At 57.8% G+C, this 70,862-nt stretch overlaps 3 protein-coding genes across 4 annotated transcripts in view; 1 reads left to right on the forward strand and 2 right to left on the reverse strand.

The window, feature by feature from the left end:
* The window catches only part of ms4a17a.17 (membrane-spanning 4-domains, subfamily A, member 17A.17), a 25,454-nt gene extending 20,094 nt beyond the window's left edge, over positions 1-5,360 (forward strand). The window contains exon 7 of the mRNA XM_063039841.1: positions 5,138-5,360. Coding sequence (XP_062895911.1) covers positions 5,138-5,166 — 29 coding nt within the window. The 3' untranslated portion in view covers positions 5,167-5,360. The remainder of the gene's footprint in view (positions 1-5,137) is intronic.
* Positions 5,361-22,111: 16,751 nt separating this feature from the next.
* LOC134341910 (uncharacterized) lies at positions 22,112-50,981 on the reverse strand. 2 transcript variants are annotated; one of them, XM_063039838.1, is made up of 6 exons: positions 50,760-50,981; positions 50,527-50,640; positions 49,391-49,447; positions 49,162-49,275; positions 41,559-41,706; positions 22,112-22,244 (listed from the first exon to the last, which is right to left on the reverse strand). In XM_063039838.1, the coding sequence occupies exons 1-5, from the start codon at positions 50,973-50,975 to the stop codon at positions 41,593-41,595; spliced, it is 615 nt and encodes a 204-aa protein (XP_062895908.1). In that variant the 5' UTR covers positions 50,976-50,981; the 3' UTR covers positions 22,112-22,244; positions 41,559-41,592. The 2 variants fall into 2 exon arrangements, with proteins under 2 accessions (XP_062895908.1, XP_062895909.1); XM_063039839.1 differs by lacking the exon at positions 49,162-49,275.
* Positions 50,982-63,144: 12,163 nt separating this feature from the next.
* The window catches only part of LOC134341904 (SWI/SNF-related matrix-associated actin-dependent regulator of chromatin subfamily B member 1-like), a 43,374-nt gene continuing 35,656 nt past the window's right edge, over positions 63,145-70,862 (reverse strand). The window contains exons 7-9 of the mRNA XM_063039835.1: positions 66,619-66,809; positions 63,752-63,883; positions 63,145-63,450 (exon numbers count right to left, since the gene is read on the reverse strand). Of these exons, the coding sequence (XP_062895905.1) occupies positions 63,411-63,450; positions 63,752-63,883; positions 66,619-66,809 (363 nt within the window). The 3' untranslated portion in view covers positions 63,145-63,410. The remainder of the gene's footprint in view (positions 63,451-63,751; positions 63,884-66,618; positions 66,810-70,862) is intronic.

Below are 70,862 nucleotides of genomic sequence, written 5' to 3' on the forward strand. Positions count from 1 at the left end.
ACCCCTCCCCATCTCCGTCACCCCCTCCCTCCCCTACACCCCTCCCCGTCTCCGTCACCCCCTCCCTCCCCTGCACCCCTCCCCGTCTCCGTCAACCCCTCCCTTCCCCACACCCCTCCCCGTCTCCGTCACCCCCTCCCTCCCCTACACCCCTCCCCGTCTCAGTCACTCCCTCCATCCCCTACACCCCTCCCCATCTCCGTCACCCCCTCCCTCCCCTACACCCCTCCCCGTCTTCGTCACCCCCTTCCTCCCCTACACCCCTCGCCGTCTCCGTCAACCCCTCCCTCCCCTACACCCCTCCCCGTCTCCGTCACCCCCTCCCTCCCCTACACCCCTCCCCGTCTCCGTCACCCCCTCCCTCCCTGTCTCCGTCACCCCCTCCTTCCCCTACACTCCTCCCCGTCTCCGTCACCCCCTCCCTCCCCTACACCCCTCCCCGTCTCCGTCACCCCCTCCCTCCCTGTCTCCATCACCCCCTCCCTCCCCTACACCCCTCCCCGTCTCCGTCACCCCCTCCCTCCCCTACACCCCTCCCCGTCTCCGTCACCCCCTCCCTCCCCTACACCCCTCCCCGTCTCCGTCACCGCCTCCCTCCCCTACACCCCTCCCAGTCTCCGTCACCCCCTCCCTCCCCTACACCCCTCCCCGTCTCCATCACCCCCTCCCACCCCTACACCCCTCCCCGTCTCCGTCACCCCCTCCCTCCCCTACACCCCTCCCCGTCTCCGTCACCCCCTCCCTCCCCTACACCCCTCCCCGTCTCTGTCACCCCCTCCCTCCCCTACACCCCTCCCCGACTCCGTCACCCCCTCCCTCCCCTACACCCCTACCCGTCTCCGTCACCCCCTCCCTCCCCTACACCCCTCCCCGTCCCCGTCACCCCCTCCCTCCGCTACACCCCTCCCCGTCTCCGTCACCCCCTCCCTCCCCTACACCCCTCCCCGTCTCCGTCATCCCTCCCACCCCTACACCCCTCCCCGTCTCCGTCACCCCCTCCCTCCCCAACACCCCTCCCCGTCTCCGTCACCCCCTCCCTCCCCTACAACCCTCCCCGTCTCCGTCACCCCCTCCCTCCCCTACACCCCTCCCCGTCTCCGTCACCCCCTCCCTCCCCTACACACCTCCCCGTCTCCGTCACCCCCTCCCTCCCCTACACCCCTCCCCGTCTCCGTCACCCCCTCCCTCCCCTACACCCCTCCCCGTCTCCGTCACCCCCTCCCTCCCCTACACCCCTCCCCGTCTCCGTCACCCCCTCCCTCCCCTACACCCCTCCCCGTCTCCGTCACCCCCTCCCTCCCCTACACCCCTCCCCGTCTCCGTCACCCCCTCCCTCCCCTACACCCCTCCCCGTCTCCGTCACCCCCTCCCTCCCCTACACCCCTCCACGTCTCCGTCACCCCCTCCCTCCCCTACACACCTCCCCGTCTCCCTCACCCCCTCCCTCCCCTACACCCCTCCCCGTCACCGTCACCCCTCCCTCCCCTACACCCCTCCCCGACTCCGTCACCCCCTCCCTCCCCTACACACCTCCCCGTCTCCGTCACCCCTCCCTCCCCTACACCCCTCCCCGTCTCCGTCACCCCCTCACTCCCCTACACCCCTCCCCGTCTCCGTCACCCCCTCCCTCCCCTACACACCTCCCCGTCTCCGTCACCGCCTCCCTCCCCTACACCCCTCCCGGTCTCCGTCACCCCTCCCTCCCCAACACCCCTCCCCGTCTCCGTCACCCCCTCCCTCCCCTACACCCCTCCCCGTCTCCGTCACCCCGTCACTACCGCGCACCCCTCCTCGCCTCCGTCACCCCCTCCCTCCCCTACACCCCTCCCCGACTCCGTCACCACCTCCCTCCCCTACACCCCTCCCAGTCTCCGTCACCCCCTCCCTCCGCTACACCCCTCCCCGTCTCCGTCACCCCCTCCCTCCCCTACACCCCTCTCCATCTCCGTCACCCCCTCCCTCCCCTACACCCCTCCCCATCTCCGTCACCCCCTCCCTGCCCTACACCCCTCCCCGTCTCCGTCACCCCCTCCCTCCCCCACACCCCTCCCCGTCTCCGTCACCCCCTCCCTCCCCCACACCCCTCCCCGTCTCCGTCACCCCTCCCTCCCCTACACCCCTCCTCGTCTCCGTCATCTCCCTCCCCTACACCCCTCCTCGTCTACGTCATCCCCTCCCTCCCCTACACCCCTCCCCGTCACCGTCACCCCTCCCTCCCCTACACCCCTCCCCGACTCCGTCACCCCCTCCCTCCCCTACACACCTCCCCGTCTCCGTCACCCCTCCCTCCCCTACACCCCTCCCCGTCTCCGTCACCCCCTCACTCCCCTACACCCCTCCCCGTCTCCGTCACCCCCTCCCTCCCCTACACACCTCCCCGTCTCCGTCACCGCCTCCCTCCCCTACACCCCTCCCGGTCTCCGTCACCCCTCCCTCCCCAACACCCCTCCCCCTCGCCGTCACCCCCTCCCTCCCCTACACCCCTCCCCGTCTCCGTCACCCCGTCACTACCGCGCACCCCTCCTCGCCTCCGTCACCCCCTCCCTCCCCTACACCCCTCCCCGACTCCGTCACCACCTCCCTCCCCTACACCCCTCCCCGTCTCCGTCACCCCCTCCCTCCGCTACACCCCTCCCCGTCTCCGTCACCCCCTCCCTCCCCTACACCCCTCTCCATCTCCGTCACCCCCTCCCTCCCCTACACCCCTCCCCATCTCCGTCACCCCCTCCCTGCCCTACACCCCTCCCCGTCTCCGTCACCCCCTCCCTCCCCCACACCCCTCCCCGTCTCCGTCACCCCCTCCCTCCCCCACACCCCTCCCCGTCTCCGTCACCCCTCCCTCCCCTACACCCCTCCTCGTCTCCGTCATCTCCCTCCCCTACACCCCTCCTCGTCTACGTCATCCCCTCCCTCCCCTACACCCCTCCCCGTCTCCGTCACCCCCTCCCTCCCCTACACCCCTCCCCGTCTCCGTCACCTCATCCCTCCCCTACACCTCTCCCCGTCTCCATCACCCCCACCCCGTCTCCGTCACCCCTCCCCGTCTCCATCACCTCATCCCTCCCCTACACCCCTCCCCGTCTCCGTCACCCCCTCCCTCCCCTACACCCCTCCCCGTCTCCGTCACCCCTCCTTCCCCTACACCCCTCCCAGTCTCCGTCACCCCCTCCATCCCCTACACCCCTCCCCGTCTCCGTCACCCCCTCCCTCCCCTACACCCCTCCCCGTCTCCGTCACCCCCTCCCTCCCCTACACCCCTCCCCGTCTCCGTCACCCCCTCCCTCCCCTACACCCCTCCCCGTCTCCGTCACCCCCTCCCTCCCCTACACCCCTCCCTGTCTCCCTCACCCCCTCCCTCCCCTACACCCCTCCCCGTCTCCGTCACCCCCTCACTCCCCTACACCCCTCCCCGTCTTCGTCACCCCCTTCCTCCCCTACACCCCTCCCCGTCTCCGTCAACCCCTCCCTCCCCTACACCCCTCCCCGTCTCCGTCACCCCCTCCCTCCCCTACACCCCTCCCCGTCTCAGTCACTCCCTCCATCCCCTACACCCCTCCCCATCTCCGTCACCCCCTCCCTCCCCTACACCCCTCCCCGTCTCCGTCACCCCCTCCCTCCCCTGCACCCCTCCCCGTCTCCGTCAACCCCTCCCTTCCCCACACCCCTCCCCGTCTCCGTCACCCCCTCCCTCCCCTACACCCCTCCCCGTCTCAGTCACTCCCTCCATCCCCTACACCCCTCCCCATCTCCGTCACCCCCTCCCTCCCCTACACCCCTCCCCGTCTTCGTCACCCCCTTCCTCCCCTACACCCCTCCCCGTCTCCGTCAACCCCTCCCTCCCCTACACCCCTCCCCGTCTCCGTCACCCCCTCCCTCCCCTACACCCCTCCCCGTCTCCGTCACCCCCTCCCTCCCTGTCTCCGTCACCCCCTCCTTCCCCTACACTCCTCCCGGTCTCCGTCACCCCCTCCCTCCCCTACACCCCTCCCCGTCTCCGTCACCCCCTCCCTCCCTGTCTCCGTCACCCCCTCCTTCCCCTACACCCCTCCCCGTCTCCGTCACCCCCTCCCTCCCCTACACCCCTCCCGGTCTCCGTCACCCCCTCCCTCCCCTACACCCCTCCCCGTCTCCGTCACCCCCTCCCTCCCTGTCTCCGTCACCCCCTCCCTCCCCTACACCCCTCCCCGTCTCCGTCACCCCCTCCCTCCCCTACACCCCTCCCCGTCTCCGTCACCCCCTCCCTCCCCAACACCCCTCCCCGTCTCCGTCACCCCCTCCCCTCCCTACACCCCTCCCCGTCTCCGTCACCCCCTCCCTCCCCTACACCCCTCCCCGTCTCCGTCAACCCCTCCCTCCCCTACACCCCTCCCCGTCTCCGTCACCCCCTCCCTCCCCTACACCCCTCCCCGTCTCTGTCACCCCATCCCTCCCCCACACCCCTCCCCGTCTCCGTCACCCCCTCCCTCCCCTACACCCTTCCCCCTCTCCGTCACCCCCTCCCTCCCCTACACCCCTCCCCGTCTCCGTCACCCCCTCCGTCCCCTACACCCCTCCACGTCTCCGTCACCCCCTCCCTCCCCCACACCCCTCCCCGTCTCCATCACCCCCTCCCTCCCCTACACCCCTCCCCGTCTCCGTCACCCCCTCCCTCCCCTACACCCCTCCCCGTCTCCGTCACCCCCTCCCTCCCCTACACCCCTCCCCGTCTCCGTCACCCCCTCCCTCCCCTACACCCCTCCCCGTCTCCGTCACCCCCTCCCTCCCCTACACCCCTCCCCGTCTCCGTCACCCCCTCCCTCCCCTACACCCCTCCCCGTCTCCGTCACCCCCTCCCTCCCCTACACCCCTCCCCGTCTCCGTCACCCCCTCCCTCCCCTACACCCCTCCCCGTCTCCGTCACCCCCTCCCTCCCCTACACCCCTCCCCGTCTCCGTCACCCCCTCCCTCCCCTACACCCCTCCCCGTCTCCCTCACCCCCTCCCTCCCCTACACCCCTCCCCGTCTCCGTCACACCCTCCCTCCCCTACACCCCTCCCCGTCTCCCTCACCCCCTCCCTCTCTCTGTAAAGCTGGTTTTCTGTGGGGGGTGGGTTTGCTGGCCTGCGACGGTCTGACTCCCTCTCTCTGCGTCCCACAGTCTCCAGGCTCTCGCTCAGCCGCCACTGAGGCAGACGGCTGCGATGCGACACCCCCACACCGTCTCGTCCGCGTCTGGGCCGGGTGCAGATGGGGGATCGTCACCCTGCCTGCCGCTGCCCGTAATCTCTGCTCCTCTCCCACCACCCCTGGCCTGGCTCCGTCACCCCCTCCGGAGCCGTGTCACGATCACTCGTTAATTCTGTTCAGCCGGCCGATGGCCTCGTCCCTGCTCCCTCTGTGTCTGGTTGAATAAAAGTTTCGCACATTCTGTATCTGATGCATTATCAGTGACTTCTGTGCTGAAATATGTTGTTTTGCGGCTGCAGGGAAGCACGGGTTGGTAAGGCATAACTGCACTGGATGTTACATTTAATTCAGCCAGTTAACCGGGCCGTCGGTTAATTGTGGCAGGGCTTGTTCGGGTCTAAAACTTATCGAGGGACTCGTGGGGATCCCCTCATTTATTTGGGACCCTCGTTCGTTCACTCTTTGCGGGCAATCGCGTTCTTGATGACGATAGCTGTTGGCAACTGGTTTGCCATCGCATTCTTCAGGGCAGTGTCTTTACCGGACGAGCATTACTGCAGCCATTACCAATACCCTTCAGAGATTCTCCGAAATTGTTCCTCTGTTTCTGGCATCGGCCTGAAGCTGCGATGAGCAAGGCATTTCAGAACTGTCTTCCTGCTTATTTCCTGTCAACTATCAGTGACAAAAGCTCGGAGCAACTGGGACTATTTAAAGCTGTTCCCTCTGGTCCTAGGCTCACCCAGTACAGGAAACATCCTCTCCACATCCACTCTATCTGTGTCCTCTGGTCCAAGGCTCACCCAGTACAGGAAACATCCTCTCCACATCCACTCTATCTGTGTCCTCTGGTCCTAGACTCCCCCACTATAGGAAACATCCTCTCCACATCCACTCTATCTGTGTCCTCTGGTCCTAGACTCCCCCACTACAGGAAACATCCACTCCACATCCACTCTATCTGTGTCCTCTGGTCCTAGACTCTCCCACGACAGGAAACATCCACTCCACATCCACTCTATCTGTGTCCTCTGGTCCTAGACTCCCCCACTACAGGAAACATCCTCTCCACATCCACTCTATCTGTGTCCTCTGGTCCTAGACTCCCCTACTATAGGAAACATCCTCTCCACATCCACTCTATCTGTGTCTTCTGGTCCTGGACTGCCCCACTATAGGAAACATCCTCTCCACATCCACTCTATCTGTGTCCTCTGGTCCTAGACTCCCCCACTATGGGAAACATCCTCTCCACATCCACTCTATCTGTGTCCTCTGGTCCGAGACACCCCATCTACAGGAAACATCCTCTCCACATCCACTCTATCTGTCTCCTCTGGTCCTAGACTCCCGCACTCTAGGAAACATCCTCTCCACATCCCCTCTATCTGTACCCTCTGGTCACAGACTCCCCCACTACAGAAAACATCCTCTCCACATCCACTCTATCTGTTTCCTCTGGTCCTAGACTCCCCCACTAGAGAAAACATCCTCTCCACATCCACTCTATCTGTGTCCTCCGGTCTGAGACTCCTCCACTACAGGAAACATCTCTCCACATTCACTCTATCTGTGTCCTCTGGTCCGAGACTCCCCCCACTATGGGAAACATCCTCTCCACATCCACTCTATCTGTGTCCTCTGGTCCTAGACTCCCCCACTATAGGAAACATCCTCTCCATATCCAATCTATCTGTGTCCTCTGGTCCTAGACTCCCCCACTATAGGAAACATCCTCTCCACATCCACTCTATCTGTGTCCTCTGGTCCGAGACTCCCCCACTATAGGAAACATCGTCTCCACATCCACTCTATCTGTGTCCTCTGGTCCTAGACTCCCCCACTACAGGAAACATCCTCTCCACATCCACTCTATCTGTGTCCTCTGGTCCTAGACTCCCCCACTACAGGAAACATCCTCTCCACACCCACTCTCTCTGTGTCCTCTGGTCCTAGACTCCCCCAGTATAGGAAACACCCTCTGCACATCCACTCTATCTGTGTCCTCTGGTCCTAGACTCCCCCACTACAGGAAACATCCTCTCCACATCCACTCTATCTGTGTCCTCTGGTCCTAGACTCCCCGCACTACAGGAAACATCCTCTCCACACCAACTCTATCTGTGTCCTCTGGTCCCAGACTCCCCCACTACAGGAAACATCCTCTCCACATCCACTCTATCTGTGTGCTCTGGTCCTAGACTCCCCCACTACAGGAAACATCCTCTCCACATCCACTCTATCTGTGTCCTCTGGTCCTAGACTCCCCAACTACAGGAAACATCCTCTCCACATCCACTCTATCTGTGTCCTCTGGTCCTAGACTCCCCCACTACAGGAAACATCCTCTCCACATCCACTCTATCTGTGTCCTCTGGTCCGAGACTCCCCCACTATAGGAAACATCCTCTCCACATCCACTCTATCTGTGTCCTCTGGTCCTAGACTCCCCCACTACAGGAAACATCCTCTCCACATCCACTCTCTCTGTGTCCTCCGGTCACAGATTCCCCCACTGTAGGAAACATCCTCTCCACATCCATCCTATCTGTGTCCTCTGGTCCGAGACTCCCCCATTATGGGAAACATCCTCTCCACATCCACTCTATCTGTGTCCTCTGGTCCCAGACTCCCCCACGACAGGAAACATCCTCTCCACATCCACTCTATCTGTGTCCTCTGGTCCTGGACTCCCCCACGACTGGAAACATCCTCTCCACATCCACTCTATCTGTGTCCTCTGGACCTATACTCCCCCACTATAGGAAACATCCTCTCCACGTCCACTCTATCTGTGTCCTCTGGTCCTAGACTCCCCCACTACAGGAAACATCCTCTCCACATCCACTCTATCCGTGCCCTCTGGTGCTAGACTCCCACACCATAGGAAACATCCTCTCCACATCCTCTTTATTTAGGCCTTTTACCGTTCGATAGGATTCAATGAGGTCACCTCTCTTTTTTCTGAATTCCGGTGAGTACAGGCCCAGAGCCGTCAAACGCTGTTTATATAACAAGCCGTTTGGTCGCAGCGTGCTGTTCATGAACCTCCGCTCGACCCTCTCCGACGTCAGCACATCGTTTCTCAGATAAGGGGCCCAGAACTGCTCCCAATACTCCAAGTGAGGCCTCGCCAGCGCTTTACAAAGTCTCGTCATATAGGAAATGTCAGGGGCGGGGTTCTTTTACAGATGGAGAGGTGGGTGTGTGGAACGCCCTGCCCGGGGTGGTGGGTCGGGCAGACACATTCGGGACATTTAAGACCCTGAGACAGGGTAAAGTGGAGAGTTATGGACTCGGTAGGACGTTAGGCTTAGACAGGGCGACTTGTGCCGGAAGTGTTTCAGACCTTGGTGAGGCCCAATTGGGAGTGTCGTGTGTGGTTTTGGTCACCTCCCGACAGCAGAGATGCCAACCGGATTGACAGGGTGCAGAGAGAATTTAGAAGGATGTTGCCTCGACTTGGGGGACACGGGTGAGAAGAGGCTGGGACTTCATTCCTGGGAAGGCAGAAGATCGAGGGGAGATCTGACAGAGATACAGGAGATTATGAGGGGTATCGATGGGGTAGATGACAGTGGGCTTCTCCCACCGAGGCTGGGGCGGACCGGAACTCGGTTCAGGGTGAGAGAGGAACTTTTCACTCAGAGGACGGTGAGGGAGTGGGACGAGGGGCCAGCACAAGAGGTGGATGGGATTTCGATTTCCACGTCGGAGGGAAGTTTGGACGGGTACACGGACGGGAGCGGTGTGCGGAGGGATGTGGGGTACCGGAGAAGGTCGGCGGGACTGGGCCGATAGATATTCCAGCACAGACTCGATGGGCCGAGGGGCCCGGTCTCTGTTGCATTAACATCCGGAACGACAAATAGCCACCCCTGTTCGGTGACCAACCGGAGCCCCCTCCCCGACTCCGGACGAAGCGCAGGCCGCTCTCCAGAAATCTTCGAGACTGCGCCGGCGAGCTCGGGCATCTGTGGCCGCGGGCACGGGGGAGAGTCCGTCCCTGGGCAAAGCCTCGAGAGGGGACGGAGTGTGTCGGAGGTACTCGGAGGGGAAAGGTCCACCAGATCCTCGGTGCCTCTCCCTCATCCTTCCTTCACCCCTCACACCCCCTGCTCCCTCGTCTCTCCTCACCCCCACTGCACCCTCGCCGTCCCTATCTCCCCTCCAGCATCAACGCACATACAAGGAGTCTCTCCCTCTCTTTCTTTCGGTCTCCATCTTTATTAGCACGGAGGGACACTCTGGGTGGGGTGGGGGGCTGTGGGAATCTCCGAGTGCTCTGGGTGGGGGTCAGGGTGAAGGGGGAAGGGTCACGACTGCGACGGGAAGTGTGGCTCCCCCGTTCCCCTGCCGTCTGCACCCACGATTCGTCTTCGTGCGCTCTCACGGACCGGACGCCATCTGGGCAGAAAGAAGGTGGAGAGATCACCCCTCACTCGCACCCACTCATTGCCCCCCACCCCTCTCCAGTTCTCCCTCTGTCGTCCCTCTCACCCCCACCCCCGTTCCCCGCGTTCCCTCCTCACCTCTGACCTCTTCCCTCCCTCAACCTTCCCTCTCAGCATCTTCCTCACCCCCTCCACGCTCCACGTCCCTCCATTTCCCCTCCATCCCCACTCCCACCACCTCCTTCTCGCAAACCCCTTCACCCGCAACTCTTTCCACACGGGTTTAATACCGGTGAACCGCCTGGAGACCCCGTCTAATACCAACACAACAGATACCACAGATTCACCGCTCTTGGCTAAAGAAATTCCTCCTCAGTCCTCTGGTCCTAGACTCCCCCACTACAGGAAACATCCTCTCCACATCCACTCTATCTGTGTCCTCTGGTCCGAAACTCCCCCACGACAGGAAACATCCTCTCCACATCCATTCTATCTGTGTCCTCTGGTCCTAGACTCCCTCACTACAGGAAACATCCTCTCCACATCCACTCTATCTGTGTCCTCTGGTCCAAGACTCCCCCACTACAGGAAACATCCTCTCCACATCCACTCTATCTGTGTCCTCTGGTCCCAGACTCCCTCACTGCAGGAAACATCCTCTCCACATCCACTCTATCTGTGTCCTCTGGTCCCAGACTCCCCCACTACAGGAAACATCCTCTCCACATCCACTGTATCTGTGTCCTCTGGTCCCAGACTCCCTCACTGCAGGAAACATCCTCTCCACATCCACTCTATCTGTGTCCTCTGGTCCCAGACTCCCCCACTATAGAAACATCCTCTCCACATCCACTCTATCTGTGTCCTCTGGTCCTAGACTCCCTCACTACAGAAAACATCCTCTCCACATCCACTCTATCTGTGTCCTCTGGTCCCAGACTCCCCCACTACAGGAAACATCCTCTCCACATCCACTCTATCTGTGTCCTCTGGTCCTAGACTCCCCCACTGCAAGAAAAATCCTCTCCACATCCACTCTATCTGAGTCCTCTGGTCCTAGACTCCCCCACTACAGGAAACATCCTCTCCACATCCACTCTATCTGTGTCCTCTGGTCCTAGACTCCCCCACTATAGAAACATCCTCTCCACATCTACTCTATCTGTGTCCTCTGGTCCGAGACTCCCTCCACTACAGGAAACATCCTCTCCAGATCCACTCTGTCTGTGTCCTCTGGTCCTAGACTCCCCCACTATGGGAAACATCCTCTCCACATCCACTCTATCTGTGTCCTCTGGTCCTAGACTCCCCCACTTTCGGAAACATCCTCTCCACATCCACTCTATCTGTGTCCTCTGGTCCTAGACTCCCCCACTATAGGAAACATCCTCTCCACATCCACTCTATCTGTGTCCTCTGGTCCTAGACTCCCCCACGACAGGAAACATCCTCTCCACCACCACTCTATCTGTGTCCTCTGGTCCTAGACTCCCCCACTACAGGAAACATCCTCTCCACATCCACTCTATCTGTGTCCTCTGGTCCTAGACTCCCCCACTACAGGAAACATCCTCTCCACATCCACTCTATCTGTGTCCTCCAGTCCGAGACTCCCCCACCATAGGAAACATCCTCTCCACATCCACTCTATCTGTGTCCTCTGGTCCTAGACTCCCCCACTTTCGGAAACATCCTCTCCACATCCACTCTATCTGTGTCCTCTGGTCCTAGACTCCCCCACTACAGGAAACATCCTCTCCACATCCACTTTATTTAGGCCTTTTACCGTTCGATAGGATTCAATGAGGTCACCTCTCTTTTTTCTGAATTCCGGTGAGTACAGGCCCAGAGCCGTGAAACGCTGTGTATATAACAAGCTGTTTGGTCGCAGCGTGCTGTTCATGAACCTCCGCTCGACCCTCTCCGACGTCAGCACATCGATTCTCTGATAAGGGGCCCAGAACTGCTCCCAATACTCCAAGTGAGGCCTCGCCAGCGCTTTACAAAGTCTCGTCATATTGGAAATGTCAGGGGCGGGGTTCTTTTACAGATGGAGAGGTGGGTGTGTGGAACGCCCTGCCCGGGCTGGTGGGTCGGGCAGACACATTCGGGACATTTAAGACCCTGAGACAGGGTAAAGTGGAGAGTTATGGACTCGGTAGGACGTTAGGCTTAGACAGGGCGACTTGTGCCGGAAGTGTTTCAGACCTTGGTGAGGCCCAGTTGGGAGTGTCGTGTGTGGTTTTGGTCACCTCCCGACAGCAGAGATGCCAACCGGATTGACAGGGTGCAGAGAGAATTTAGAAGGATGTTGCCTGGACTGGGGGGACCCGGGTGAGAAGAGGCTGGGACTTCATTCCTGGGAAGGCAGAAGATCGAGGGGAGATCTGACAGAGGTACACGAGATTACGAGGGGTATCGATGGGGTAGATGACAGTGGGTTTCTCCCACCGAGGCTGGGGCGGACCGGAACTCGGTTCAGGGTGAAAGAGGAACTTTTCACTCGGAGGACGGTGAGGGAGTGGGACGAGGGGCCAGCACAAGAGGTGGATGGGATTTCGATTTCCACGTCGGAGGGAAGTTTGGACGGGTACACGGACGGGAGCGGTGTGCGGAGGGATGTGGGGTCCCGGAGCAGGTCGGCGGGACTGGGCCGATAGATATTCCAGCACAGACTCGACGGGCCGAGGGGCCCGGTCTCTGTTGCATTAACATCCGGAACGACAGATAGCCACCCCTGTTCGGTGACCAACCGGAGCCCCCTCCCCGACTCCGGACGAAGCGCAGGCCGCTCTCCAGAATTCTTCGATACTGCGCCAGCGAGCTCGGGCATTGTGGCCGCGGGCACGGGGGAGAGTCCGTCCCTGGGCAAAGCCTCGAGAGGGGACGGAGTGTGTCGGAGGTACTCGGAGGGGAAAGGTCCACCAGATCCTCGGTGCCTCTCCCTCATCCTTCCTTCACCCCTCACACCCCCTGCTCCCTCGTCTCTCCTCACCCCCACTGCACCCTCGCCGTCCCTATCTCCCCTCCAGCATCAACGCACATACAAGGAGTCTCTCCCTCTCTTTCTTTCGGTCTCCATCTTTATTAGCACGGAGGGACACTCTGGGTGGGGTGGGGGGCTGTGGGAATCTCCAAGTGCTCTGGGTGGGGGTCAGGGTGAAGAGGGAAGGGTCACGACTGCGACGGGAAGTGTGGCTCCCCCGTTCCCCTGCCGTCTGCACCCACGATTCGTCTTCGTGCGCTCTCACGGACCGGACGCCATCTGGGCAGAAACAAGGTGGAGAGATCACCCCTCACTCGCACCCACTCATTGCCCCCCACCCCTCTCCAGTTCTCCCTCTGTCGTCCCTCTCACCCCCAACCCACGTTCCCCGCGTTCCCTCCTCACCCCTGACCTCTTCCCTCCCTCAACCTTCCCTCTCAGCATCTTCCTCACCCCCTCCACGCTCCACGTCCCTCCGTTTCCCCTCCATCCCCACTCCCACCACCTCCTTCTCGCAAACCCCTTCACCCGCAACTCTTTCCACACGGGTTTAATCCCGGTGAACCGCCTGGGGACCCCGTCTAATGCCAACACAACAGATACCACAGATTCACCGCTCTTGGCTAAAGAAATTCCTCCTCAGTCCTCTGGTCCTAGACTCCCCCACTACAGGAAACATCCTCTCCTCATCCACTCTATCTGTGTCCTCTGGTCCCAGACTCCCTCACTACAGGAAACATCCTCTCCACATCCACTCTATCTGTGTCCTCTGGTCCTAGACTCCCCCACTATAGGAAGCATCCTCTCCACATCCACTCTATCTGTGTTCTCTGGTCCGAAACTCCCCCACGACAGGAAACATCCTCTCCACATCCACTGTATCTGTGTCCTCTGGTCCTAGACTCCCCCACTACAGGAAACATCCTCTCCACATCCACTCTATCTGTGTCTTCTGGTCCTAGACACCCCCACTACAGGAAACATCCTCTCCACATCCACTCTATCTGTGTCCTCTGGTCCTGGACTCCCTTACTACAGGAAACATCCTCTCCACATCCACTCTATCTGTGTCCTCTGGTCCCAGACTCCCTCACTATAGGAAGCATCCTCTCCACATCCACTCTATCTGTGTCCTCTGGTCCTAGACTCCCCACTATAGAAACATCCTCTCCACATCCACTCTATCTGTGTCCTCTGGTCCTAGACTCCCCCACGACAGGAAACATCCTCTCCACATCCATTCTATCTGTGTCCTCTGGTCCGAGACTCGCCCACAACAGGAAACATCCTCTCCACATCCACTTTATCTGCGTCCTCTGGTCCTAGACTCCCCCACTGCAAGAAAAATCCTCTCCACATCTACTGTATCTGTGTCCTCTGGTCCTAGACTCCCCCACTACAGGAAACATCCTCTCCACATCCAATCTATCTGTGTCCTCTGGTCCTAGACTCCCCCACTATAGAAACATCCTCTCCACATCTACTCTATCTGTGTCCTCTGGTCCTAGACTCCCTCCACTACAGGAAACATCCTCTCCAGATCCACTCTGTCTGTGTCCTCTGGTCCTAGACTCCCCCACTATGGGAAACATCCTCTCCACATCCACTCTATCTGTGTCCTCTGGTCCTAGACTCGCCCGACTGCAGGAAACATCCTCTCCACATCCACTCTATCCGTGCCCTCTGGTCCGAGACTCGCCCACTACAGGAAACATCCTCTCCATATCCACTGTATCTGTGTCCTCTGGTCTGAGACTCCCCCACTACAGGACACATCCTCTCCACGTCCACTCTATCTGTGTCCTCTGGTCCCAGACTCCCCCACTACAGGAAACATCCTCTCCACATCCACTCTATCTGTGTCCTCTGGTCCGAAACTCCCCCACGACAGGAAACATTCTCTCCACATCCACTCTATCTGTGTCCTCTGGTCCTAGACTCCCCCACCACAGGAAACATCCTCTCCACATCCACTCTATCTGTGTCCTCTGGTCCTAGACTCCCCCACTACAGGAAACATCCTCTCTACATCCACTCTATCTGTGTCCTCTGGTCCTGGACTCCCCCACTACCGGACACATCCTCTCCACATCCACTCTATCTGTGTCCTCTGGTCCTAGACTCCCCAACTATAGGAAACATCCTCTCCACATCCACTCTATCTGTACCCTCTGGTCACAGACTCCCCCACTACAGGAAACAACCTCTCCACATCCACTCTATCTGTGTCGTCTGGTCCTAGACTCCCCCACTGCAGGACACATCCTCTCCACATCCACTCTATCTGTGTCCTCTGGTCCTAGACTTCCCCACTGCAGGACACATCCTCTTCACGTCCACTCTATCTGTGTCCTCTGGTCCTAGACTCCCTCCACTACAGGAAACACCCTCTCCATATGCACTCTATCTGTGTCCTCTGGTCCTAGACTCCCCCCACTACAGGAAACATCCTCTCCACATCCATTCTATCTGTGTCCTCTGGTCCGAGACTCGCCCACTACAGGAAACATCCTCTCCACATCCACTTTATCTGTGTCCTCTGGTCCTAGACTCCCCCACTACAGGAAACATCCTCTCCACATCCAGTGCATCTGTGTGCTCTGGTCCTAGACTCCCCCACTGCAAGAAAAATCCACTCCACATCCACTCTATCTGTGTCCTCTGGTCCTAGACTCCCCCACTACAGGAAACATCCTCTCCACATCCACTCTGTCTGTGTCCTCTGGTCCTAGACTCCCCCACTACAGGAAACATCCTCTCAACATCCACTCTATCTGTGTCCTCTGGTCCCAGACTCCCCCACTATAGGAAGCATCCTCTCCACATCCACTCTATCTGTGTCCTCTGGTCCTAGACTCCCCCACTATAGAAACATCCTCTCCACATCCACTCTATCTGTGTCCTCTGGTCCTAGACTCCCCCACTACAGGAAACATCCTCTCCACATCCACTCTATCTGTGTTCTCTGGTCCGAAACTCCCCCACGACAGGAAACATCCTCTCCACATCCATTCTATCTGTGTCCTCTGGTCCGAGACTCGCCCACAACAGGAAACATCCTCTCCACATCCACTTTATCTGTTTCCTCTGGTCCTAGACTCCCCCACTGCAAGAAAAATCCTCTCCACATCCACTGTATCTGTGTCCTCTGGTCCTAGACTCCCCCACTACAGGAAACATCCTCTCCACATCCAATCTATCTGTGTCCTCTGGTCCTAGACTCCCCCACTATAGAAACATCCTCTCCACATCTACTCTATCTGTGTCCTCTGGTCCTAGACTCCCTCCACTACAGGAAACATCCTCTCCAGATCCACTCTGTCTGTGTCCTCTGGTGCTAGACTCCCCCACTATGGGAAACATCCTCTCCACATCCACTCTATCTGTGTCCTCTGGTCACAGACTCCCCCACTACAGGAAACATCCTCTCCTCATCCACTCTATCTCTGTCCTCCGTTCCTAGACTCCCCCACTACAGGAAACATCCTCTCCACATACACTCTATCTGTGTCCTCTGGTCCGAGACTCCCCCACTATGGGAAACATCCTCTCCACATCCACTCTATCTGTACCCTCTGGTCACAGACTCCCCCACTACAGGAAACAACCTCTCCACATCCACTCTATCTGTGTCGTCTGGTCCTAGACTCCCCCACTGCAGGACACATCCTCTCCACATCCACTCTATCTGTGTCCTCTGGTCCTAGACTTCCCCACTGCAGGACACATCCTCTTCACGTCCACTCTATCTGTGTCCTCTGGTCCTAGACTCCCTCCACTACAGGAAACACCCTCTCCATATGCACTCTATCTGTGTCCTCTGGTCCTAGACTCCCCCCACTACAGGAAACATCCTCTCCACATCCATTCTATCTGTGTCCTCTGGTCCGAGACTCGCCCACTACAGGAAACATCCTCTCCACATCCACTTTATCTGTGTCCTCTGGTCCTAGACTCCCCCACTACAGGAAACATCCTCTCCACATCCAGTGTATCTGTGTGCTCTGGTCCTAGACTCCCCCACTGCAAGAAAAATCCACTCCACATCCACTCTATCTGTGTCCTCTGGTCCTAGACTCCCCCACTACAGGAAACATCCTCTCCACATCCACTCTGTCTGTGTCCTCTGGTCCTAGACTCCCCCACTACAGGAAACATCCTCTCAACATCCACTCTATCTGTGTCCTCTGGTCCCAGACTCCCCCACTATAGGAAGCATCCTCTCCACATCCACTCTATCTGTGTCCTCTGGTCCTAGACTCCCCCACTATAGAAACATCCTCTCCACATCCACTCTATCTGTGTCCTCTGGTCCTAGACTCCCCCACTACAGGAAACATCCTCTCCACATCCACTCTATCTGTGTTCTCTGGTCCGAAACTCCCCCACGACAGGAAACATCCTCTCCACATCCATTCTATCTGTGTCCTCTGGTCCGAGACTCGCCCACAACAGGAAACATCCTCTCCACATCCACTTTATCTGTTTCCTCTGGTCCTAGACTCCCCCACTGCAAGAAAAATCTTCTCCACATCCACTGTATCTGTGTCCTCTGGTCCTAGACTCCCCCACTACAGGAAACATCCTCTCCACATCCAATCTATCTGTGTCCTCTGGTCCTAGACTCCCCCACTATAGAAACATCCTCTCCACATCTACTCTATCTGTGTCCTCTGGTCCTAGACTCCCTCCACTACAGGAAACATCCTCTCCAGATCCACTCTGTCTGTGTCCTCTGGTGCTAGACTCCCCCACTATGGGAAACATCCTCTCCACATCCACTCTATCTGTGTCCTCTGGTCACAGACTCCCCCACTACAGGAAACATCCTCTCCTCATCCACTCTATCTCTGTCCTCCGTTCCTAGACTCCCCCACTACAGGAAACATCCTCTCCACATACACTCTATCTGTGTCCTCTGGTCCGAGACTCCCCCACTATGGGAAACATCCTCTCCACATCCACTCTATCTGTGTCCTCTGGTCACAGACTCCCCCACTACAGGAAACATCCTCTCCTCATCCACTCTATCTGTGTCCTCTGGTCCTGGACTCCCCCACTACAGGAAACATCCTCTCCACATCCACTCTATCTGTTTCCTCTGGTCCAAGACTCACCCACTACAGGAAACATCCTCTCCACATCCACTGTATCTGTGTCCTCTGGTCCGAGACTCCCCCTACTATGGGAAACATCCTCTCCACATCCACTCTATCTGTGTCCTCTGGTCCTAGACACCCCACAATAGGAAACATCCTCTCCACATCCACTCGATCTGTGTCCTCTGGTCCTAGACTCCCCCGACTGCAGGAAACATCCTCTCCACATCCACTCTATCTGTGTCCTCTGGTCCTAGACTCCCCCACTACAGGAAACATCCTCTCCAGATCCACTCTATCTGTGTCCTCTGGTCCCAGACACCCCCACTATTGCAAGCATCCTCTCCACATCCACTCTATCTGTGTCCTCTGGTCCTGGACTCCCCCACTACAGGAAACATCCTCTCCACATCCACTCTATCTGTGTTCTCTGGTCCGAAACTCCCCCACGACAGGAAACATCCTCTCCACATCCATTCTATCTGTGTCCTTTGGTCCGTGACTCGCCCACAACAGGAAACATCCTCTCCACATCCACTTTATCTGTGTCCTCTGGTCCTAGACTCCCCCACTGCAAGAAAAATCCTCTCCACATCCACTGTATCTGTGTCCTCTGGTCCTAGACTCCCCCACTACAGGAAACATCCTCTCCACATCCACTCTATCTGTGTTCTCTGGTCCGAAACTCCCCCACGACAGGAAACATCCTCTCCACATCCATTCTATCTGTGTCCTTTGGTCCGAGACTCGCCCACAACAGGAAACATCCTCTCCACATCCACTTTATCTGTGTCCTCTGGTCCTAGACTCCCCCACTGCAAGAAAAATCCTCTCCACATCCACTCTATCTGTGTCCTCTGGTCCCAGACTCCCCCACTATAGGAAGCATCCTCTCCACATCCACTCTATCTGTGTCCTCTGGTCCTAGACTCCCCACTATAGAAACATCCTCTCCACATCCACTCTATCTGTGTCCTCTGGTCCTAGACTCCCCCACTACAGGAAACATCCTCTCCACATCCACTCTATCTGTGTTCTCTGTTCCGAAACTCCCCGACGACAGGAAACATCCTCTCCACATCCATTCTATCTGTGTCCTCTGGTCCGAGACTCGCCCACAACAGGAAACATCCTCTCCACATCCACTTTATCTGTGTCCTCTGGTCCTAGACTCCCCCACTGCAAGAAAAATCCTCTCCACATCCACTGTATCTGTGTCCTCTGGTCCTAGACTCCCCCACTACAGGAAACATCCTCTCCACATCCAATCTATCTGTGTCCTCTGGTCCTAGACTCCCCCACTATAGAAACATCCTCTCCGCATTCACTCTATCTGTGTCCTCTGGTCCTAGACTCCCTCCACTACAGGAAACATCCTCTCCAGATCCACTCTGTCTGTGTCCTCTGGTCCTAGACTCCCCGACTATAGGAAACATCCTCTCCACATTCACTTTATCTGTACCTGCTGGTCACAGACTCCCCCACTACAGGAAACATCCTCTCCACATCCACTCTATCTGTGTCCTCTGGTCCTGGACTCCCCCACTACAGGAAACATCCTCTCCACATCCACTCTATCTGTTTCCTCTGGTCCAAGACTCACCCACTACAGGAAACATCCTCTCCACATCCACTCTATCTGTTTTTCTGGTCCGAGACTCCCCCCACTATAGGAAACATCCTCTCCACATCCACTCTGTCTGTGTCCTCTGGTCCTAGACTCCCCCGACTGCAGGAAACATCCTCTCCACATCCACTCTATCCGTGCCCTCTGGTCCGAGACTCGCCCACTACAGGAAACATCCTCTCCATATCCACTGTATCTGTGTCCTCTGGTCTGAGACTCCCCCACTACAGGACACATCCTCTCCACGTCCACTCTATCTGTGTCCTCTGGTCCCAGACTCCCCCACTACAGGAAACATCCTCTCCACATCCACTCTATCTGTGTCCTCTGGTCCGAAACTCCCCCACGACAGGAAACATCCTCTCCACATCCACTCTATCTGTGTCCTCTGGTCCTAGACTCCCCCACCACAGGAAACATCCTCTCCACATCCACTCTATCTGTGTCCTCTGGTCCTAGACTCCCTCACTACAGGAAACATCCCCTCTACATCCACTCTATCTGTGTCCTCTGGTCCTGGACTCCCCCACTACCGGACACATCCTCTCCACATCCACTCTATCTGTGTCCTCTGGTCCTACACTCCCCCACTATAGGAAACATCCTCTCCACATCCACTCTATCTGTGTCCTCTGGTCCTACACTCCCCCACTATAGGAAACATCCTCTCCACATCCACTCTATCTGTGTCGTCTGGTCCTAGACTCCCCCACTGCAGGACACATCCTCTCCACATCCACTCTATCTGTATCCTCTGGTCCTAGACTCCCCCACTGCAGGACACATCCTCTTCACGTCCACTCTATCTGTGTCCTCTGGTCCTAGACTCCCTCCACTACAGGAAACACCCTCTCCACATGCACTCTATCTGTGTCCTCTGGTCCTAGACTCCTCCCACTACAGGAAACACCCACTCCACATCCACTCTTTCTGTGTCCTCTGGTCCGAGACTCCCCCACTACAGGAAACATCCTCTCCACATCCACTCTATCTGTGTCCTCTGGTCCGAGACTCCGCCACTATGGGAAACATCCTCTCCACATCCACTCTATCTGTGTCCTCTGGTCCGAGACTCCCCCCACTATGGGAAACATCCTCTCCACATCCACTCTATTTGTGTTCTCTGGTCCTAGACTCTCCCACTATAGGAAACATCCTCTCCACATCCACTCTATCTGTGTCCTCTGGTCCGAGACTCCCCCACTACAGGAAACATCCTCTCCACATCCACTCTATCTGTGTCCTCTGGTCCTAGACTCCCCCACTACAGGAAACATCCTCTCCACATCCACTCTATCGTGTCCTCTGGTCCTAGACTCCCCCACTACAGGAAACATCATCTCCACATCCACTCTATCTGTGTCCTCTGGTCCTAGTCTCCCCCACTACAGGAAACATCCTCTCCACATCCACTCTATCTGTGTCCTCTGGTCCTAGACTCCCCCACTACAGGAAACATCCTCTCCACATCCACTTTATTTAGGCCTTTTACCGTTCGATAGGATTCAATGAGGTCACCTCTCTTTTTTCTGAATTCCGGTGAGTACAGGCCCAGAGCCGTGAAACGCTGTGTATATAACAAGCTGTTTGGTCGCAGCGTGCTGTTCATGAACCTCCGTTCGACCCTCTCCGACGTCAGCACATCGATTCTCTGATAAGGGGCCCAGAACTGCTCCCAATACTCCAAGTGAGGCCTCGCCAGCGCTTTACAAAGTCTCGTCATATTGGAAATGTCAGGGGCGGGGTTCTTTTACAGATGGAGAGGTGGGTGTGTGGAACGCCCTGCCCGGGCTGGTGGGTCGGGCAGACACATTCGGGACATTTAAGACCCTGAGACAGGGTAAAGTGGAGAGTTATGGACTCGGTAGGACGTTAGGCTTAGACAGGGCGACTTGTGCCGGAAGTGTTTCAGACCTTGGTGAGGCCCAGTTGGGAGTGTCGTGTGTGGTTTTGGTCACCTCCCGACAGCAGAGATGCCAACCGGATTGACAGGGTGCAGAGAGAATTTAGAAGGATGTTGCCTGGACTGGGGGGACCCGGGTGAGAAGAGGCTGGGACTTCATTCCTGGGAAGGCAGAAGATCGAGGGGAGATCTGACAGAGGTACACGAGATTACGAGGGGTATCGATGGGGTAGATGACAGTGGGCTTCTCCCACCGAGGCTGGGGCAGACCGGAACTCGGTTCAGGGTGAGAGAGGAACTTTTCACTCAGAGGACGGTGAGGGAGTGGGACGAGGGGCCAGCACAAGAGGTGGATGGGATTTCGATTTCCACGTCGGAGGGAAGTTTGGACGGGTACACGGACGGGAGCGGTGTGCGGAGGGATGTGGGGTCCCGGAGAAGGTCGGCGGGACTGGGCCGATAGATATTCCAGCACAGACTCGATGGGCCGAGGGGCCCGGTCTCTGTTGCATTAACATCCGGAACGACAGATAGCCACCCCTGTTCGGTGACCAACCGGAGCCCCCTCCCCGACTCCGGACGAAGCGCAGGCCGCTCTCCAGAAATCTTCGAGACTGCGCCGGCGAGCTCGGGCATCTGTGGCCGGGGGCACGGGGGAGAGTCCGTCCCTGGGCAAAGCCTCGAGAGGGGACGGAGTGTGTCGGAGGTACCCGGAGGGGAAAGGTCCACCAGCTCCTCGGTGCCTCTCCCTCATCCTTCCTTCACCCCTCACACCCCCTGCTCCCTCGTCTCTCCTCACCCCCCCTGCTCCCTCGCCGTCCCTATCTCCCCTCCAGCATCAACGCACATACAAGGAGTCTCTCCCTCTCTTTCTTTCGGTCTCCATCTTTATTAGCACGGAGGGACACTCTGGGTGGGGTGGGGGGCTGTGGGAATCTCCGAGTGCTCTGGGTGGGGGTCAGGGTGAAGGGGGAAGGGTCACGACTGCGACGGGAAGTGTGGCTCCCCCGTTCCCCTGCCGTCTGCACCCACGATTCGTCTTCGTGCGCTCTCACGGACCGGACGCCATCTGGGCAGAAAGAAGGTGGAGAGATCACCCCTCACTCGCACCCACTCATTGCCCCCCACCCCTCTCCAGTTCTCCCTCTGTCGTCCCTCTCACCCCCACCCCCCGTTCCCCGCGTTCCCTCCTCACCTCTGACCTCTTCCCTCCCTCAACCTTCCCTCTCAGCATCTTCCTCACCCCTTCAACGCTCCACGTCCCTCCATTTCCCCTCCATCCCCACTCCCACCACCTCCTTCTCGCAAACCCCTTCACCCGCAACTCTTTCCACACGGGTTTAATACCGGTGAACCGCCTGGAGACCCCGTCTAATACCAACACAACAGATACCACAGATTCACCGCTCTTGGCTAAAGAAATTCCTCCTCAGTCCTCTGGTCCTAGACTCCCCCACTACAGGAAACATCCTCTCCACATCCACTCTATCTGTGTCCTCTGGTCCCAGACTCCCTCACTACAGGAAACATCCTCTCCACATCCACTCTATCTGTGTCCTCTGGTCCCAGACTCCCTCACTACAGGAAACATCCTCTCCACATCCACTCTATCTGTGTCCTCTGGTCCTAGACTCCCTCACTACAGGAAACATCCTCTCCACATCCACTCTATCTGTGTCCTCTGGTCCCAGACTCCCCCCACTACAGAAAACATCCTCTCCACATCCACTCTATCTGTGTCCTCTGGTCCCAGACTCCCCCACTGCAAGAAAAATCCTCTCCACATCCACTGTATCTGAGTCCTCTGGTCCTAGACTCCCCCACTACAGGAAACATCCTCTCCACATCCACTCTATCTGTGTCCTCTGGTCCTAGACTCCCCCACTACAGGAAACATCCTCTCCACATCCACTCTATCTGTGTCCTCTGGTCCCAGACTCCCCCACCATAGAAACATCCTCTCCACATCTACTCTATCTGTGTCCTCTGGTCCGAGACTCCCTCCACTACAGGAAACATCCTCTCCAGATCCACTCTGTCTGTGTCCTCTGGTCCTAGACTCCCCACTATGGGAAACATCCTCTCCACATCCACTCTATCTGTGTCCTCTGGTCCTAGACTCCCCCACTACAGGAAACATCCTCTCCACATTCACTTTATCTGTACCTTCTGGTCACAGACTCCCCCACTACAGGAAACATCCTCTCCACATCCACTCTATCTGTGTCCTCTGGTCCTGGACTCCCCCACTACAGGAAACATCCTCTCCACATCCACTCTATCTGTTTCCTCTGGTCCAAGACTCACCCACTACAGGAAACATCCTCTCCACATCCACACTATCTGTGTCCTCTGGTCCTAGACTCCATCACGATAGGAAACATCCTCTCCACATCCACTCTATCTGTGTCCTCTGGTCCGAGACTACCCCCACTATGGGAAACATCCTCTCCACATCCACTCTGTCTGTGTCCTCTGGTCCTAGACACCCCACAATAGGAAACATCCTCTCCACATCCACTCTATCTGTGTCCTCTGGTCCTAGACTCCCCCGACTGCAGGAAACATCCTCTCCACATCCACTCTATCTGTGCCCTCTGGTCCGAGATTCGCCCACTACAGGAAACATCATCTCCATATCCACTGTATCTGTGTCCTCTGGTCTGAGACTCCCCCACTACAGGACACATCCTCTCCACGTCCACTCTATCTGTGTCCTCTGGTCCCAGACTCCCCCACTACAGGACACATCCTCTCCACATCCACTCTATCTGTGTCCTCTGGTCCCAGACTCCCCTACGACAGTAAACATCCTCTCCACATCCACTCTATCTGTGTCCTCTGGTCCGAAACTCCCCCACGACAGGAAACATCCTCTCCACATCCAATCTATCTGTGTCCTCTGGTCCTAGACACCCCACCACAGAAAACATCCTCTCCACATCCACTCTATCTGTGTCCTCTGGTCCTAGACTCCCCCACTACAGGAAACATCCTCTCTACATCCACTCTATCTGTGTCCTCTGGTCCTGGACTGCCCCACTACCGGACACATCCTCTCCACATCCACTCTATCTGTGTCCTCTGGTCCTAGACTCCCCCACTATAGGAAACATACTCTCCACATCCACTATATCTGTGTCCTCTGGTCCTAGACTCCCCGACTATAGGAAACATCCTCTCCACATCCACTCTATCTGTACCCTCTGGTCACAGACTCCCCCACTACAGGAAACATCCTCTCCACATCCACTCTATCTGTGTCCTCTGGTCCTAGATTCCCCCACTGCAGGACACATCCTCTTCACATCCGCTCTATCTGTGTCCTCTGGTCCTAGACTCCCCCACTGCAGGACACATCCTCTCCACATCCACTCTATCTGTGTCCTCTGGTCCTAGACTCCCCCACTGCAGGACACATCCTCTTCACGTCCACTCTATCTGTGTCCTCTGGTCCTAGACTCCCTCCACTACAGGAAACACCCTCTCCACATGCACTCTATCTGTGTCCTCTGGTCCTAGACTCCCCCCACTACAGGAAACATCCTCTTCACATCCATTCTATCTGTGTCCTCTGGTCCGAGACTCGCCCACTATAAGAAACATCCTCTCCACATCCACTCTATCTGTGTCCTCTGGTCCTAGACTCCCCCACTATAGGAAACATCCTCTCCACATCCACTTTATCTGTGTCCTCTGGTCCTAGACTCCCCCACTACAGGAAACATCCTCTCCACATCCACTCTATCTGTGTCCTCTGGTCCTAGACTCCCCCACTACAGGAAACATCCTCTCCACATCCACTCTATCTGTGTCCTCTGGTCCCAGACTCCCCCACTATAGAAACATCCTCTCCACATCCACTCTATCTGTGTCCTCTGGTCCTAGACTCCCTCACTACAGAAAACATCCTCTCCACATCCACTCTATCTGTGTCCGCTGGTCCCAGACTCCCCCACTACAGGAAACATCCTCTCCACATCCACTCTATCTGTGTCCTCTGGTCCTAGACTCCCCCACTGCAAGAAAAATCCTCTCCACATCCACTGTATCTGAGTCCTCTGGTCCTAGACTCCCCCACTACAGGAAACATCCTCTCCACATCCACTCTATCTGTGTCCTCTGGTCCTAGACTACCCCACTATAGAAACATCCTTTCCACTTCTACTCTATCTGTGTCCTCTGGTCCGAGACTCCCTCCACTACAGGAAACATCTTCTCCAGATCCACTCTGTCTGTGTCCTCTGGTCCTAGACTCCCCCACTATGGGAAACATCCTCTCCACATCCACTCTATCTGTGTCCTCTGGTCCTAGACTCCCCCACTATAGGAAACATCCTCTCCACATTCACTTTATCTGTACCTTCTGGTCACAGACTCCCCCACTACAGGAAACATCCTCTCCACATCCACTCTATCTGTGTCCTCTGGTCCTGGACTCCCCCACTACAGGAAACATCCTCTCCACATCCACTCTATCTGTTTCCTCTGGTCCAAGACTCACCCACTACAGGAAACATCCTCTCCACATCCACTCTATCTGTGTCCTCTAGTCCGAGACTCCCCCCACTATGGGAAACATCCTCTCCACATCCACTCTGTCTGTGTCCTCTGGTCCTAGACACCCCACAATAGGAAACATCCTCTCCACATCCACTCTATCTGTGTCCTCTGGTCCTAGACTCCCCCGACTGCAGGAAACATCCTCTCCACATCCACTCTATCTGTGCCCTCTGGTCCGAGATTCGCCCACTACAGGAAACATCATCTCCATATCCACTGTATCTGTGTCCTCTGGTCTGAGACTCCCCCACTACAGGACACATCCTCTCCACGTCCACTCTATCTGTGCCCTCTGGTCCCAGACTCCCCCACTACAGGACACATCCTCTCCACATCCACTCTATCTGTGTCCTCTGGTCCCAGACTCCCCTACGACAGGAAACATCCTCTCCACATCCACTCTATCTGTGTCCTCTGGTCCGAAACTCCCCCACGACAGGAAACATCCTCTCCACATCCAATCTATCTGTGTCCTCTGGTCCTAGACACACCACCACAGGAAACATCCTCTCCACATCCACTCTATCTGTGTCCTCTGGTCCTAGACTCCCCCACTACAGGAAACATCCTCTCTACATCCACTCTATCTGTGTCCTCTGGTCCTGGACTGCCCCACTACCGGACACATCCTCTCCACATCCACTCTATCTGTGTCCTCTGGTCCTAGACTCCCCCACTATAGGAAACATACTCTCCACATCCACTATATCTGTGTCCTCTGGTCCTAGACTCCCCGACTATAGGAAACATCCTCTCCACATCCACTCTATCTGTACCCTCTGGTCACAGACTCCCCCACTACAGGAAACATCCTCTCCACATCCACTCTATCTGTGTCCTCTGGTCCTAGATTCCCCCACTGCAGGACACATCCTCTTCACATCCGCTCTATCTGTGTCCTCTGGTCCTAGACTCCCCCACTGCAGGACACATCCTCTCCACATCCACTCTATCTGTGTCCTCTGGTCCTAGACTCCCCCACTGCAGGACACATCCTCTTCACGTCCACTCTATCTGTGTCCTCTGGTCCTAGACTCCCTCCACTACAGGAAACACCCTCTCCACATGCACTCTATCTGTGTCCTCTGGTCCTAGACTCCCCCCACTACAGGAAACATCCTCTTCACATCCATTCTATCTGTGTCCTCTGGTCCGAGACTCGCCCACTATAAGAAACATCCTCTCCACATCCACTCTATCTGTGTCCTCTGGTCCTAGACTCCCCCACTATAGGAAACATCCTCTCCACATCCACTTTATCTGTGTCCTCTGGTCCTAGACTCCCCCACTACAGGAAACATCCTCTCCACATCCACTCTATCTGTGTCCTCTGGTCCTAGACTCCCCCACTACAGGAAACATCCTCTCCACATCCACTCTATCTGTGTCCTCTGGTCCCAGACTCCCCCACTATAGAAACATCCTCTCCACATCCACTCTATCTGTGTCCTCTGGTCCTAGACTCCCTCACTACAGAAAACATCCTCTCCACATCCACTCTATCTGTGTCCGCTGGTCCCAGACTCCCCCACTACAGGAAACATCCTCTCCACATCCACTCTATCTGTGTCCTCTGGTCCTAGACTCCCCCACTGCAAGAAAAATCCTCTCCACATCCACTGTATCTGAGTCCTCTGGTCCTAGACTCCCCCACTACAGGAAACATCCTCTCCACATCCACTCTATCTGTGTCCTCTGGTCCTAGACTACCCCACTATAGAAACATCCTTTCCACTTCTACTCTATCTGTGTCCTCTGGTCCGAGACTCCCTCCACTACAGGAAACATCTTCTCCAGATCCACTCTGTCTGTGTCCTCTGGTCCTAGACTCCCCCACTATGGGAAACATCCTCTCCACATCCACTCTATCTGTGTCCTCTGGTCCTAGACTCCCCCACTATAGGAAACATCCTCTCCACATTCACTTTATCTGTACCTTCTGGTCACAGACTCCCCCACTACAGGAAACATCCTCTCCACATCCACTCTATCTGTGTCCTCTGGTCCTGGACTCCCCCACTACAGGAAACATCCTCTCCACATCCACTCTATCTGTTTCCTCTGGTCCAAGACTCACCCACTACAGGAAACATCCTCTCCACATCCACTCTATCTGTGTCCTCTAGTCCGAGACTCCCCCCACTATGGGAAACATCCTCTCCACATCCACTCTGTCTGTGTCCTCTGGTCCTAGACACCCCACAATAGGAAACATCCTCTCCACATCCACTCTATCTGTGTCCTCTGGTCCTAGACTCCCCCGACTGCAGGAAACATCCTCTCCACATCCACTCTATCTGTGCCCTCTGGTCCGAGATTCGCCCACTACAGGAAACATCATCTTATCCACTGTATCTGTGTCCTCTGGTCTGAGACTCCCCCACTACAGGACACATCCTCTCCACGTCCACTCTATCTGTGCCCTCTGGTCCCAGACTCCCCCACTACAGGACACATCCTCTCCACATCCACTCTATCTGTGTCCTCTGGTCCCAGACTCCCCTACGACAGGAAACATCCTCTCCACATCCACTCTATCTGTGTCCTCTGGTCCGAAACTCCCCCACGACAGGAAACATCCTCTCCACATCCAATCTATCTGTGTCCTCTGGTCCTAGACACACCACCACAGGAAACATCCTCTCCACATCCACTCTATCTGTGTCCTCTGGTCCTAGACTCCCCCACTACAGGAAACATCCTCTCTACATCCACTCTATCTGTGTCCTCTGGTCCTGGACTCCCCCACTACCGGACACATCCTCTCCACATCCACTCTATCTGTGTCCTCTGGTCCTAGACTCCCCCACTATAGGAAACATACTCTCCACATCCACTATATCTGTGTCCTCTGGTCCTAGACTCCCCGACTATAGGAAACATCCTCTCCACATCCACTCTATCTGTACCCTCTGGTCACAGATTCCCCCACTACAGGAAACATCCTCTCCACATCCACTCTATCTGTGTCCTCTGGTCCTAGACTCCCCCACTGCAGGACACATCCTCTTCACATCCGCTCTATCTGTGTCCTCTGGTCCTAGACTCCCCCACTGCAGGACACATCCTCTCCACATCCACTCTATCTGTGTCCTCTGGTCCTAGACTCCCCCACTGCAGGACACATCCTCTTCACGTCCACTCTATCTGTGTCCTCTGGTCCTAGACTCCCTCCACTACAGGAAACACCCTCTCCACATGCACTCTATCTGTGTCCTCTGGTCCTAGACTCCCCCCACTACAGGAATCATCCTCTCCACATCCATTCTATCTGTGTCCTCTGGTCCGAGACTCGCCCACTATAAGAAACATCCTCTCCACATCCACTCTATCTGTGTCCTCTGGTCCTAGACTCCCCCACTATAGGAAACATCCTCTCCACATCCACTTTATCTGTGTCCTCTGGTCCTAGACTCCCCCACTACAGGAAACATCCTCTCCACATCCACTCTATCTGTGTCCTCTGGTCCTAGACTCCCCCACTACAGGAAACATCCTCTCCACATCCACTCTATCTGTGTCCTCTGGTCCCAGACTCCCCCACTATAGAAACATCCTCTCCACATCCACTCTATCTGTGTCCTCTGGTCCTAGACTCCCTCACTACAGAAAACATCCTCTCCACATCCACTCTATCTGTGTCCGCTGGTCCCAGACTCCCCCAGTACGGGAAACATCCTCTCCACCTCCACTCTATCTGTGTCCTCTGGTCCTAGACTCCCCCACTGCAAGAAAAATGCTCTCCACATCCACTGTATCTGAGTCCTCTGGTCCTAGACTCCCCCACTACAGGAAACATCCTCTCCACATCCACTCTATCTGTGTCCTCTGGTCCTAGACTACCCCACTATAGAAACATCCTTTCCACATCTACTCTATCTGTGTCCTCTGGTCCGAGACTCCCTCCACTACAGGAAACATCTTCTCCAGATCCACTCTGTCTGTGTCCTCTGGTCCTAGACTCCCCCACTATGGGAAACATCCTCTCCACATCCACTCTATCTGTGTCCTCTGGTCCTAGACTCCCCCACTATAGGAAACATCCTCTCCACATTCACTTTATCTGTACCTTCTGGTCACAGACTCCCCCACTACAGGAAACATCCTCTCCACATCCACTCTATCTGTGTCCTCTGGTCCTGGACTCCCCCACTACAGGAAACATCCTCTCCACATCCACTCTATCTGTTTCCTCTGGTCCAAGACTCACCCACTACAGGAAACATCCTCTCCACATCCACTCTATCTGTGTCCTCTGGTCCGAGACTCCCCCCACTATGGGAAACATCCTCTCCACATCCACTCTGTCTGTGTCCTCTGGTCCTAGACACCCCACAATAGGAAACATCCTCTCCACATCCACTCTATCTGTGTCCTCTGGTCCTAGACTCCCCCGACTGCAGGAAACATCCTCTCCACATCCACTCTATCTGTGCCCTCTGGTCCGAGATTCGCCCACTACAGGAAACATCATCTCCATATCCACTGTATCTGTGTCCTCTGGTCTGAGACTCCCCCACTACAGGACACATCCTCTCCACGTCCACTCTATCTGTGCCCTCTGGTCCCAGACTCCCCCACTACAGGACACATCCTCTCCACATCCACTCTATCTGTGTCCTCTGGTCCCAGACTCCCCTACGACAGGAAACATCCTCTCCACATCCACTCTATCTGTGTCCTCTGGTCCGAAACTCCCCCACGACAGGAAACATCCTCTCCACATCCAATCTATCTGTGTCCTCTGGTCCTAGACACTCCACCACAGGAAACATCCTCTCCACATCCACTCTATCTGTGTCCTCTGGTCCTAGACTCCCCCACTACAGGAAACATCCTCTCTACATCCACTCTATCTGTGTCCTCTGGTCCTGGACTCCCCCACTACCGGACACATCCTCTCCACATCCACTCTATCTGTGTCCTCTGGTCCTAGACTCCCCCACTATAGGAAACATACTCTCCACATCCACTATATCTGTGTCCTCTGGTCCTAGACTCCCCGACTATAGGAAACATCCTCTCCACATCCACTCTATCTGTACCCTCTGGTCACAGACTCCCCCACTACAGGAAACATCCTCTCCACATCCACTCTATCTGTGTCCTCTGGTCCTAGACTCCCCCACTGCAGGACACATCCTCTTCACATCCGCTCTATCTGTGTCCTCTGGTCCTAGACTCCCCCACTGCAGGACACATCCTCTCCACATCCACTCTATCTGTGTCCTCTGGTCCTAGACTCCCCCACTGCAGGACACATCCTCTTCACGTCCACTCTATCTGTGTCCTCTGGTCCTAGACTCCCTCCACTACAGGAAACACCCTCTCCACATGCACTCTATCTGTGTCCTCTGGTCCTAGACTCCCCCCACTACAGGAATCATCCTCTCCACATCCATTCTATCTGTGTCCTCTGGTCCGAGACTCGCCCACTATAAGAAACATCCTCTCCACATCCACTCTATCTGTGTCCTCTGGTCCTAGACTCCCCCACCACAGGAAACATCCTCTCCACATCCACTCTATCTGTGTCCTCTGGTCCTAGACTCCCCCACTACAGGAAACATCCTCTCCACATCCACTCTATCTGTGTCCTCTGGTCCTAGACTCCCCCACTACAGGAAACATCCTCTCCACATCCACTCTATCTGTGTCCTCTGGTCCCAGACTCCCCCACTATAGAAACATCCTCTCCACATCCACTCTATCTGTGTCCTCTGGTCCTAGACTCCCTCACTACAGAAAACATCCTCTCCACATCCACTCTATCTGTGTCCGCTGGTCCCAGACTCCCCCAGTACAGGAAACATCCTCTCCACATCCACTCTATCTGTGTCCTCTGGTCCTAGACTCCCCCACTGCAAGAAAAATCCTCTCCACATCCACTGTATCTGAGTCCTCTGGTCCTAGACTCCCCCACTACAGGAAACATCCTCTCCACATCCACTCTATCTGTGTCCTCTGGTCCTAGACTCCCCCACTATAGAAACATCCTCTCCACATCTACTCTATCTGTGTCCTCTGGTCCGAGACTCCCTCCACTACAGGAAACATCCTCTCCAGATCCACTCTGTCTGTGTCCTCTGGTCCTAGACTCCCCCACTATGGGAAACATCCTCTCCACATCCACTCTATCTGTGTCCTCTGGTCCTAGACTCCCCCACTATAGGAAACATCCTCTCCACATTCACTTTATCTGTACCTTCTGGTCACAGACTCCCCCACTACAGGAAACATCCTCTCCACATCCACTCTATCTGTGTCCTCTGGTCCTGGACTCCCCCACTACAGGAAACATCCTCTCCACATCCACTCTATCTGTTTCCTCTGGTCCAAGACTCACCCACTACAGGAAACATCCTCTCCACATCCACTCTATCTGTGTCCTCTGGTCCGAGACTCCCCCCACTATGGGAAACATACTCTCCACATCCACTCTGTCTGTGTCCTCTGGTCCTAGACACCCCACAATAGGAAACATCCTCTCCATATGCACTCTATCTGTGTCCTCTGGTCCTAGACTCCCCCGACTGCAGGAAACATCCTCTCCACATCCACTCTATCTGTGCCCTCTTGTCCGAGATTCGCCCACTACAGGAAACATCATCTCCATATCCACTGTATCTGTGTCCTCTGGTCTGAGACTCCCCCACTACAGGACACATCCTCTCCACGTCCACTCTATCTGTGTCCTCTGGTCCCAGACTCCCCCACTACAGGACACATCCTCTCCACATCCACTCTATCTGTGTCCTCTGGTCCCAGACTCCCCCACGACAGGAAACATCCTCTCCACATCCACTCTATCTGTGTCCTCTGGTCCGAAACTCCCCCACGACAGGAAACATCCTCTCCACATCCAATCTATCTGTGTCCTCTGGTCCTAGACACCCCACCACAGGAAACATCCTCTCCACATCCACTCTATCTGTGTCCTCTGGTCCTAGACTCCCCCACTACAGGAAACATCCTCTCTACATCCACTCTATCTGTGTCCTCTGTTCCTGGACTCCCCCACTACCGGACACATCCTCTCCACATCCACTCTATCTGTGTCCTCTGGTCCTAGACTCCCCCACTATAGGAAACATCCTCTCCACATCCACTATATCTGTGTCCTCTGGTCCTAGACTCCCCGACTATAGGAAACATCCTCTCCACATCCACTCTATCTGTACCCTCTGGTCACAGACTCCCCCACTACAGGAAACATCCTCTCCACATCCACTCTATCTGTGTCCTCTGGTCCTAGACTCCCCCACTGCAGGACACATCCTCTTCACATCCGCTCTATCTGTGTCCTCTGGTCCTAGACTCCCCCACTGCAGGACACATCCTCTCCACATCCACTCTATCTGTGTCCTCTGGTCCTAGACTCCCCCACTGCAGGACACATCCTCTTCACGTCCACTCTATCTGTGTCCTCTGGTCCTAGACTCCCTCCACTACAGGAAACACCCTCTCCACATGCACTCTATCTGTGTCCTCTGGTCCTAGACTCCCCCCACTACAGGAAACATCCTCTCCACATCCATTCTATCTGTGTCCTCTGGTCCGAGACTCGCCCACTATAAGAAACATCCTCTCCACATCCACTCTATTAGTGTCCTCTGGTCCTAGACTCCCCCACTATAGGAAACATCCTCTCCACATCCACTTTATCTGTGTCCTCTGGTCCGAGACTCCCCCACTACAGGAAACATCCTCTCCACATCCACTCTATCTGTGTCCTCTGGTCCTAGACTCCCCCACTACAGGAAACATCCTCTCCACATCCACTCTATCTGTGTCCTCTGGTACTAGACTCCCCCACTATAGAAACATCCTCTCCAAATCCACTCTATCTGTGTCCTCTGGTCCTAGACTCCCTCCACTACAGGAAACATCCTATCCAGATCCACTCTATCTGTGTCCTCTGGTCCTAGACTCCCCCACTACAGGAAACATCCTCTCCACATCCACTCTATCTGTGTCCTCTGGTCCTGGACTCCCCCACTACAGGAAACATCCTCTCCACATCCATTCCATCTGTGTCCTCTGGTCCGAGACTCCCCCACTACAGGAAACATCCTCTCCACATCCACTCTATCTGTGTCCTCTGGTCCGAGACTCCCCCCACTATGGGAAACATCCTCTCCACATCCACTCTGTCTGTGTCCTCTGGTCCTAGACACCCCACAATAGGAAACATCCTCTCCACATCCACTCTATCTGTGTCCTCTGGTCCTAGACTCCCCCGACTGCAGGAAACATCCTCTCCACATCCATTCTATCTGTGCCCTCTGGTCCGAGACTCGCCCACTACAGGAAACATCCTCTCCATATCCACTGTATCTGTGTTCTCTGGTCTGAGACTCCCCCACGACAGGACACATCCTCTCCACATCCACTCTATCTGTGTCCTCTGGTCCTGGACTCCCCCACTACCGGACACATCCTCTCCACATCCACTCTATCTGTGTCCTCTGGTCCTAGACTCCCCCACTATAGGAAACATCCTCTCCACATCCACTATATCTGTGTCCTCTGGTCCTAGACTCCCCGACTATAGGAAACATCCTCTCCACATCCACTCTATCTGTACCCTCTGGTCACAGACTCCCCCACTACAGGAAACCTCCTCTCCACATCCACTCTATCTGTGTCCTCTGGTCCTAGACTCCCCCACTGCGGGACACATCCTCTTCACATCCGCTCTATCTGTGTCCTCTGGACCTAGACTCCCCCCACTACAGGAAACATCCTCTCCACATCCATTCTATCTGTGTCCTCTGGTCCGAGACTCGCCCACTACAGGAAACATCCTCTCCACATCCACTTTATCTGTGTCCTCTGGTCCTAGACTCCCCCACTACAGGAAACATCCTCTCCACATCCACTCTATCTGTGTCCTCTGGTCCTAGACTCCCCCACTGCAAGAAAAATCCTCTCCACATCCACTGTATCTGTGTCCTCTGGTCCTAGACTCCCCCACTATAGAAACATCCTCTCCACATCCACTCTATCTGTGTCCTCTGGTCCTAGACTCCCTCCACTACAGGAAACATCCTCTCCAGATCCACTCTATCTGTGTCCTCTGGTCCTAGACTCCCCCACTACAGGAAACATCCTCTCCACATCCACTCTATCTGTGTCCTCTGGTCCTGGACTCCCCCACTACAGGAAACATCCTCTCCACATCCATTCCATCTGTGTCCTCTGGTCCGAGACTCCCCTACTACAGGAAACATCCTCTCCACATCCACTCTATCTGTGTCCTCTGGTCCGAGACTCCCCCTACTATGGGAAACATCCTCTCCACATCCACTCTATCTGTGTCCTCTGGTACTAGACACCCCACAATAGGAAACATCCTCTCCACATCCACTCTATCTGTGTCCTCTGGTCCTAGACTCCCCCCACGACAGGAAACATCCTCTCCACATCCACTCTATCTGTGTCCTCTGGTCCGAAACTCCCCCACGACAGGAAACATCCTCTCCACATCCAATCTATCTGTGTCCTCTGGTCCTAGACACCCCACCACAGGAAACATCCTCTCCACATCCACTCTATCTGTGTCCTCTGGTCCTAGACTCCCCCACTACAGGAAACATCCTCTCTACATCCACTCTATCTGTGTCCTCTGTTCCTGGACTCCCCCACTACCGGACACATCCTCTCCACATCCACTCTATCTGTGTCCTCTGGTCCTAGACTCCCCCACTATAGGAAACATCCTCTCCACATCCACTATATCTGTGTCCTCTGGTCCTAGACTCCCCGACTATAGGAAACATCCTCTCCACATCCACTCTATCTGTACCCTCTGGTCACAGACTCCCCCACTACAGGAAACATCCTCTCCACATCCACTCTATCTGTGTCCTCTGGTCCTAGACTCCCCCACTGCAGGACACATCCTCTTCACATCCGCTCTATCTGTGTCCTCTGGTCCTAGACTCCCCCACTGCAGGACACATCCTCTCCACATCCACTCTATCTGTGTCCTCTGGTCCTAGACTCCCCCACTGCAGGACACATCCTCTTCACGTCCACTCTATCTGTGTCCTCTGGTCCTAGACTCCCTCCACTACAGGAAACACCCTCTCCACATGCACTCTATCTGTGTGCTCTGGTCCTAGACTCCCCCCACTACAGGAAACATCCTCTCCACATCCATTCTATCTGTGTCCTCTGGTCCGAGACTCGCCCACTATAAGAAACATCCTCTCCACATCCACTCTATTAGTGTCCTCTGGTCCTAGACTCCCCCACTATAGGAAACATCCTCTCCACATCCACTTTATCTGTGTCCTCTGGTCCGAGACTCCCCCACTACAGGAAACATCCTCTCCACATCCACTCTATCTGTGTCCTCTGGTCCTAGACTCCCCCACTACAGGAAACATCCTCTCCACATCCACTCTATCTGTGTCCTCTGGTACTAGACTCCCCCACTATAGAAACATCCTCTCCAAATCCACTCTATCTGTGTCCTCTGGTCCTAGACTCCCTCCACTACAGGAAACATCCTATCCAGATCCACTCTATCTGTGTCCTCTGGTCCTAGACTCCCCCACTACAGGAAACATCCTCTCCACATCCACTCTATCTGTGTCCTCTGGTCCTGGACTCCCCCACTACAGGAAACATCCTCTCCACATCCATTCCATCTGTGTCCTCTGGTCCAGACTCCCCCACTACAGGAAACATCCTCTCCACATCCACTCTATCTGTGTCCTCTGGTCCGAGACTCCCCCCACTATGGGAAACATCCTCTCCACATCCACTCTGTCTGTGTCCTCTGGTCCTAGACACCCCACAATAGGAAACATCCTCTCCACATCCACTCTATCTGTGTCCTCTGGTCCTAGACTCCCCCGACTGCAGGAAACATCCTCTCCACATCCATTCTATCTGTGCCCTCTGGTCCGAGACTCGCCCACTACAGGAAACATCCTCTCCATATCCACTGTATCTGTGTTCTCTGGTCTGAGACTCCCCCACGACAGGACACATCCTCTCCACATCCACTCTATCTGTGTCCTCTGGTCCTGGACTCCCCCACTACCGGACACATCCTCTCCACATCCACTCTATCTGTGTCCTCTGGTCCTAGACTCCCCCACTATAGGAAACATCCTCTCCACATCCACTATATCTGTGTCCTCTGGTCCTAGACTCCCCGACTATAGGAAACATCCTCTCCACATCCACTCTATCTGTACCCTCTGGTCACAGACTCCCCCACTACAGGAAACATCCTCTCCACATCCACTCTATCTGTGTCCTCTGGTCCTAGACTCCCCCACTGCGGGAAACATCCTCTTCACATCCACTCTATCTGTGTCCTCTGGACCTAGACTCCCCCCACTACAGGAAACATCCTCTCCACATCCATTCTATCTGTGTCCTCTGGTCCGAGACTCCCCACTACAGGAAACATCCTCTCCACATCCACTCTATCTGTGTCCTCTGGTCCTAGACTCCCCCACTACAGGAAACATCCTCTCCACATCCACTCTATCTGTGTCCTCTGGTCCTAGACTCCCCCACTGCAAGAAAAATCCTCTCCACATCCACTGTATCTGTGTCCTCTGGTCCTAGACTCCCCCACTATAGAAACATCCTCTCCACATCCACTCTATCTGTGTCCTCTGGTCCTAGACTCCCTCCACTACAGGAAACATCCTCTCCAGATCCACTCTATCTGTGTCCTCTGGTCCTAGACTCCCCCACTACAGGAAACATCCTCTCCACATCCACTCTATCTGTGTCCTCTGGTCCTGGACTCCCCCACTACAGGAAACATCCTCTCCACATCCATTCCATCTGTGTCCTCTGGTCCGAGACTCCCCTACTACAGGAAACATCCTCTCCACATCCACTCTATCTGTGTCCTCTGGTCCGAGACTCCCCCTACTATGGGAAACATCCTCTCCACATCCACTCTATCTGTGTCCTCTGGTACTAGACACCCCACAATAGGAAACATCCTCTCCACATCCACTCTATCTGTGTCCTCTGGTCCTAGACTCCCCCGACTACAGGAAACATCCTCTCCATATCCACTGTATCTGTGTCCTCTGGTCTGAGACTCCCCCACTACAGGACACATCCTCTCCACGTCCACTCTATCTGTGTCCTCTGGTCCTAGACTCCCTCCACTACAGGAAACACCCTCTCCACATCCACTCTATCTGTGTCCTCTGGTCCTGGACTCCCCCACTACAGGAAATATCCTCTCCACATCCACTCTGTCTGTGTCCTCTGGTCCTGGACTCCCCCACCACAGGAAACATCCTCTCCACATCCACTATATCTGTGTCCGCTGGTCCCAGACTCCCCCCACTATAGGAAACATCCTCTCCACATCCACTCTATCTGTGTCCTCTGGTCCGGGACTCCCCCACTATAGGAAACATCCTCTCCACATCCACTCTATCTGTGTCCGCTGGTCCCAGACTCCCCCTACTATAGGAAACATCCTCTCCACATCCACTCTATCTGTGTCCTCTGGTCCTAGACTCCCCCACCATAGGAAACATCCTCTCCACATCCACTTTATCTGTGTCCTCTGGTCCTAGACTCCCTCCACTACAGGTAACACCCTCTCCACATGCACTCTATCTGTTTCCTCTGGTCCTAGACTCCCCCCACTACAGGAAACATCCTCTCCACATCCATTCTATCTGTGTCCTCTGGTCCGAGACTCGCCCACTATAAGAAACATCCTCTCCACATCCACTCTATCTGTGTCCTCTGGTCCTAGACTCCCCCACTATAGGAAACATCTTCTCCACATCCACTTTATCTGTGTCCTCTGGTCCTAGACTCCCCCACTACAGGAAACATCCTCTCCACATCCACTCTATCTGTGTCCTCTGGTCCTAGACTCCCCCACTACAGGAAACATCCTCTCCACATCCACTCTATCTGTGTCCTCTGGTACTAGACTCCCCCACTATAGAAACATCCTCTCCAAATCCACTCTATCTGTGTCCTCTGGTCCTAGACTCCCTCCACTACAGGAAACATCCTCTCCAGATCCACTCTATCTGTGTCCTCTGGTCCTAGACTCCCCCACTACAGGAAACATCCTCTCCACATCCACTCTATCTGTGTCCTCTGGTCCTGGACTCCCCCACTACAGGAAACATCCTCTCCACATCCATTCCATCTGTGTCCTCTGGTCCGAGACTCCCCCACTACAGGAAACATCCTCTCCACATCCACTCTATCTGTGTCCTCTGGTCCGAGACTCCCCCCACTATGGGAAACATCCTCTCCACATCCACACTGTCTGTGTCCTCTGGTCCTAGACACCCCACAATAGGAAACATCCTCTCCACATCCACTCTATCTGTGTCCTCTGGTCCTAGACTCCCCCGACTGCAGGAAACATCCTCTCCACATCCACTCTATCTGTGCCCTCTGGTCCGAGACTCGCCCACTACAGGAAACATCCTCTCCATATCCACTGTATCTGTGTCCTCTGGTCTGAGACTCCCCCACTACAGGACACATCCTCTCCACGTCCACTCTATCTGTGTCCTCTGGTCCCAGACTCCCCCACTACAGAACACATCCTCTCCACATCCACTCTATCTGTGTCCTCTGGTCCTGGACTCCCCCACTACCGGACACATCCTCTCCACATCCACTCTATCTGTGTCCTCTGGTCTTAGACTCCCCCACTATAGGAAACATCCTCTCCACATCCACTATATCTGTGTCCTCTGGTCCTAGACTCCCCGACTATAGGAAACATCCTCTCCACATCCACTCTATCTGTACCCTCTGGTCACAGACTCCCCCACTACAGGAAACATCCTCTCCACATCCACTCTATCTGTGTCCTCTGGTCCTAGACTCCCCCACTGCAGGACACATCCTCTTCACATCCGCTCTATCTGTGTCCTCTGGTCCTAGACTCCCCCACTGCAGGACACATCCTCTCCACATCCACTCTATCTGTGTCCTCTGGTCCCAGACCCCCCCACTGCAGGACACATCCTCTTCACGTCCACTCTATCTGTGTCCTCTGGTCCTAGACTCCCTCCACTACAGGAAACACCCTCTCCACATGCACTCTATCTGTGTCCTCTGGTCCTAGACTCCCCCCACTACAGGAAACATCCTCTCCACATCCATTCTATCTGTGTCCTCTGGTCCGAGACTCGCCCACTACAGGAAACATCCTCTCCACATCCACTTTATCTGTGTCCTCTGGTCCTAGACTCCCCCACTACAGGAAACATCCTCTCCACATCTACTCTATCTGTGTCCTCTGGTCCTAGACTCCCCCACTGCAAGAAAAATCCTCTCCACATCCACTGTATCTGTGTCCTCTGGTCCTAGACTCCCCCACTACAGGAAACATCCTCTCCACATCCACTCTATCTGTGTCCTCTGGTCCTAGACTCCCCCACTATAGAAACATCCTCTCCACATCCACTCTATCTGTGTCCTCTGGTCCTGGACTCCCTCCACTACAGGAAACATCCTCTCCAGGTCCACTCTATCTGTGTCCTCTGGTCCTAGACTCCCCCACTACAGGAAACATCCTCTCCACATCCACTCTATCTGTGTCCTCTGGTCCTGGACTCCCCCACTACAGGAAACATCCTCTCCACATCCATTCCATCTGTGTCCTCTGGTCCGAGACTCCCCCACTACAGGAAACATCCTCTCCACATCCACTCTATCTGTGTCCTCTGGTCCGAGACTCCCCCCACTATGGGAAACATCCTCTCCACATCCACTCTATCTGTGTCCTCTGGTCCTAGACACCCCACAATAGGAAACATCCTCTCCACATCCACTCTATCTGTGTCCTCTGGTCCTAGACTCCCCCGACTACAGGAAACATCCTCTCCATATCCACTGTATCTGTGTCCTCTGGTCTGAGACTCCCCCACTACAGGACACATCCTCTCCACGTCCACTCTATCGGTGTCCTCTTGTCCTAGACTCCCTCCACTACAGGAAACACCCTCTCCACATCCACTCTATCTGTGTCCTCTGGTCCTGGACTCCCCCACTACAGGAAATATCCTCTCCACATCCACTCTGTCTGTGTCCTCTGGTCCTGGACTCCCCCACCACAGGAAAAATCCTCTCCACATCCACTCTATCTGTGTCCGCTGGTCCCAGACTCCCCCCACTATAGGAAACATCCTCTCCACATCCACTCTATCTGTGTCCTCTGGTCCGAGACTCCCCCACTATAGGAAACATCCTCTCCACATCCACTCTATCTGTGTCCGCTGGTCCCAGACTCCCCCCACTATAGGAAACATCCTCTCCACATCCACTCTATCTGTGTCCTCTGGTCCTAGACTCCCCCACCATAGGAAACATCCTCTCCACATCCACTTCATCTGTGTCCTCTGGTCCTAGACTCCCCCACTACAGGAAACATCCTCTCCACATCCACTCTATCTGTGTCCTCTGGTCCTAGACTCCTCCACTACAGGAAGCATCCTCTCCACATCTACGGGGAGGGGAGAGTTCCTTATGATCACTCTGCTGGGCACTAGAAACAGTATTCCCGTACTTTGCACCTACCAGTCAGCCAATCTTGCATCCATGCAAAATCTTGCCTGCGAGATATTTCCTTAAGGAATTCCAGCAGGTTTTGCTGGATGGACATCAGGCTGAATTTGGACGAACTCACGACCCCTCTCTTTCACTCCAGCACCTCTCTCACTCTGTCTCCTCTCACCCCTGCCTCCCCCGCCTGCAAACCTCACTCATCCCAGATCGTTGTGCACAGTGTCTCTGCCTGGCTCTCTCTCTCCACCCCACCCGCTGCGTCCCGGCGAGCTCCTACCTCCCGGCCGCGCTCCGAACCCGTGGAAGCCCCGTTACCAGCTGTTGTGATCCAAGAGGCTGATGTACAGGTAGCAGATAAGCAAGGAGATGATGAAGTGTAGGACCGAGAACAGCATCAGGAACAGTGACAGCAGCAACGGAGCGGTCTGCAGGGACAGGGTGAGATAGAGATACGGTCAGTCACTGGGGTGAGAGAGAGATACGGTCAGTCACCGGGGTGAGAGAGAGATACGGTCAGACACCGGGGTGAGAGAGAGAGATACGGTCAGTCACCGGGGAGCGAGAGAGATACGGTCAGTCACCGGGGTGAGAGAGAGATACGGTCAGTCACCGGGGTGAGAGAGAGAGATACGGTCAGTCACCGGGGTGAGAGAGAGAGATACGGTCAGTCACCGGGGTGAGAGAGAGAGATACGGTCAGTCACCGGGGTGAGAGAGAGATACGGTCAGTCACCGGGGTGAGAGAGAGAGATACGGTCAGTCACCGGGGTGAGAGAGAGATACGGTCAGTCACCGGGGTGAGAGAGAGAGATACGGTCAGTCACCGGGGTGAGAGAGAGAGATACGGTCAGTCACTGGGGTGAAAGAGAGAGATACGGTCAGTCACCGGGGTGAGAGAGAGAGATACGGTCAGTCACCGGGGTGAGAGAGAGATACGGTCAGTCACCGGGGTGAGAGAGAGAGATACGGTCAGTCACCGGGGTGAGAGAGAGAGATACGGTCAGTCACTGGGGTGAGAGAGAGAGATACGGTCAGTCACCGGGGTGAGAGAGAGAGATACGGTCGGTCACTGGGGTGAGAGAGAGAGATACGGTCAGTCACCGGGGTGAGAGAGAGAGATACGGTCAGTCACCGGGGTGAGAGAGAGATACGGTCAGTCACCGGGGTGAGAGAGAGAGATACGGTCAGTCACCGGGGTGAGAGAGAGATACGGTCAGTCACCGGGGTGAGAGAGAGAGATACGGTCAGTCACCGGGGTGAGAGAGAGATACGGTCAGTCACCGGGGTGAGAGAGAGAGATACGGTCAGTCACCGGGGTGAGAGAGAGAGATACGGTCAGTCACCGGGGTGAGAGAGAGAGATACGGTCAGTCACTGGGGTGAGAGAGAGAGATACGGTCAGTCACTGGGGTGAGAGAGAGAGATACGGTCAGTCACTGGGGTGAGAGAGAGATACGGTCAGTCACTGGGGTGAGAGAGAGATACGGTCAGTCACCGGGGTGAGAGAGAGAGATACGGTCAGTCACCGGGGTGAGAGAGAGAGATACGGTCAGTCACCGGGGTGAGAGAGAGAGATACGGTCAGTCACCGGGGTGAGAGAGAGATACGGTCAGTCACCGGGGTGAGAGAGAGAGATACGGTCAGTCACCGGGGTGAGAGAGAGATACGGTCAGTCACCGGGGTGAGAGAGAGAGATACGGTCAGTCACCGGGGTGACAGAGAGTGAGATACGGTCAGTCACTGGGGTGAAAGAGAGAGATACGGTCAGTCACTGGGGTGAGAGAGAGAGATACGGTCAGTCACCGGGGTGAGAGAGAGATACGGTCAGTCACCGGGGTGAGAGAGAGAGATACGGTCAGTCACCGGGGTGAGAGAGAGATACGGTCAGTCACTGGGGTGAGAGAGAGAGATACGGTCAGTCACCGGGGTGAGAGAGAGATACGGTCAGTCACCGGGGTGAGAGAGAGAGATACGGTCAGTCACTGGGGTGAGAGAGAGAGATACGGTCAGTCACTGGGGTGAGAGAGAGAGATACGGTCAGTCACTGGGGTGAGAGAGAGAGATACGGTCAGTCACTGGGGTGAGAGAGAGATACGGTCAGTCACCGGGGTGAGAGAGAGAGATACGGTCAGTCACCGGGGTGAGAGAGAGAGATACGGTCAGTCACTGGGGTGAGAGAGAGAGATACGGTCAGTCACCGGGGTGAGAGAGAGAGATACGGTCAGTCACCGGGGTGAGAGAGAGAGATACGGTCAGTCACCGGGGTGAGAGAGAGAGATACGGTCAGTCACCGGGGTGAGAGAGAGAGATACGGTCAGTCACCGGGGTGAGAGAGAGATACGGTCAGTCACCGGGGTGAGAGAGAGATACGGTCAGTCACCGGGGTGAGAGAGAGAGATACGGTCAGTCACCGGGGTGAGAGAGAGAGATACGGTCAGTCACCGGGGTGAGAGAGAGAGATACGGTCAGTCACCGGGGTGAGAGAGAGATACGGTCAGTCACCGGGGTGAGAGAGAGAGATACGGTCAGTCACCGGGGTGAGAGAGAGAGATACGGTCGGTCACCGGGGTGAGAGAGAGAGATACGGTCAGTCACCGGGGTGAGAGAGAGAGATACGGTCAGTCACCGGGGTGAGAGAGAGATACGGTCAGTCACCGGGGTGAGAGAGAGAGATACGGTCAGTCACCGGGGTGACAGAGAGAGAGATACGGTCAGTCACTGGGGTGAGAGAGAGAGATACGGTCAGTCACCGGGGTGAGAGAGAGATACGGTCAGTCACCGGGGTGAGAGAGAGAGATACGGTCAGTCACCGGGGTGAGAGAGAGATACGGTCAGTCACTGGGGTGAGAGAGAGAGATACGGTCAGTCACCGGGGCGAGAGAGATACGGTCAGTCACTGGGGTGAGAGAGAGATACGGTCAGTCACCGGGGTGAGAGAGAGAGATACGGTCGGTCACTGGGGTGAGAGAGAGATACGGTCAGTCACTGGGGTGAGAGAGAGATACGGTCAGTCACCGGGGTGAGAGAGAGAGATACGGTCAGTCACCGGGGCGAGAGAGATACGGTCAGTCACCGGGGTGAGAGGGATACGGTCAGTCACCGGGGTGAGAGAGAGAGATACGGTCGGTCACCGGGGTGAGATAGAGATACGGTCTGTCACCGGGGTGAGAGAGAGAGATACGGAGTCACTGGGGTGACAGAGAGATACGGTCAGTCACTGGGGTGAGAGAGATACGGTCAGTCACTGGGGTGAGAGAGAGAGATACGGTCAGTCACTGGGGTGAGAGAGAGATACGGTCAGTCACTGGGGTGAGAGAGAGATACGGTCAGTCACCGGGGTGAGAGAGAGAGATACGGTCAGTCACCGGGGTGAGAGAGAGAGATACGGTCAGTCACCGGGGTGAGAGAGAGAGATACGGTCAGTCACCGGGGTGAGAGAGAGAGATACGGTCAGTCACCGGGGTGAGAGAGAGATACGGTCAGTCACCGGGGTGAGAGAGAGAGATACGGTCAGTCACCGGGGTGACAGAGAGTGAGATACGGTCAGTCACTGGGGTGAGAGAGAGAGAGATACGGTCAGTCACCGGGGTGAGAGAGAGAGATACGGTCAGTCACCGGGGTGAGAGAGAGATACGGTCAGTCACTGGGGTGAGAGAGAGATACGGTCGGTCACTCGGGTGAGAGAGAGAGATATTGTCAGTCACCGGGGTGAGAGAGAGATATGGTCAGTCACTGGGATGACAGAGAGAGATACGGTCAGTCACCGGGGTGAGAGAGAGAGATACGGTCAGTCACCGGGGTGAGAGAGAGAGATACGGTCAGTCACCGGGGTGAGAGAGAGAGATACGGTCAGTCACCGGGGTGAGAGAGAGATACGGTCAGTCACCGGGGTGAGAGAGAGATACGGTCAGTCACCGGGGTGAGAGAGAGAGATACGGTCAGTCACCGGGGTGAGAGAGAGATACGGTCGGTCACCGGGGTGAGAGAGAGATACGGTCGGTCACCGGGGTGAGAGAGAGATACGGTCGGTCACCGGGGTGAGAGAGAGATACGGTCAGTCACCGGGGTGAAAGAGAGAGATACGGTCAGTCACCGGGGTGAGAGAGAGAGATACGGTCAGTCACTGGGGTGAGAGAGAGATACGGTCAGTCACCGGGGTGAGAGAGAGAGATACGGTCAGTCACCGGGGTGAGAGAGAGAGATACGGTCAGTCACTGGGGTGAGAGAGAGATACGGTCAGTCACCGGGGTGAGAGAGAGAGATACGGTCAGTCACCGGGGTGACAGAGAGAGATACGGTCAGTCACTGGGGTGAGAGAGAGAGATACGGTCAGTCACTGGGGTGAGAGAGAGAGATACGGTCAGTCACCGGGGTGAGAGAGAGAGATACGGTCAGTCACTGGGGTGACAGAGAGAGATACGGTCAGTCACTGGGGTGAGAGAGAGTGAGATACGGTCAGTCACTGTGGTGAAAGAGAGAGATACGGTCAGTCACCGGGGTGACAGAGAGAGATACGGTCAGTCACTGGGGTGAGAGAGAGAGATACGGTCAGTCACCGGGGTGAGAGAGAGATACGGTCAGTCACCGGGGTGAGAGAGAGAGATACGGTCAGTCACCGGGGTGAGAGAGAGATACGGTCAGTCACTGGGGTGAGAGAGAGAGATACGGTCAGTCACCGGGGTGAGAGAGAGATACGGTCAGTCACCGGGGTGAGAGAGAGAGAGATACGGTCAGTCACCGGGGGGTGAGAGAGAGATACGGTCAGTCACCGGGGTGAGAGAGAGATACGGTCAGTCACTGGGGTGACAGAGAGAGATACGGTCGGTCACTGGGGTGAGAGAGAGATACGGTCAGTCACCGGGGTGAGAGAGAGAGATACGGTCAGTCACTGGGGTGACAGAGAGAGATACGGTCGGTCACTGGGGTGAGAGAGAGATACGGTCAGTCACCGGGGTGACAGAGAGAGATACGGTCGGTCACCGGGGTGAGAGAGAGAGATACGGTCAGTCACCGGGGTGAGAGAGAGATACGGTCAGTCACCGGGGTGAGAGAGAGAGATACGGTCAGTCACTGGGGTGAGAGAGAGAGATACGGTCAGTCACCGGGGTGAGAGAGAGATACGGTCAGTCACCGGGGTGAGAGAGAGATACGGTCAGTCACTGGGGTGAGAGAGAGAGATACGGTCAGTCACCGGGGTGAGAGAGAGAGATACGGTCAGTCACCGGGGTGAGAGAGAGATACGGTCAGTCACTGGGGTGAGAGAGAGATACGGTCAGTCACCGGGGTGAGAGAGAGAGATACGGTCAGTCACCGGGGTGAGAGAGAGATACGGTCAGTCACCGGGGTGAGAGAGAGAGATACGGTCGGTCACCGGGGTGAGAGAGAGATACGGTCAGTCACCGGGGTAGAGAGAGATACGGTTACCGGGGTGAGAGAGAGATCGGGTGAGAGAGAGATACGGTCAGTCACTGGGGTGAGAGAGAGAGATACGGTCAGTCACCGGGGTGAGAGAGAGATACGGTCAGTCACCGGGGTGAGAGAGAGAGATACGGTCAGTCACCGGGGTGAGAGAGAGATACGGTCAGTCACTGGGGTGAGAGAGAGAGATACGGTCAGTCACCGGGGTGAGAGAGAGATACGGTCAGTCACTGGGGTGAGAGAGAGATACGGTCAGTCACCGGGGTGAGAGAGAGATACGGTCAGTCACCGGGGTGAGAGAGAGATACGGTCAGTCACCGGGGTGAGAGAGAGAGATACGGTCAGTCACCGGGGTGAGAGAGAGAGATACGGTCAGTCACTGGGGTGAGAGAGAGATACGGTCAGTCACCGGGGTGAGAGAGAGATACGGTCGGTCACCGGGGTGAGAGAGAGAGATACGGTCAGTCACCGGGGTGAGAGAGAGATACGGTCAGTCACCGGGGTGAGAGAGAGAGATACGTCAGTCACTGGGGTGACAGAGAGATACGGTCAGTCACTGGGGTGAGAGAGATACGGTCAGTCACTGGGGTGAGAGAGAGAGATACGGTCAGTCACCGGGGTGAGAGAGAGAGATACGGTCAGTCACCGGGGTGAGAGAGAGATACGGTCAGTCACCGGGGTGAGAGAGAGAGATACGGTCAGTCACCGGGGTGAGAGAGAGATACGGTCAGTCACCGGGGTGAGAGAGAGAGATACGGTCAGTCACTGGGGTGAGAGAGAGATACGGTCAGTCACTGGGGTGAGAGAGAGATACGGTCAGTCACCGGGGTGAGAGAGAGAGATACGGTCAGTCACCGGGGTGAGAGAGAGATACGGTCAGTCACCGGGGTGAGAGAGAGAGATACGGTCAGTCACCGGGGTGAGAGAGAGATACGGTCAGTCACCGGGGTGAGAGAGAGAGATACGGTCAGTCACCGGGGTGAGAGAGAGAGATACGGTCAGTCACTGGGGTGAGAGAGAGATACGGTCAGTCACCGGGGTGAGAGAGAGATACGGTCAGTCACCGGGGTGAGAGAGAGAGATACGGTCAGTCACCGGGGTGAGAGAGAGATACGGTCAGTCACTGGGGTGAGAGAGAGATACGGTCAGTCACCGGGGTGAGAGAGAGAGATACGGTCAGTCACTGGGGTGAGAGAGAGAGATACGGTCAGTCACCGGGGTGAGAGAGAGATACGGTCAGTCACTGGGGTGAGAGAGAGATACGGTCAGTCACCGGGGTGAGAGAGAGAGATACGGTCAGTCACCGGGGTGAGAGAGAGATACGGTCAGTCACCGGGGTGAGAGAGAGATACGGTCAGTCACCGGGGTGAGAGAGAGAGATACGGTCAGTCACCGGGGTGAGAGAGAGAGATACGGTCAGTCACCGGGGTGAGAGAGAGAGATACGGTCAGTCACCGGGGTGAGAGAGAGATACGGTCAGTCACTGGGGTGAGAGAGAGAGATACGGTCAGTCACCGGGGTGAGAGAGAGAGATACGGTCAGTCACTGGGGTGAGAGAGAGAGATACGGTCAGTCACTGGGGTGAGAGAGAGATACGGTCAGTCACTGGGGTGAGAGAGAGAGATACGGTCAGTCACCGGGGTGAGAGAGAGATACGGTCAGTCACTGGGGTGAGAGAGAGAGATACGGTCAGTCACTGGGGTGAGAGAGAGAGATACGGTCAGTCACCGGGGTGAGAGAGAGATACGGTCAGTCACTGGGGTGAGAGAGAGAGATACGGTCAGTCACCGGGGTGAGAGAGAGATACGGTCAGTCACCGGGGTGAGAGAGAGAGATACGGTCAGTCACTGGGGTGAGAGAGAGATACGGTCAGTCACCGGGGTGAGAGAGAGATACGGTCAGTCACTGGGGTGAGAGAGAGAGATACGGTCAGTCACCGGGGTGAGAGAGAGATACGGTCAGTCACTGGGGGGAGAGAGAGATACGGTCAGTCACTGGGGTGAGAGAGAGAGATACGGTCAGTCACCGGGGTGAGAGAGAGATACGGTCAGTCACTGGGGTGAGAGAGAGATACGGTCAGTCACCGGGGTGAGAGAGAGAGATACGGTCAGTCACTGGGGTGAGAGAGAGATACGGTCAGTCACCGGGATGAGAGAGAGAGATACGGTCAGTCACCGGGGTGAGAGAGAGAGATACGGTCAGTCACCGGGGTGACAGAGAGAGATACGGTCAGTCACCGGGGTGAGAGAGAGATACGGTCAGTCACTGGGATGAGAGAGAGAGATACGGTCAGTCACCGGGGTGAGAGAGATACGGTCAGTCACTGGGGAGAGAGAGATACGGTCAGTCACTGGGGTGACAGAGAGATACGGTCAGTCACTGGGGTGAGAGACAGGGAGAGGGAGAAATTGGGACGTGGGGTTTACAGAGGGACGGCGGGTTTGGGGGGTGAGATGCCCCTTACCATGAAATAGTGGTAGGGAGTGGTGGGTAGGTAGAAGAGCGACAGGTTGTGGATGATGCAGGAGATCATGGCTGCCAGACTGCTCAACACCTGAGTCACCAGGATCAGCCGCTTCTGCAGGGGATACAGGGCGGGGAGAGAGTGAGAGAGAGGGAGAGGTGAGAGTCCCACGGAGAGGTCGCCATCTCCAACCGCTCCCACTGCTCGAAACGGCGGAGCACATACTCACGTGGAAGAGAGTGCGGGAGTGGATCAGGTGGATCACCAGCGAGCCGGCCAGGACGTACTGGAGAGTAAAACGAAGACGTCAGACGGGGCACCAGGGAGTGTATCAGCGTACGAGGGTGGGACACGGACACTGAACGGTGGGGAGTGTCGAGGGACGGGGGGACCTTGGCGTACGAGGGTAGGGCACTCTCCGTGAACGGAGGGGAGTGTCGAGGGACGGGGAGACCTCGGCGTACGAGGGTGGGACACACACCGTGAACGGTGGGGAGTGTCGAGGGACTGGGGGACTCGGGGTACGAGGGCGGGACACGCACCGTGAACGATGGGGAGTGTCGAGGGGACAGGGGGACCTCGGGGTACGAGGGTCGGACACGCATCGTGAACGGTGGGGAGTGTCGAGGGGACAGGGGGGACTCGGGGTACGAGGGTCGGACACGCACCGTGAACGGTGGGGAGTGTCGAGGGGACAGGGGGACCTCGGGGTACGAGGGTGGGACACACTCCGTGAACAGTGGGGAGTGTCGAGGGACGGGGGGACCTCGTCGTACGAGCGTAGGACACTCTCCGTGAACGGTGGGGAGTGTCGAGGGGACAGGGGGACCTCGGGGTACGAGGGTCGGACACGCATCGTGAACGGTGGGGAGTGTCGAGGGGACAGGGGGACCTCGGGGTACGAGGGTGGGACACACTCCGTGAACAGTGGGGAGTGTCGAGGGACGGGGGGACCTCGTCGTACGAGCGTAGGACACTCTCCGTGAACAGTGGGGAGTGTCGAGGGACGGGGGGACCTCGTCGTACGAGGGTAGGACACTCTCCGTGAACGGTGGGGAGTGTCGAGGGACAGGGGGACCTCGTCGTACGAGGGTGGGACACGCACCGTGAACGATGGGGACTGTCGAGGGACAGGGGGACCTCGTCGTACGAGGGTGGGACACGCACCGTGAGTGGTGGGGAGTGTCGAGGGACAGGGGGGTGACTCGAGATACGAGGATGGGACACGCAGCGTGAACAGTGGGGAGTGTCGAGTGACGGGGGGACCTCGGCGTACGAGGGTGGGACACGCACCGTGACCGGTGGGGAGTGTCGAGGGACGGTGGGGGCGGAAGGAGGGTGTTTCCCGGGACTCCTCGGACCCACCCAGATGCCGGCGACCCAGGGGATGCCGATCATCGCCGGGTAGGAGTAACTCTCGGCGAACAGCAGCGGGACACCAAAAAGCATCTCGATCACGCCGACCAGGATCTCGATCGCCTGCAATCGGAGGAAAGAGTCACTCGCGGTCTCCCCTCGGCGTTTCCTGCCTCCTCCCTCGCTCCCCCCCTCCCCACGACGCGTCCACTCCTCCCTCGCCCCCCAGTCCATCCCCTCACCCCGAGGTCCCTCAGTTCCAGGTGCAGCCTCTCGGTGAGGGTGAGGCGCGCCAGGTTGTAGTGGGAGACGCTGATCCAGCTGAGGCGGCCGTCGGGCGCCCCCTCCATGGTCCGCAGGCGGGTCCGCGACGCCACCGTTGGCGACTTCACCCGCGCAGAGTCCGGGGCCACAGTCGGGTCGATGACGACGGTGGGCGGCGGGGACGGCTGAGACATTCCCGGTCAGAGTCCTGGCAACAGAGAGACCGAGGGTCAGTGCGGGCGAGGGAGGGGGTGACGGAGACGGGGAGGGGGCGACGGAGACGGGGAGGGGTGTAGGGGAGGGGGGGGTGACGGAGACGGGGAGGGGTGTAGGGGAGGGGGGGGTGACGGAGACGGGGAGGGGTGTAGGGGAGGGGGTGGTGACGGAGACGGGGAGGGGTGTAGGGGAGGGGGTGTGACGGAGACGGGGAGGGGTGTAGGGGAGGGGGGGGTGACGGAGACGGGGAGGGGTGCAGGCGAGGGAGGGGGTGACGGAGACAGGGAGGGGTGCAGGGGAGGGAGGGGATGACGGAGACGGAGACGGGGAGGGCTGCGGGGGAGGGAGGGGGTGACGGAGACGGGGAGGGGTGTAGGGGAGGGAGGGGGTGACGGAGACGGGGAGGGGTGTGGGGGAGGGAGGGGGTGACGGGGACGGGGAGGGGTGTAGAGGAGCGAGGGGGTGACGGAGACGGGGAGGGGTGTAGGGGAGGGAGGGGTGACGGAGACGGGGAGGGGTGCGGGCGAGGGAGGGGGTGACGGAGACAGGGAGGGGTGCAGGGGAGGGAGGGGATGACGGAGACGGGGAGGGGTGTGGGGGAGGGAGGGGGTGACGGAGACGGGGAGGGGTGCGGGCGAGGGAGGGGGTGACGGAGACGGGGAGGGGTGTAGGGGAGGGAGGGGGTGACGGAGACGGGGAGGGGTGTAGGGGAGGGAGGGGGTGACGGAGACGGGGAGGGGTGTAGGGGAGGGGGGGGTGACGGAGACGGGGAGGGGTGTAGGGGAGGGGGGGTGACGGAGACGGGGAGGGGTGCGGGCGAGGGAGGGGGTGACGGAGACAGGGAGGGGTGCAGGGGAGGGAGGGGATGATGGAGACGGAGACGGGGAGGGCTGCGGGGGAGGGAGGGGGTGACGGAGACGGGGAGGGGTGTAGGGGAGGGAGGGGGTGACGGAGACGGGGAGGGGTGTGGGGGAGGGAGGGGGTGACGGGGACGGGGAGGGGTGTAGGGGAGCGAGGGGGTGACGGAGACGGGGAGGGGTGTAGGGGAGGGAGGGGTGACGGAGACGGGGAGGGGTGCGGGCGAGGGAGGGGGTGACGGAGACAGGGAGGGGTGCAGGGGAGGGAGGGGATGACGGAGACGGGGAGGGGTGTGGGGGAGGGAGGGGGTGACGGAGACGGGGAGGGGTGCGGGCGAGGGAGGGGGTGACGGAGACGGGGAGGGGTGTAGGGGAGGGAGGGGGTGACGGAGACGGGGAGGGGTGTAGGGGAGGGAGGGGGTGACGGAGACGGGGAGGGGTGTAGGGGAGGGAGGGGGTGACGGAGACGGGGAGGGGTGTAGGGGAGGGAGGGAGTGACGGAGACGGGGAGGGGTGTAGGGGAGGGAGGGGGTGACGGAGACGGGGAGGGGTGTAGGGGAGGGAGGGGGTGAGGGAGACGGGGAGGGGTGTAGGGGAGGGAGTGGGTGACGGAGACGGGGAGGGGTGTAGGGGAGGGAGGGGGTGAGGGAGACGGGGAGGGGTGTAGGGGAGGGAGTGGGTGACGGAGACGGGGTGGGGTGTAGGGGAGGGAGGAGGTGACGGAGACGTGGAGGGGTGTGGGGGAGGGAGGGGGTGACGGGGACGGGGAGGGGTGTAGGGGAGGGAGGGGGTGACGGAGACGGGGAGGGGTGTAGGGGAGGGAGGGAGTGACGGAGACGGGGAGGGGTGTAGGGGAGGGAGGGGGTGACGGAGACGGGGAGGGGTGTAGGGGAGGGGGGGGTGACGGAGACGGGGAGGGGTGCGGGCGAGGGAGGGGGTGACGGAGACGGGGAGGGGTGTCGGGGAGGGAGGGGGTGACGGAGACGGGGAGGGGTGTCGGGGAGGGAGGGGGTGACGGAGACGGGGAGGGGTGTAGGGGAGGGAGGGGGTGACGGAGATGGGGAGGGGTGTAGGGGAGGGAGGGGGTGACGGAGACGGGGAGGGGTGCGGGCGAGGGAGGGGTGACGGAGACGGGGAGGGGTGCGGGCGAGGGAGGGGGTGACGGAGACGGGGAGGGGTGCGGGGGAGGGAGGGGGTGACGGAGACGGGGAGGGGTGTAGGGGAGGGAGGGGGTGACGGAGACGGGGAGGGGTGTAGGGGAGGGGGGGGTGACGGAGACGGGGAGGGGTGCGGGCGAGGGAGGGGTGACGGAGACGGGGAGGGGTGCGGGCGAGGGAGGGGGTGACGGAGACGGGGAGGGGTGTGGGGGAGGGAGGGGGTGACGGGGACGGGGAGGGGTGTAGGGGAGGGAGGGGGTGACGGAGACGGGGAGGGGTGTAGGGGAGGGAGGGGGTGACGGAGACGGGGAGGGGTGTAGGGGAGGGAGGGGGTGACGGAGACGGGGAGGGGTGTAGGGGAGGGAGGGGGTGACGGAGACGGGGAGGGGTGCGGGCGAGGGAGGGGGTGACGGAGACAGGGAGGGTTGCAGGCGAGGGAGGGGGTGACGGAGACGGGGAGGGGTGTAGGGGAGGGAGGGGGTGACGGAGACGGGGAGGGGGCGACGGAGACGGGGAGGGAGGGGGTGACGGAGACGGGGAGGGGTGTTGGGGATGGAGGGAGTGACGGAGACGGGGAGGGGTGTAGGGGAGTGAGGGGGTGACGGAGACGGGGAGGGGTGTAGGGGAGGGAGGGGGTGACGGAGACGGGGAGGGGTGTAGGGGAGGGAGGGGGTGACGGAGACGGGGAGGGGTGTAGGGGAGGGAGGGGGTGACGGAGACGGGGAGGGGTGTTGGGGATGGAGGGAGTGACGGAGACGGGGAGGGGTGTAGGGGAGGGAGGGGGTGACGGAGACGGGAGGGTTGTAGGGGAGGGAGGGGTGACGGAGACGGGGAGGGGTGTAGGGGAGGGAGGGGGTGACGGAGACGGGGAGGGGTGTAGGGGAGGGAGGGGGTCACGGAGACGGGGAGGGGTGTAGGGGAGGGAGGGGGTCACGGAGACGGGGAGGGGTGTGGGGGAGGGAGGGGGTGACGGAGACGGGGAAGGGTGTAGGGGAGGGAGGGGGTGACGGAGACTGGGAGGGGTGTAGGGGAGGGAGGGGATGACGGAGACGGGGAGGGGTGTAAGGGAGGGTGGGGGTGACGGAGACGGGGAGGGGTGTAGGGGAGGGAGGGGGTCACGGAGACGGGGAGGGGTGTAGGGGAGGGAGGGGATGACGGAGACGGGGAGGGGTGTAAGGGAGGGTGGGGGTGACGGAGACGGGGAGGGAGGGAGGGAGTGACGGAGACGGGGAGGGGTGTAGGGGAGGGAGGGGGTCACGGAGACGGGGAGGGGTGTGGGGGAGGGAGGGGGTGAGGGAGACTGGGAGGGGTGTAGGGGAGGGAGGGGGTGACGGAGACGGGGAGGGGTGTAGGGGAGGTAGGGGGTGACGGAGACGTGGAGGGGTGTAGGGGAGGGAGGGAGGGAGTGACGGAGATGGGGAGGGGTGTAGGGGAGGGAGGGAGTGACGGAGACGGGGAGGGGTGTAGGGGAGGGAGGGGGTCACGGAGACGGGGAGGGGTGTAGGGGATGGAGGGGTGACGGAGGCGGGGAGGGGAGACGGGCAGGGAGGGGGTGATGGAGATGGGGAGGGCTGTAGGGGAGTGAGGAGATGACGGAGACGGGGAGGGGTGTAGGGGAGGGAGGGGGTGACGGAGACGGGGAGGGGTGTAGGGGAGGGAGGGAGGGAGTGACGGAGACGGGGAGGGGTGTAGGGGAGGGAGGGGGTGACGGAGACGGGGAGGGGCGTAGGGGAGGGAGAGGGTGACGGAAACGGGGAGGGGTGTAGGGGAGTGAGGAGATGACGGAGACGGGGAGGCGTGTAGGGGAGGGAGGGGGTGACGGAGACGGGGAGGGGTGTAGGGGAGGGAGGGGGTGACGGAGACGGGGAGGGGTGTAGGGGAGGGAGGGGGTGACGGAGACGGGGTGTGGTGTAGGGGAGGGAGGTGGTGACGGAGATGGGGAGGGGTTTAGGGGAGGGAGGGGTTGACGGAGACGGGGTGGGGTGTAGGGGACGGAGGTGGTGACGGAGAGGGGGGGGGGTTTAGGGGAGGGAGGGGGTGACGGAGACGGGGAGGGGTGTGGGGGAGGGAGGGGGTGACGGAGACGGGGAGGGGTGTAGGGGAGGGAGGGGGTGACGGAGACGGGGAGGGGCGTAGGGGAGGGAGGGGGTCACGGAGACGGGGAGGGGTGTAGGGGAGGGAGGGGGTCACGGAGACGGGGAGGGGTGTAGGGGATGGAGGGGTGACGGAGGCGGGGAGGGGAGACGGGCAGGGAGGGGGTGATGGAGACGGGGAGGGCTGTAGGGGAGTGAGGGGATGACGGAGACGGGGAGGGGTGTAGGGGAGGGAGTGTATGATAGTGAATCGGGTTGGGTGCATTTTGAGGGGCAATCAGTAGGTTGGAGATGAAGGGTGGGATCTGGAGGTCTGTTGGTGATTTCTGGGGAGAATAGAAGGGATAGTCAGGTAGATGCAGTTCGGGGATATTTTTGGGAGGATTGAGGTGGGTGAGGGAGGGAGGAAGGTATTGGAGTTACAATCGAGGATTATAAAGGAGAAGGGAGAGTTTTGCGGCTGAGGTATGGAAGGCCTTTGATGAAAGGTGTTTCAAGGGTGGACCGAGGGATTGGAGAGGGTGTTGAGGAATGGGAGAGGGGTTTGAAATAGGAAGGGTGAAATTTGAGTGACGGTTTTGAAGGGGTTGAGGGAGGAGAGGGGGTTTTGAGGCAATTGTAGGAGCTAAGTGTTTTGAAGGATTGAGGAAAGAGGATGTGCTTTAAGGTTTTGATGGTTTGAGGGAAGAGGGAGAATTCTGAAGTGACTGATGGTGGGTTTTGGAAGAATTGATAGAGCAAGGAAGATTTTGGAGTGATCGAGGGAGGTGGAAGGGCTTTAGAGTGATTGAGGGAGGAAGGTAGGTTTTAGCAAAGAGAGAGGATCTTGGAGGGATTGAGGAAGAGCTTTGAAGATATTGAGGGAAGCAGGACTGATTCAGAGAGTTTGAGGAAGGAGGTAGGTTTTGGAGAGATTGAGGATAGAGTTTTGTAGAGATTTAGAGAATAATTGTGAGGGAGAGAAATTGAATGAGGAAAAGTTTTGAGAGGGAGAGTTTTTGAGAGGGTGAGGGCTGGGATGGTTTAGCAGGGAGAGAGTGTTTTGGATGGATTGAGGAAGAAGGGAGGATTTTGGAGGGATTGAGAGGAATTGAAGAAGAGGGAGCAATTGACGGAGGGCTTAGGATGGATTGAGGGAGGAAGGAGTGTCTTGGAAGGATTGTGTGTGGAGAGAGGGGTTTAGGGTGTCTGAGGGATTAGTGAAGGACAGAGGAATTAAGGGAGGAGATTTTGGAGGGATTGAGGGAGAAGAGAGGAGCTAGTTTTCTGATGGATTGGCAGAGGAGGGATTGAGGGAGGATTTTGTGGGAACTGAGGGTTTGGGGGATTGAAGGAGAGAGGGAGCTGAGGTTTTTTTGAGGGCTTGGCAGAGGAGAGAGATTAATGAAGGAGGTTTTTGGAGGGATTGAGGGAGGAGGAGTAGTTAGAACCATAGAACACTACAGCACAGAAAACAGGCTATTCGGCCCTTCTAATCTGTGCCGAAACTTTATTCCGCTCGTCCCATTGACCTGCATCCAGTCCATAACCCTCCAGACCTCTCCCATCCATGTACCTATCCAATCTATTCTTAAAACTTAAGAGTGAGCCCACATTTACGTCAGATGGCAGCTCGTTCCACACTCCCACCACTCTCTGAGTGAAGAAGTTCCCCCTTTCACCCTAAAGCCATGTCCTCTCGTATTTATCTCTCCTAATCTAAGTGGAAAGAGCCTACTCGCATTTACTCTGTCTATAGCCCTCGTAACTTTGCAAAGCTCTATCAAATCCCCCCCCCCTCGTTCTTCTACACTCCGAGGAATAAAGTCCTAACCTGTTCAGTCTTTCCCTGTAACTCAACTCCCGAAGTCCCGGCAACATCCTAGTAAATCTTCTCTGCACTCTTTCAATCTTACTGATCTCCTTCCTATAGTTAGGTGACCAGAACTGTGCACAATACTCCAAATTTGGCCTCACCAATGTCTTATACAACCTCCCCCATAACATCCCAACTCCTATACTCAATACTTTGATTTGTGAAAGCCAGGACGCCAAAAGCCTTTTCTACAACCCTGTCTACCTGTGACACCACTTTCAGGGAATTATGTATCTGTATTCCCAGATCCCCTTGCTCCCCCGCACTCCTCAGTGCCCTACCATTTACTGTGCATGTCCTACCTTGATTTGTCCTTCCAAAAATGCAACACCTCACACTTGTCTGCGTTAAATCCCATCTGCTATTTTTTCTGCCCCAGATCCCTCTGCCAGCTTTGAAAGCCTTCCTCGCCGTCCACAACGCCTCCAATCTTAGTGTCCTCAGCAAACCTGCTGATCCGATTTACCACATTATCATCTCAGTCACTGATATGGACAACAAACAACAATGGTCCCAGCACACCATTAGGGGCAGGCCTCCAGTCTGAGAAGCAATCATCCACTGCCACTCTCCGTCTTCTCCCACACGGCCGATTTCCAATCCAGTACACAACCTCTCCGTGGATACCTAGTGTCCGAGCCTTCTGAACTAACCTCCCACGTGGGACCTTCTCAAAGGCCTTACTAAAGTCCACGTGGACAACATCCACAGCCTTCCCTTCGTCTACTTTCTTGGTAACCTCCTCGAAAAACTCTGCAAGATTCGTAAAGCACGGTCTACCACGCACAAAGCCCTGCTGACTATCCTTGCACCAACAGAATCAACAAACTCATTCGTAAGGCCAGTGATGTTGTGGGGATGGAACTGGACTCTCTCACGGTGGTGTCTGAAAAGAGGATGCTGTCCAAGTTGCATGCCATCTTGGACAATGTCTCCCATCCACTACATAATGTACTGGGTGGGCACAGGAGTACATTCAGCCAGAGACTCATTCCACCGAGATGCAGCACAGAGCGTCATAGGAAGTCATTCCTGCCTGTGGCCATCAAACTTTACAACTCCTCCCCTGGAGGGTCAGACATCCTGAGCCAATAGGCTGGTCCTGGACTTATTTCCTGGCATAATTTACATATTACTATTTAACTATTTATGGTTTTATTATTATTTATTATTTATGGTGCAACTGTAACGAAAACCAATTTCCCCGGGGATCAATAAAGTATGACTATGACTATGACTAACCTCCTCGAAAAACTCTACAAGATTCGTTAAACACGATCTATCACGCTGACTATTCTTAATCAGCCCTTGATTATCCAAATACTTGTACATCCGATCTCTCAGGACACCTTCCAATAATTTACCTACTGCCGATGTCTGGCTCACTGGTCTGTAATCACCTGGTTTACTTTTGGAGCCTTTTTTAAACAACAGAACAACATGAGCTACCCTCCAGTCCTCTGGCACCATCCCCGTGGCTAAGGACATTTTAAATATTTCTGCCAGGGCCCCTGCAATTTCTACACTAGTCTCTCTCAATGTCCGAGGAAATATCATGTCAGGCCTGGGGGATTTATCTATCTCTATTCGCTGTAAAGCAGCAAACATCTCCTCCTCTTTAATCTCTATATATACGACACTACTCCTTGTTTCCTTTCCTGCCATATACACTACGCCAGTTTCCTGAGTAAATACTGATGCAAAAAGAAAAGCTGTTTAAGATCTCCCCCATCCCACGAGGCTCCACACATAGACGGCCACTCTCATCCTCCAGGGGAGATTGAGGGAGGATTGACAGTTTTATAGGGAATGAGAGAGGAGGGGATAGTTTAGGAGGGATTGGGGTAAGGTTTCTGGATTGAGAGAGGAGGGGATAGTTTTGGAGGGACTGAGGGAGGAGGGATAGTTTTGGAGGCATTGGAGAAGATTTTAGTTGGAATTGAGGGAGGAATGGGGAAGCTTTTTGGAGGGATTGAGGGAGGAGAGAGTTTTGGAGGGATTGAGAGAGGAGGGGATAGCTTTGGAGGGGTTGGGGAAGGTTTCGGGGATCGAGGGAGGAGGGGTAGTTTTGGAGGGATTGAGGGAGATTTCTGGCAGGATTGAGAGAGGAGGGGATAGTTTTGGAGGGATTGGGGAAGGTTTCTGGAGGGGATGGGGAAGATTTTAGTTGGAACTGAGGGAGGAGGGGTGGGGAAGGTTTTTGGAAGAATTAAGGATGGAGAAAGTTTTGGAGGGATTGAGGAAGATTTTTGGAGGGATTGAGAGAGGAGGGGGTAGCTTTGGAGGGATTGGGGAAGAGGGATGGGGAAAGATTGAGGGAGGAGAGATAGTTTGGGAGGGATTGAGGAAGATTTCTGGAGGGCATGTTTTGGAGGGATTGGGAAAGATTTTAGTTGGAACTGAGGGAGGAGGGACGGGGAAGGTTTTTGGAGGGATTAAGGAAGATTTTTGGAGGGATTGAGGGAGGGGGATAGTTTGGAGGGACTGAGGGAGGAGGAAGAGTTTTGGAGGGATTGGGGAAGGTTTTTGGAAGGACTGAGAGAGGAGGGGATAGTTTTGGAGGGATTGAGGAAGATTTCTGGAGGGGTTGAGAGAGGAGGGGATGGGGAGGATTTTAGTTGGAACTGAGGGAGGAGGGACAGGGAAGGTTTTTGGAGGAATTAAGGGAGGAGGGATAGTTTAGGAGGAATTGAGGAAGATTTCTGGAGGGGTTGAGAGAGGAGGGGGTGTTTTGGAGGGATTGGGGAAGATTTTAGTTGGAACTGAGGGAGGAGGGACGGGGAAGGTTTTTGGAGGGATTAAGGAAGATTTTTGGAGGGATTGAGAGAGGAGGGGATAGCTTTGGAGGGACTGGGGAAGAGGGATGGAGAAAGATTGAGGCAGGAGGGATAGTTTTGGAGGGATTGAGGGATATGGGAAGGATTGAGCAAGGGGATAGTTTCGGAGGGATTAAGGGAGGGGGATAGTTTTGAAGGAATTGAGGGAGGAGGAGATAGCTTTGGAAGGATTGGGGAAGAGGGATAGTTTTGGAGGGATTGAGGGAGGAGGGATAGTTTTGAAGGGATTGAGGGAGGGGGATAGTTTGGAGGGATTGAGGGAGGGGATAGTTTTGAAGGGATTGAGGGAGGGGGTAGTTTGGAGGGATTGAGAGAGGAGGAGATAGCTTTGGAGGGATTGGGGAAGAGGGATAGTTTTGAAGGAATTGAGGGAGGAGGGATAGTTTTGAAGGGATTGAGGGAGGGGGATAGTTTGGAGGGATTGAGAGAGGAGGGATAGTTTTGAAGGGATTGAGGGAGGGGGATAGTTTGGAGGGATTGAGAGGAGGAGATAGTTTTGAAGGGATTGAGGGAGGAGGGATAGTTTTGGAGGGATTGAGGGAGGAGGGATAGTTTGGAGGGATTGAGAGAGGGGGATAGTTTTGGAGGGATTGGGAAGAGGGATAGTTTGGAGGGATTGCGGGAGGAGGGATAGTTTGGAGGGATTGAGAGAGGGGGATAGTTTTGGAGGGATTGGGAAGAGGGATAGTTTGGAGGGATTGCGGGAGGAGGGATAGTTTTGAAGGGACTGAGGGAGGAGGGATAGTTTGGAGGGATTGAGAGAGGAGGAGATAGTTTTGGAGGGATTGGGGAAGAGGGATAGTTTTGGAGGGATTGGGGAAGAGGGATAGTTTTGAAGGGATTGAGGGAGGGGGATAGTTTGGAGGGATTGAGAGAGGAGGAGATAGCTTTGGAGGGATTGGGGAAGAGGGATAGTTTGGAGGGATTGAGGGAGGAGGGATAGTTTTGAAGGGATTCAGGGAGGGGTATAGTTTGGAGGGATTGAGGGAGGGGGATAGTTTGGAGGGATTGAGAGAGGAGGAGATAGCTTTGGAGGGATTGGGGAAGAGGGATAGTTTGGAGGGATTGAGGGAGGAGGGATAGTTTTGAAGGGATTCAGGGAGGGGTATAGTTTGGAGGGATTGAGGGAGGGGGATAGTTTGGAGGGATTGAGGGAGGAGGGATAGTTTGGAGGGATTGAGGGAGGAGGGATAGTTTTGAAGGGATTGAGGGAGGAGTATAGTTTGGAGGGATTGAGGGAGGGGGATAGTTTGGAGGGATTGAGGGAGGAGGGATAGTTTGGAGGGATTGCGGGAGGAGGGATAGTTTTGAAGGGATTGAGAGAGGAGGAGATAGCTTTGGAGGGATTGGGGAAGAGGGATAGTTCAGAGGGATTGAGGGAGGAGGGATAGTTTTGGAGGGATTGGGGAAGAGGGATAGTTCAGAGGGATTGAGGGAGGAGGGATAGTTTTGGAGGGATTGGGGAAGAGGGATAGTTTGGAGGGATTGAGGGAGAAGGATAATTTGGAGGGATTGAGGGAGCTCCCTCCACCCCTCCCCCACCTCCTTCTCTTCCGTCTGCCGAGGCCCCGCCCCCCGCTCCGTTCCCGCGCTCCTAACGTTCCCAACCGTCGCCTCCCTCCCGCCACCCGGTCCTCGCGCCCGCGCGGGGCGTGCCCGGCGCCGGCCAATCACCCGCCGCTGCGCCGCCGCGGGCCCCGCCTCCTCCTGGGAGGGGGGGAAGGGGAAGGGCGCGCCTGCGCAGTCGCCTTCCGGTCGCCGGATCGGGGAAGAAGGGCGGGGCCAAGGGGACAAAATGGCGGCCTTAAAGAGTCGCCGCTTTTGAGGGCGCTGAGGAGGGAGAAAGGAGGAGAGGAGAGAGGGAGGGAATGAGGGAGTGGAAGTGAGGGAGGGATAAGGGGGAGATAGCAGTGAGGGGAAGAGGTGGAGTGAGGGAAAGGGGGAAAGATGTAGGAGGAGAGGGAGGGAGGTTAGGTGGAGGGATTGGTGGGAATGCCTTGGAAGAGGAGGGAGGAAGTGAGGGGAGAGGAGGGAGGGAGGGGAGAGAGGGTAGGTGGAGGGGAAGAGGAAGAGATAGGGTGGGAATGCCTTGGGAGAGAAGGGAGGGAGGGAGGGAGGGGGGAGAGAAGGGAGGGAGGGAGGGGAGAGAGGGGGAGGGAGGGGAGAGAGGGTAGGTGGAGGGGAAGAGGGAGGGATGGGGTGGGAGTGCTTTGGCAGAGATGGGAGGGAGGGGGGAGAGAGGGAGGGAGGAGAGAGGAGGGAGGGAGTGAGGGGAGAGAGGGAGGGAGGTTAGGTGGAGGGGAAGAGGGAGGGATGGGGTGGGAATGCCTTGGGAGAGAAGGGAGGGAGGAAGGGGAGAGAGAAGGAGGGAAGGGAGTGAGGGGAGAGAGGTTAGGTGGAGGGGAAGAGGAAGAGATAGGGTGGGAATGCCTTGGGAGAGAAGGGAGGGAGGGAGGGAGGGGAGAGGGGGAGGGAGGGGAGAGAGGGTAGGTGGAGGGGAAGAGGGAGGGATGGGGTGGGAGTGCTTTGGCAGAGATGGGAGGGAGGGGGGAGAGAGGGAGGGAGGAGAGAGGAGGGAGGGAGAGAGGGAGGGAGGTTAGGTGGAGGGGAAGAGGGAGGGATGGGGTGGGAATGCCTTGGGAGAGAAGGGAGGGAGGAAGGGGAGAGAGAAGGAGGGAAGGGAGTGAGGGGAGAGAGGTTAGGTGGAGGGGAAGAGGAAGAGATAGGGTGGGAATGCCTTGGGAGAGAAGGGAGGGAGGGAGGGAGGGGAGAGAGGGGGAGGGAGGGGAGAGAGGGTAGGTGGAGGGGAAGAGGGAGGGATGGGGTGGGAGTGCTTTGGCAGAGATGGGAGGGAGGGGGGAGAGAGGGAGGGAGGAGAGAGGAGGGAGGGAGTGAGGGGAGAGAGGGAGGGAGGTTAGGTGGAGGGGAAGAGGGAGGGATGGGGTGGGAATGCCTTGGGAGAGAAGGGAGGGAGGAAGGGGAGAGAGAAGGAGGGAAGGGAGTGAGGGGAGAGAGGTTAGGTGGAGGGGAAGAGGGAGGGATGGGGTGGGAATGCCTTGGGAGAGGAAGGAGGGGAGAGAGAGGGTAGGTGGAGGGGAAGAGGAAGAGATGGGGTGGGAATGCCTTGGGAGAAAAGGGAAGGAGGATAGGAGCGAGGGAGGGGCGGAGGGAGGGAGTGGTGAGGGGGAGGCCAGGAGGGACTTGAGGGATGGACCGCCGAGGGAGCGGGCTCCTCAGTTAAGGAAGGAGACAAGACCCTGATTGGTTTAATACTTTATTCAGCTGCTCCCTGTGCAAACCAACCACCCTCCCTCCCTCCCCTCGCCACCTCCCCCCTCCCCACCCACCCTCCCTCCCTCCCTCCCTACATATTTAATACCCCCTTCCGGCCAGAGGCGCGGAAAAAAAAGTTTCAGATCCTCGCCGTTCCGTCCCTTCGGCTGGGATCTTGCTGTGCATCACGGCTCCTCCCTCCTCCTCCTCCTCCTCCCCCCCCTTCCTGCCAGTGAAGGGGGGGAGTCGGCGGCGCGTATGTGCATTGGGGAAGGGAGAGAGAGTGAGAGGTGGGCAAGGCACCCTCCTCCTCCTCACCGCTCCCTCGCTCCTCTTCGTCTTCACCAGCTGGGAGCGGTGTTGGCGAGTCTCCTCATGCGCCTAGGGGAAGAGAGCGGGAGGCGGGGAGCTGATTAGGTACCTGCACCGGTTTCCTCTCCCCGAACCCTCCCGGATCGTCGGTAGGAGGTCTTGGGGATGGGAGAGAGAAATAAAGGAAGGGAGTGACGGCGGCGGGGGAGGGGGGGGAAACGAGAGAATGAAACTAAAAGGTAGACAGAGGAAAAGGGGATCACAAACTCCGGCGACAGGCACCGCCCAAAGGCAGGGGCCGACGGGCGGGACGAGACGGGGCGGGGGGGGGGGCCCCCGACAGCCGGCAGAGTGGCCGCCCAGCCCTCACCTGGTGTTGCGGTCCTGGTCCCGGATCTTCTTCTCCATCTCGGCGTCGGTGAGGGCCTCGAGCAGCGGGCACCACTGGTCCGCGTCGCTGGTGTTCCGCAGGGCGCTCTCCACGATTGGCAGAGGGTTCTCGCTGGAAGACAGCAGCCCGGAGGTCAGCGGGGGCGTGGGAAAGAGCCGAGAACGAAACTGTCAAAGCTTTGCACCCAAACGTTCTCGATCAAAACTCTCAAATGCTTGGCCCAGAGGTTGGGGCGATGGCACCTCCTCTTCTCACCCTCCCCCACCACCACCCTGATTCTTTCGTTTCGAGAGGAATTAAGAATATAAAAAGCAAGGACGTATTGCTGAAGCTTTTTACAGCACCCGAGGTTACAAGCCATTTTGGGCCCCTTATCGTAGAGAGGATGTGCTGGCATTGGAAAGGGTCCAGAGGAGATTCACGAGGATGATTCTGAGATTGAAAAGGTTAATAGTTTCAATAGTGTTTGATGGCTAGTGGGGGGAGTCTAGGACCAGAGGACACAGCGTGAATGTGGAGAGGATGTTTCCTATGGTGGGGGAGTCTGTGACCAGAGGACACAGATAGAGTGGATGTGGAGAGGATGTTTCCTATCGTGGGGGAGTCTAGCACCAGAGGACACAGATAGAGTGGATGTGGAGAGGCTGTTTCCTGTAGTGGGGGAGTCTAGGACCAGAGGACACAGATAGAGTGGATGTGGAGAGGCTGTTTCCTATAGTGGGGGAGTCTCGGACCAGAGGACACAGATAGAGTGGATGTGGAGAGGATGTTTCCTATGGTGGGGGAGTCTGTGACCAGAGGACACAGATAGAGTGGATGTGGAGAGGATGTTTCCTATCGTGGGGGAGTCTAGCACCAGAGGACACAGATAGAGTGGATGTGGAGAGGCTGTTTCCTGTAGTGGGGGAGTCTAGGACCAGAGGACACAGATAGAGTGGATGTGGAGAGGCTGTTTCCTATAGTGGGGGAGTCTCGGACCAGAGGACACAGATAGAGTGGATGTGGAGAGGATGTTTCCTGTAGTGGGGGAGTCTGGGACCAGAGGACACAGCCTCAGAATAGAGGGACGTCCCTTTAGAACAGAGATGAGGAGGAATTTCTTTAGCCAGAGGCTGGTGAATCTGTGGAATTCGTTGCCACAGGCGGCTGTGGAGGCCAAGTCATTGGGTATATTTAAACTGGACGTTGACGGTTTCCTGATTAGTCAGGGTGCCACAGGTTACGGGGAAAAAGGCAGGCGATTGGGGTTGAAGGGGATAATCGATCAGCCATGATGGGACGAACGGTCTAATTCTGCTCCTCTATCTTACTGTCTAACTTCCGGGACAGACAGAGTGGCGAGCCCGTGGGACGCTCTGCCACAGACTGTGCCGGAGGCCCGGTCCATGGGTATAGTCGAGGCGGAAGTCGCTCTCCCCTGACTGGTCGGGGCATCGAAGGGTCTGACGAGGAGGCGACAGGTCTATAGGGTTGAGTGGGTTCTGGGATTGGCCGTGGTGGAGCACTATGGGAGAGAGGGAATGAGAGGGGAGAGAGGGAATGAGAGAGGAGAGAGGGAATGAAGAAGGGGAGAGGGAATGAAGAAGGGGAGAGGGAATGAAGAAGGGGGAGAGGGAATGAAGAGGGGGGAGAGGGAATGAAGAGGGGGGAGAGGGAATGAAGAGGGGGAGAGGGAATGAAGAGGGGGAGAGGGAATGAAGAGGGGGGAGAGGGAATGAAGAGGGGGGAGAGGGAATGAAGAGGGGGGAGAGGGAATGAACAGGGGGAGAGGGAATGAGAGGGGAGAGGGAATGAAGAGGGGGAGAGGGAATGAAGAGGGGGAGAGGGAATGAAGAGGGGGAGAGGGAATGAAGAGGGGGAGAGGGAATGAAGAGGGGGGAGAGGGAATGAAGAGGGGGGAGAGGGAATGAAGGGGGGAGAGGGAATGAAGGGGGGGAGGTTGGAGAGGGGGAGAGAGGGAATGAGAGAGGAGAGAAGGGGAATGACAGGAGAGAGGGAATGAGAGAGGAGAGAGAAGGGAGAGGGAGGGGGAGGTAGGAGAGGGGGAGAGAGGGAATGAGAGGAGAGGGGGAGGTTGGAGAGGGGGAGAGAGGGAATGAGAGAGGAGAGAAGGGGAATGACATGAGAGGAGAGAGAAGGGAGAGGGAGGGGGAGGTAGGAGAGGGGGAGAGAGGGAATGAGAGGAGAGGGGGAGGTTGGAGAGGGGGAGAGAGGGAATGAGAGAGGAGAGAGGGATTGAAGAGGGAGGGGGAGGTAGGAGAGGGGGAGAGAGGGAATGAGAGAGGAGGGGGGAGGTAGGAGAGGAGGAGAGGGAATGAGAGAGGAGAGAGGGAATGAAGAGGGAGGGGGAGGTGGGGGGGGAGAGAGGGAATGAGAGAGGAGAGAGGGAATGAAGAGGGAGGGGGAGGTAGGAGGGGGAGAGAGGGAATGAGAGAGGAGAGAGGGAATGAAGAGGGAGGGGGAGGTAGGAGAGGAGGACAGAGGGAATGAGAGAGGAGAGAGGGAATGAAGAGGGGGAGAGGGGAGGTAGGAGAGGAGGAGAGAGGGAATGAGAGAGGAGAGAGAAGGGAGAGGGAAAGAAAACAGTGGGAGAGAGAACAGGAGAAGGAGAAAAGAGTGGTGGGAGTTAGAGGGATAGAGGAAACGAGTGGAGGGCAGCGAGAGGGGATGAGGAGGGAGACGGAAAAAGAGGGAAGGATTGGAGGGACAGAGCGGGAGAGGAAATGAGAGAGGGTGCAAGGAAGCAGGTAGAGAGAGGGACAGGGAACGGGAGAGGGGAGATGGGGGGAGCAGTGCACAGCGGGAGACCGGGTCCTCGTCGGGCAGCGACGCGCCACGCCCCTCACCTGAAGGCGTAGGTGCGCTGATGCCAGCTGAGCTGCCCGCGGATGCTGTAGGCGATGGTGGTGACAAACTCACCGCCCAGGCCCAGCTCGGAGCAAAGCTTCAGGGCAAACTTCTCCGGAGAGTTCTCCTTCTCGGACATGTCCCACTCGAACTGGTCCATCAGCAGGATGTTACCCACGTGGGTGTTCAGCTGAGACAGACAGAGAGCGAGAGAGACTCCGGGTCAGACACCCACCGATCACCCCCCTTCCCCACTTCCGTTAGAAACCCGACGGGGCAACGGAGACGGGGAGGGAGAGGGTGACGGAGACGGGGAGCGGTGTAGGGGGAGACGGAGACGGGGAGCGGTGCAGGGGGTGACGGAGACGGGGAGCGGTGCAGGGGGTGACGGAGACGGGGAGCGGTGCAGGGGGAGACGGAGACGGGGAGCGGTGCAGGGGGTGACGGAGACGGGGAGCGGTGTAGGGGTTGACGGAGACGGGGAGCGGTGTAGGGGGTGACGGAGACGGGGAGGGGTGTAGGGGAGGGAGGGGTAACGGAGACGGGGAGGGGTGTAGGGGGAGACGGAGACGGGGAGCGGTGTAGGGGGTGACGGAGACGGGGAGCGGTGTAGGGGGTGACGGAGACGGGGAGGGGTGTAGGGGAGGGAGGGGGTGACGGAGACGGGGAGGGGTGTAGGGGAGGTAGGGGGTGACGGAGACGGGGAGGGGTGACGGAGACGGGGAGGGGTGTAGGGGAGGGAGGGGGTGACGGAGACAGGGAGGGGTGTAGCGGAAGGAGAGAGGTGACGGAGACGGGGAGGGGTGTAGGGGAGGGAGGGAGTGACGGAGATGGGGAGGGGTGTAGGGGAGGGAGGGAGGTGACGGAGATGGGGAGGGATGTAGGGGAGGGAGGGTGTGACGGAGACGGGGAGGGGTGTAGGGGAGGGAGGGGTGACGGAGACGGGGAGGAGTGTGGGGGAGGGAGGGGTGACGGAGACGGGGAGGGGTGTAGGGGAGGGAGGGGGTAACGGAGACGGGGAGGGGTGTAGGGGAGGGAGGGGGTGACGGAGACGGGGAGGGAGGGGGTGACGGAGACGGGGAGGAGTGTAGGAGAGGGAGGGGGTGACGGAGACGGGGAGGGGTGTAGGGGAGGGAGGGGGTGACGGAGACGGGGAGGGGTGTAGGGGAGGGAGGGGGTGACGGAGACGGGGAGGGGTGTAGGGGAGGGAGGGGGTGACGGAGACGGGGAGGGGTGTAGGGGAGGGAGGGGGTGACGGAGACGTGGAGGGGTGTAGGGGAGGGAGGGGGTGACGGAGACGGGGAGGGGTGTAGGGGAGGGAGGGGGTGACGGAGACGGGGAGGGGTGTAGGGGAGGGAGGGGGTGACGGAGACGGGGAGGGGTGTAGGGGAGGGAGGGGGTGACGGAGACGGGGAGGGGTGTAGGGGAGGGAGAGGGTGACGGAGACGGGGAGGGGTGTAGGGGAGGGAGGGGGTGACGGAGACGGGGAGGGGTGTGGGGGAGGGAGGGGGTGACGGAGACGGGGAGGGGTGTAGGGGAGGGAGGGGGTGACGGAGACGGGGAGGGGTGTAGGGGAGGGAGGGGGTGACGGAGACGGGGAGGGGTGTGGGGGAGGGAGGGGGTGACGGAGACGGGGAGGGGTGTAGGGGAGGGAGGGGGTGACGGAGACGGGGAGGGGTGTAGGGGAGGGAGGGGGTGACGGAGACGGGGAGGGGTGTAGGGGAGGGAGGGTGTGACGGAGACGGGGAGGGGTGTTGGGGATGGAGGGAGTGACGGAGATGGGGAGGGGTGTAGGGGAGGGAGGGAGGTGACGGAGACACGGAGGGGTGTAGGGGAGGGAGGGGGTGACGGAGACGGGGATGGATGTAGCGGAGGGAGGGGATGACGGAGACGGGGAGGGGTGTAGGGGATGGAGGGAGTGACGGAGACGGGGAGGGGTGTAGGGGAGGGAGGAGGTGACGGAGACGGGGAGGGGTGTAGGGGAGGGAGGGGGTGACGGAGACGGTGAGGTGAGGAAGACGGGGAGGGAAGGGGTAACGGAGACGGGGAGGGGTGTGGGGGAGGGAGGGGGTGACGGAGACGGGGAGGGGTGTGGGAGAGGGAGGGGGTGACGGAGACGGGGAGGGGTGTAGGGGAGGGAGGGGTGTAGGGGATGGAGGGAGTGACGGAGATGGGGAGTGGTGTAGGGAAGGGAGGGAGGTGACGGAGACGGGGTGGGGTGTAGGGGAGGGAGGGGGTGACTGAGACGGGGAGGGGTGTGGGGGAGGGAGGGGTTGACGGAGACGGGGAGGGATGTAAGGGAGGGAGGGGGTGACGGAGATGGGGAGGGATGTAAGGGAGGGAGGGGGTGACGGAGACGGGGAGGGGTGTGGGGAAGGGAGGGGTTGACGGAGACGGGGAGGGGTGTAGGGGAGAGAGGGGGTGACGGAGACGGGGAGGGGTGTAGGGGAGGGAGGGGGTGACGGAGACGGGGAGGGGTGTGGGGGAGGGAGGGGGTGACGGAGACGGGGAGGGGTGTAGGGGTGGGAGGGGGTGACGGAGACGGGGAGGGGTGTAGGGGAGGGAGGGAGTGACTGAGACGGGGAGGGGTGTAGGGGAGGGAGGGGATGACGGAGACGGGGAGGGGTGTGGGGCAGGGAGGGGGTGACGGAGACGGGGAGGGGTGTAGGGGAGGGAGGCGTTGACGGAGACGGGGAGGGGTGTAGGGGAGGGAGGGGATGACGGAGACGGGGAGGGGTGTAGGGGAGGGAGGGGGTGACGGAGACGGGGAGGGGTGTAGGGGAGGGAGGGGGTGACGGAGACGGGGAGGGGTGTAGGGGAGGGAGGGGGTGACGGAGACGGTGAGGGGTGTAGGGGAGGGAGGGGGTGACGGAGACGGGGAGGGATGTAGGGGAGGGAGGGGGTGACGGAGACGGGGAGGTGTGTAGGGGAGGGAGGGGGTGACGGAGACGGGGTGGGGTGTAGGGGAGGGAGGGGGTGACGGAGACGGGGAGGGGTGTAGGGGAGGGAGGCGGTGACGGAGACGGGGAGGGGTGTGGGGGAGGGAGGGGGTGAGTCGGAGACGGGGAGGGGTGTAGGGGAGGGAGGGGGTGACGGAGACGGGGAGGGGTGTAGGGGAGGGAGGGGGTGACGGAGACGTGGAGGGGTGTAGGGGAGGGAGGGGGTGACGGAGACGGGGAGGGGTGTAGGGGAGGGAGGGGGTGACGGAGACGGGGAGGGGTGTAGGGGAGGGAGGGGGTGACGGAGACGGGGAGGGGTGTAGGGGAGGGAGGGGGTGACGGAGACGGGGAGGGGTGTGGGGGAGGGAGGGGGTGACGGAGACGGGGAGGGGTGTAGGGGAGGGAGGGGGTGACGGAGACGGGGAGGGGTGTAGGGGAGGGAGGGGGTGACGGAGACGGGGAGGGGTGTGGGGGAGGGAGGGGGTGACGGAGACGGGGAGGGGTGTAGGGGAGGGAGGGGGTGACGGAGACGGGGAGGGGTGTAGGGGAGGGAGGGGGTGACGGAGACGGGGAGGGGTGTAGGGGAGGGAGGGTGTGACGGAGACGGGGAGGGGTGTTGGGGATGGAGGGAGTGACGGAGATGGGGAGGGGTGTAGGGGAGGGAGGGAGGTGACGGAGACACGGAGGGGTGTAGGGGAGGGAGGGGGTGACGGAGACGGGGATGGATGTAGCGGAGGGAGGGGATGACGGAGACGGGGAGGGGTGTAGGGGATGGAGGGAGTGACGGAGACGGGGAGGGGTGTAGGGGAGGGAGGAGGTGACGGAGACGGGGAGGGGTGTAGGGGAGGGAGGGGGTGACGGAGACGGTGAGGTGAGGAAGACGGGGAGGGAAGGGGTAACGGAGACGGGGAGGGGTGTGGGGGAGGGAGGGGGTGACGGAGACGGGGAGGGGTGTGGGAGAGGGAGGGGGTGACGGAGACGGGGAGGGGTGTAGGGGAGGGAGGGGTGTAGGGGATGGAGGGAGTGACGGAGATGGGGAGTGGTGTAGGGAAGGGAGGGAGGTGACGGAGACGGGGTGGGGTGTAGGGGAGGGAGGGGGTGACGGAGACGGGGAGGGGTGTAGGGGAGGGAGGGGGTGACTGAGACGGGGAGGGGTGTGGGGGAGGGAGGGGTTGACGGAGACGGGGAGGGATGTAAGGGAGGGAGGGGGTGACGGAGATGGGGAGGGATGTAAGGGAGGGAGGGGGTGACGGAGACGGGGAGGGGTGTGGGGAAGGGAGGGGTTGACGGAGACGGGGAGGGGT

This window comes from Mobula hypostoma, unplaced genomic scaffold, assembly GCF_963921235.1.
Source record: "Mobula hypostoma unplaced genomic scaffold, sMobHyp1.1 scaffold_104, whole genome shotgun sequence".
Taxonomy (NCBI): Eukaryota; Metazoa; Chordata; class Chondrichthyes; order Myliobatiformes; family Myliobatidae; genus Mobula; species Mobula hypostoma.

Excerpts from the sequence above, each read along its gene's own strand:
- LOC134341910 (XM_063039838.1), bottom strand. The coding sequence starts at position 50,975 with ATGTCTCAGCCGTCCCCGCCGCCCACCGTCGTCATCGACCCGACTGTG. Across the intron at positions 50,641-50,759 it reads TGGAACTGAGGGACCTCGGG|GCGATCGAGATCCTGGTCGG; the intron begins GTGAGGGGATGG and ends CTCCGATTGCAG. Across the intron at positions 49,448-50,526 it reads CCTGGGTCGCCGGCATCTGG|TACGTCCTGGCCGGCTCGCT; the intron begins GTGGGTCCGAGG and ends TTTACTCTCCAG.